The 72,089-nt window shown below is 45.8% G+C and overlaps 1 protein-coding gene across 1 annotated transcript; it reads right to left on the bottom strand.

The window, feature by feature from the left end:
• Positions 1–18,205: 18,205 nt before the first annotated feature.
• Positions 18,206–50,605, bottom strand: LOC137430739 (tetraspanin-9-like). Its single transcript, XM_068121515.2, has 5 exons — positions 50,241–50,605; positions 49,855–50,046; positions 49,457–49,531; positions 26,830–26,931; positions 18,206–18,250 (listed from the first exon to the last, which is right to left on the bottom strand). The coding sequence occupies exons 1-5, from the start codon at positions 50,301–50,303 to the stop codon at positions 18,206–18,208; spliced, it is 477 nt and encodes a 158-aa protein (XP_067977616.2). The 5' UTR covers positions 50,304–50,605.
• Between the last annotated feature and the right edge of the window lie 21,484 nt (positions 50,606–72,089).

The raw sequence follows: 72,089 nt of genomic DNA on the forward strand, positions 1-72,089 counted from the left end.
GTATCGTTTCAGTAGTATCGTTTTCAGAATAATAATAATAACAATAACAAGAACAGATACATTCAAAGTACACCGCCCCCTTGCCAAATTAATAAATCAAAAATAGCCTTTGCAGCCAAATCACCTGGTCATTGTCATGTCCAAATATCAGCTTCCTAACTCAAAAAGTGCCTTAGTTAATGGTCAGAAGAGAAAGAATATGTAGTTAATTAAATAAGTACTTACAACAACATGCATTTTAAGGCCATTTTCCCTGCTAGAGCGGGGGTTAGCCTTGCAGTCCCCATGACAATCCTCTCCATTTTGCCCTATTTTCTGCATCTCTCCTTGTTAACCCCCTTGCCCGCATTTCTTCTTCCACCATCTTTAGCCAAGTCTTTCTTGGTCTTCCCCGTCTTCTACTTCCTTCTACATTCATTTCCATCACTCTTCTCAACCAGTCACTTTCATCCTTCCTCAACACATGACCAAACCATCTCAACCTGTTCCTCTTCACAGCGTCAATCACAGGCTCTATTCCCAAGTACTTAATTAAGTACTTAAATAAGTACTTAATTAATCGCCAATAATTAAATAACTCCTCAATTAACTGATTAATCAAAAAACCAAAAATACGGTTTTTGACAAAGGACTTACTCACTATTGTGCCGAAATTTCAGCTTCCTAGCTCAAAGGATGGCTGAGATATCGCCCAGACAAACAAACAAGAAAACAAGAAAGAAAACAAGTACAGATACATTCAAAGTACACCGCCCCCATGCCAAATAATTAAATATCCTACAGCGCGGCATTGCCGGGGCGCCTCCGGCGCCCGGCAATACCGCAGTGCAGCTCATAGGGGCTGCATTGGGAGGGAGAGGTGTACACTAATTCATTGATTAATTGTATAATTAAAATAAATAAAAGATTATTACAAAATATTTTCTTAATTGGCTAATATCAAAACTAAACCACTAGTGCTTCATCCGAAGATGTATCTTTTATAAATTTAATTATATAAGTCATTAATAAAAAATTAAATAATTGATTGATTAATCAATAAATAATTGATCGATTAATCAATAAATAATTAATCGATTAAATGATTAATCAATGAATCAAAAATATCCTTGATAGCGACATCACTTGGTCACTGTCATGTCCAAATATTAGCTTCCCAGCTCAAAAGATGCCTGTGATATTGGCCAAATGAGAAAGAAAATAAATAAATGATTAATAATGAAAATAAATAAATAATAATCTTTAAAAAATTAAATTATTAATCAATTCGGTCACAGAACACATAAACCACCACCATTTCATCAGAATCTGTACGTGCAAATAATTTTTTTTTTAGTAATTAATCGAATAATTAAATAATTTATCGATTAATTTATGAATCAATAAATCAAAAATATCCTTGATAGCCACATCACTTGGTCACTCATGTCCAAATATTAGGTTCCGAACTCAAAAGGTGCCTGAGATATTGGCCAAATGAGAAAGAAAATAAATAAATGATTAATAATGAAAATAAATAAATAATAATCATAAAAAAATTAAATTATTAATCAATTCGGTCATAGAACACATAAACCACCACCATTTCATCAGAACCTGTAAATTATAAAAAAAGTATTTTAGTCATTAATCAAATAATTAATCGATTAATTGATTAATTACTTAATTAATAAATCAAAAATAGCCTTTGCAGCCAAATCACCTGGTCAATGGCATGTCCAAATATCAGCTTCCTAACTCAAAAGGTGCCTGAGTTAATGGTCATAAGAGAAAGGAAATTTGATTAATTAAATAAGTACTTAATTAATCGCTAATAATTAAATAACTCCTCAATTAATTGATTAATCAAAAAACAAAAAATTCCTTTTTTGAAAAAGGACTTCTTTTTTTTTCTTTTTTGTATACTGAATCGAGGCTCGTGAAAGAGCTGACATTTACTTCACAAACAAATCAACCAGACAAACAAAATACATGAAAAGAGGGAGCGGAAGACAAGAGAATGGGAAGCACACAAACACTTGAGAGCACACAACATTTAAGAGCAGGGAGATGTGTGGGAGATGTGTGGGAGGGAGAGGGCTTGGGGGGAGGAGGCGTGAGAAGGGGGGGGGGGGTGGGAGAAGTATAAAACACAAGGACACCAAGGACTTCCAGGACAGAAGTTGGTATTTCAAAAAGTGGAATTGGGGTGAAATTATCGGGGATAGAAAAGATCAAGGTTTTGGATGGGGGAAGATAAGAGATGGTGGTGAACAGCTGTTTTAAAGACCTGGAGGGTGGAGTGGGATTGAAGAGAGTGAGGGAGTTTGTTCCAGAGGCGAGATAAAAGAGGAATGAAGGAGTGAAGGTGAGCAGAGAGTCTTGATTTTGGCAGTTTAACCATAAGAGTGTTGCAGGCAGATCTTGTGCGACCTGTAGGAATATTTGTGGGACAGAGCCCAGAGAGAGCTGGGGGGGCAAGGCCAGAAAGGAGTCTGTAGAAGACGGAAAGACCACCAACCTGTCTGCGGTGAGTGAGTGAGAGGCCCTTGGAGTTAGCTTCATCGCGGGAGATTCCAATGATTCTGAATGCTTTGCTTTCAACAGCGTGAAGACGAGCTAGGTGTGAGGCAGGAGCACCAGCCCAGAGGGGAGAGCAGTATTCCATTGAGCTGCGAATGAAAGCCTTGTACGTGGTGAGGAGCTCAGGTGTGCCAAGGAAGGACTTCGCACGACGGAGGATGCCCAGTCGGCGACTGGCTTTGGAGGCCAGATTTGAAATGTGGTTTTCCCAGGAAAGATCATGGCAGATAGTGAGACCCGAAAGTTTGAGTGACAGAACTTCTTGGAGAGGATTATTCAGAAAGTAGATGGGAGGGTTGTCCAGTCGGTCTTTTCGGAGAGACATCGTAAGAGTGTGAGATTTGTCAGGATTGAAAGACATGTTCCACTTGTTTGCCCAGTCTGTGATTTTGTCCAGGTCTGCAGAGAGTGAGGAGGCTGCAGACTGCCGATCTGAGGGATGAAGAATGGAGCGACAGAGAGTAGAGTCATCAGCAAAGCGATAGAGAGGATTTTCAAGAGAGTCGGAGAGATCATTGATGAAGACCAGAAAAAGCACAGGGCCCAGAACACTGCCTTGGGGAACTCCAGCCTGAACAGGAAGAGATGAGAGAAACCCATTTAGGGCCACACGTTGACTACGACTAGAGAGGAAGTCCGCCAGCCATGCGTGGAGATTTCCATGGATACCAACAGAGGAGAGTTTGGTGAGCAGAGCGGGGTGCCAGACCGTATCGAAGGCACGTGATATGTCAAGGGAGACAGCTCTAATTTCCTGTTTGGCATTGAGGACCTCCATCCATTGCTGAGAAAGCAGTAGCAGCATGTCCAGAGTAGAGTGACCAGGTCTGAAACCAAATTGATGATCAGAGATCAAGATATTGGAGAAGAGGAAAGATTTCATATCTGAAGCAATGATGGATTCCATGACTTTACTGATAATTGAGAGAAGGCTGATTGGTCTGTAGTTGCTGGGATCTGTTGCTGGGATCTGATTGGTCTGTAGATCTGGGATCTGTTTTTGCACCTTTTTTGTGCAAAGCGGTGATGATGGCAGATTTCCAAGCAGATGGCAGATGACCTTGAGCAAAAGAGAGTGTGAAGAGAACAGAGAGAGGGAGTGAAAGAGTGGAAGAACAAGATTTTAGGACCCGTGGGCTGATGCCGTCAGGTCCAGTTGCAGAATCAGAGTCGAGGGTTGACAGAAACTTTTCCACCTTGTCAGGAGGAAAGGACACAGAGTCCAGGAGCAGCTGGGTACGACTGGGTACGGTGGGTACAGAGAGGGATGGGTTTGGGACACAAGATTTAGAGGCAAACACAGAGTTGAGGCATTCAGCTTTTTCACATGCGGAGTCAGCCGTGTGGCCGTTTGAGGTGAGGGAGGGGATGGAGGGGGAACAAACGCCAGAAACAGATTTGACCAGACGCCACCAGGATTTGGAAGAGGGAGACAGATAAGAGAGTTCTGTCCTGAGAACGGAGAGATATTGTTTCCTGGCTCTCCTGAGGGTGGACACACACTTGTTTCGGGCTTTGTGAAAGGAAATGAGATTTCCTTCCGTTGGATTTGCTTTCCAGGAGACGAAAGCAAGTTGTTTCTGGGCAATAGCCTCACCACAAGATTCCGTGTACCATGGACGGGCGGAAGGGTATGACAACTGAAGACGAGTTGGGATAAATCTGAGCATGAGAGAGCAGTTTACTTTGGAAGAATTCCCAGGATGAGTTGATGTCAGAGGCGGTAGAGATGGGAGACCAGTCCAGATGATTGATGGCTGCTTGAAGACCATGCCAGTTGGCCTGAGTGAAATGCCAGACTCGTCGACGCTGAGGAGGCTCTCTGAGAATGGTCAGAGAGATGTCCACTTTAACAAGCACATGATTAGATGAGCCGATTGGAGCAGAAGAAGAGCAGCAGACATTTTCAGGGAAGTTAGTCATAACCAAGTCCAGAAGAGAAGATGCTCCGTTGATTGAGATCCAGGTCGGGAAATTGACAGATTGTGTCAGTCCCAGTGAGTCACAGAAGTCCTTTGCTGAAGAGCCATGGCTGGTGAGAGAGGTACCCACACCCAGCCAACTGGCATGGTGACAATTGAAATCACCACATATGAGGAAGAGAGAGGGGATGGGTAGATAGAAGTTGGTCCATGTTATCAGACAGCGAGATGTAGATCGAGTCATCACTGTTTGGTGGACGGTACAACACACATATGAACAAAAGGTGGGAGCGAAGGGGAAGCCGTAGCCAAAGGTATTCCTGGGGGTGAGGTGGAGAGAGGGCAGTGCAGGGCGAGTGAGGAAGAGAGTTTTTTTATAAAGATAGCAACCCCCCCTCCAGGACGAGGCTCAGGTCTATCATACCGGTGGAGGGAGTAACCTGGGAGAGATACCAAGGAATCAGAGACATCATGAAGGAGGAAAGTTTCTGTTAAGCAGATCACGTCTGGTTTGTCAGAAGCAACCTGTATGGAGAGATCAGTCAAGTTTGAGCGAAGGCCCTGGATGTTTGAGGTCCATACTGTTAAAGAAGAGGAAGGGGGAGCATCGGATACAGAACGGGGGTGGGGGGGGTGGAGGGGTAGGGTAAGATGTGGAAGAGGAGGAAGAGGTAGGGAGAGCTGTTGAAGGTGTGTCAGAGATTTCAGAATAGCTTGGAGAAATGGAAGGATGGGGCGGACAAAAGGTTTGATGGTGATTGGGTGAGGCACAGTGAGGTGTTATTTGAGGAGGGGGAGAGTGAGGCAGAAGGTTGAGGGAGATGAAGGTGAGAGTTGGAAGGGGGAAGAAGCGGGGAGGACGCTTTGAGGAGGAGGGGTGAGAGGGGAGTCTAGGAGGGGAGGAGTGAGGGAGGGTCTCAGAGGGGAGGGGTGTGGGGGGAGTTTAGGAGGGAAGGGGCAAGGGGGGAGATCTGAAAGGGATGGGTGATGGGGAAGATTTGGAGGGGAGGGGCAAGGGGGAAGATTTGAAAGGGATGGGTGATGGGGAAGATTTGGAGGGGAGGGGTGAGATTGGATTTTGAAAAATGTACGATTAATGGGAAACGAACATTTCTTGCAAAATGAGTTTCTTGCGACCTTCGAGTCAAAAATACGTTTGAGGACGCTGAAGGATGGGTGGAGTTCTGGAGAGTTTAGGGAATGAATGAAAGAGGCACTGTAGCTGTAAGAGATGGAATTTTTTTTTGGAATGAATAGATTTGGTGAGCAAGTCGAAAGCATCCTTTTATAGAACAAGAAGAAAAAGGTGTTATAAAATATGACAGAATACCATTCTTCAGGGGAAAGATGAAACATTTTTTGATGACGTGAACACGTGATCACGTGTTCACGTGATCTTGCTCACTATTGTGTAGTGAGCTCATTAGACTTGCTCACTATTGTGCCGAAATTTCAGCTTCCTAGCTCAAAGGATGGCTGAGATATCACCCGGACAAACAAGAAAACAAACAAACAAGAAAACAAACAAGAAAACAAACAAGAAAACAAACAAACAACCAGAGTGAAAACTGAGTACTCCCTTTCAGCGTGCGTCACTGCCGAGCCACCTTCGGTGCCCAGCAATGACGTTTTGCAATGCCTGGAGATGGCAAAGGAAAAGTGCGGTGGACAACAAGTACAGATACATTCAAAGAACACCGCTCCCATGCCAAATAATTAAATATCCTACAGCGCGGCATTGCCGGGGCGCCTCCGGCGCCCGGCAATACCACAGTGCAGCTCATAGAAGCTGCATTGGGAGGGAGAGGTGTACACTAATTGATTGATTAATTGTATAATTAAAATCAATAAAAGACTATCACAAAATATTTTTAAAATCAATTGGCTAATAGCCTAACTAAACCACCAGTGCTTCAGCCGAAGATGTATCTTTTAGAAATTTAATGAAATAAGTCATTAATAAAAAATTAAATAATGAATTGATTAATCAATAAATAATTAATCAATTAATCAATAAATAATTAATCAATAAATCAAAAATATCCTTGATAATTAAATATCCGACAGCGCGGCATTGCCGGGGCGCCTCCGGCACCAGGAAATACCACAGTGCAGCTCATGGAGGCTGCATTGGGAGGGAGAGGTGTACACTAATTGATTGATTAATTGTATAATTAAAATCAATAAAAGATTATCACAAAATATTTTCTTAATCAATTGGCTAATAGCATAACTAAACCACTAGTGCTTCATCCGAAGATGTATCTTTTAGAAATTTAATTAAATAAGTCATTAATAAAAAATTATATTTAATTAATTAAATTTTATTTATTTATTTTCATTATTAATCATTTCTTTATTTTCTTTCTCATCTGGGAAATATCCAGGCACCTTTTGAGCTTGGAAGCTAATATTTAGACATGACAGTGACCAAGTGATGTGGCTGTCAAGGATATTTTTGATTTATTGATTAATCATTTAATCGATTCATTATTTATTGATTAATTGATTAATTATTTATTGATTAATCAATTATTTAATTTTTTATTAATGACTTATTTAATTAAATTTCTAAACGATACATCTTCGGATGAAGCACTAGTGGTTTAGTTATGCTATTAGCAGTAGCGGACTGGGTCTTAAAACCGGCCCGGGCATCCTTCACCTAGGTCGGCCCATTATTCATTTATATGTTGCTTATCTGAGAAAATAGACGAAATGCTTGAAAAGAAAAAAAACTAAATAAAATCCACTAAAAATTACATTTATTTTCAGTAACACGAGCACATGTCATGTCTGAGAGAGTAGGTGCCTGCGCAGTTCGCTGCTTCTGGCAGCCACACCATCAATGATATCCTTAGTTTCAAGTTTGGCCAGAATCCCTTTTTCCACAGACATCAACATGAACGCCTCAAGATGTTCTTGTGTCATTGTACTTCGCAGACGGCTTTTGATTCTCTTCAAACAGAGAAAGATCGTTCACATGCCACTTGTGACACAGGCAGCGTTAGCAGCAGCTTGTAGGCAAGCCCAATGCTCTTGTAGGCATCAGTCAAGAGGTTCAACTTGAGGAGCACCTTGTAGCAGCAGAGAGGACAGGCTTTACATGACTTACATGTACTTGACAGAGTCTTCCTGTCCTGTTCAGACTCACTGTCCTCCTGCACTGTATAAGCATCTGCTACCGATTGTTTCAGTGTTGACCATTGTTCTCCAAGGCTTCGCAGTTCCTTTCGTAGTTGTTCCACAGTGACACAATCATCAAATCTCAGCAAATGTTTATGCAGCTCTTCCATAGCTTCCGATGGCACTTGATCAAAGTTCCTTGGGTGAAGAAGTGAGAGATCAGCATGCAATGTTGATGTTGCTGATCTGTCAAACCGCTGCTCAATGCTGCTCACAATAGTGTCCACTATTCGGTTGGACCAATTTACACAATAGTGTCCAATTTAGCATCGTAAGTCAGTTCGCGACATTGTTATCAATACTAGATTAGTAGTCAGTAGACCTATCTAAACTTACTAGGCCTGTCGGCTCAAAATCCTTTTAACTGTTGACTTGGTAGTTTTTACAATGAAGGAAACACGTTTCGGGAGTACATACGACATAGCGATTGTGAATGTAACAGCTCTGAGGCGTCTTTCGCTTCGCATCACAGTGATGACGAGCACCAACATGGCGGCTGTAATATTAAAATCTGGCTTCAAACCCCTTCACAGCCCAAAACCTTCAACCAGACATATTAACACGCTCCTCCCCCTTCATTCCCGTTCTTCAAAGCAAAGCGGTAAAAATTGTTGTATTGTGGCGGACACGAAAGCCCACTGGCGTGGTGACATCATTCTGCGCACCAAGTAGGCGGCGGCCACGCCCGAGGGGTAGGCGTGGCCTCAGGATATACACCGGGCGCGCAGCCCAAAGCACGCCAGTGCTACAGTGAGCTCTTTGAATAAAGACTCTTAAACTCAGCGCGTTGTCCGCTTCCTTCTTGTTGTGCAAGCAAGCGCGCGTAGCACCGCGCTTCAGTATCGCCATTATATATTAAGACTTAAGAGCAACGGTACCCGCCCTAAGGGCGGGGCTTCAATTGGGGGACGCGATTTATTTTAACATCCATCCGTTAAATATCACACGCAAATCATCAAAATCTAAACAGTATTTTTACAATTTCAATTTTAAAAACCACATCATTGTTCATATCGGTAAATATTATTCCATCGTGTTTCAAATCGTGATTAGTCATATCAACTGTACGCTTTTTTTTAGGAAAAAGAATTGAATGATTTTGTACGGTACCTCTTCTTCAGCTTAGAACTTCAGGATAGACGACATTGCTGATAAAAGTTCCTTTTCTCTCTTTGAAATTCTTGGCAAACATTTTTATATTGTCACTGTTGCCAACGCGACGCCATGGCATTATTCATACAATCATTCATTCATTCATTCATTTAATGATCACTAGCTGAGGTACCTGGCTTCGCCCGGGTTGAATAAGAATAATACAAATATATGATGAAAAGAACATGTATATTTTAGAGCAATATCACAGTACATTTCCTACATGACGTTTTGTCAATTTTCAATTTCTCAAAACCTCTTGGTATACAACATTTCTGGTTTTCTTACTTGGTGCCAAGACATAAAGATTGCTTGGTTTTCCAACCCTCGAGCAGCCCACGTACAGCTGGCCATGGGAAGTACCCGGCATTGCCGGGCGGGGGAAGGGAGGAGAGGAGGAAGGGGAGGGGAGGGGAACGGGGGAGGCGGGGAGGAGAGGGTGGGGAGGGGAGAAGAGGGGGGCAGGGGAGAAGAGGGGGGAGGGGAGAAGAGGGGGGGAGGGGAAAAGAGGAGGGAGGGGGAGGAGAGGGGAGAAGAGGAGGGAGGGGAGGAGGAGGGTGGAGGGGGGTAGGTGGGAGGGGGAGGGGAGGGAGAGGGGGAGGGGGAGGGGAGGGAGAGGGGAAGGGGGAGGGGGAGTGGAGGGGGAGGGGGAGGGGGAGTGGAGGGGGAGGGGGGAGGGGGAGGTGAGGGGGAGGGGGAGGTGAGGGGGAGGGGGGAGGTGAGGGGGAGGGGGGAGGTGAGGGGCGGGGGAGGGGGAAGTGAGGGGGAGGGGGAGGGGGAGGGGGAGGTGAGGGGAGGGGGGAGGGGGAGGTGAGGGGAGGGGGATGGGGAAGGGGAGGGGAGGGGAGGGGGAGGGGGGCTTCGCCCGGGTTGAATAAGAATAATACAAATACATGATGAAAAGAACATGTATATTTTAGAGCAATATCACAGTACATTTCCTCCATGACGTTTTGTCAATTTTCAATTTCTCAAAACCTCTTGGTATACATTTCTGGTTTTCTTACTTGGTGCCAAGACATAAAGATTGCTTGGTTTTCCAACCCTCGAGCAGCCCACGTACAGCTGGCCATGGGAAGTACCCGGCATTGCCGGGCGGGGGAAGGTAGGGGAGGAGGATGGGGAGGGGAGGGGAACGGGGGAGGAGGGGAGGAGAGGGTGGGGAGGGGAGAAGAGGAGGGGAGGGGAGAAGAGGGGGGGAGGGGAGAAAAGGAGGAAGGGGGAGGAGAGGGGAGAAGAGGAGGGAGGGGAGAAGAGGAGGGAGGGGGGAAGGGAGGGGAGGAGGAAGGGGAGGGGGGGGAACGGGAGGGGAGGGGAATGGGGGGGAGGGGAGGAGAGGGTGGGGGGAGGGGAGGAGAGGGTGGGGGGGGAGGAGAGGAGAGGGTGGGGGGAGGGGAGGAGAGGGTGGGGGGAGGGGAGGAGAGGGTGGGGGGGAGTGGAGGAGAGGGTGGGGGAGGGGAGAAGAGGGGGGAGGGGAGAAGAGGGGGGGAGGGGAGAAGAGGGGGGAGGGGAGAAGAGGGGGGGAGGGGAGAAGAGGGGGGGAGGGGAGAAGAGGGGGGGAGGGGAGAAAAGGAGGAAGGGGGAGGAGAGGGGAGAAGAGGAGGGAGGGGGGAAGGGAGGGGAGGAGGAAGGGGAAGGGAGGTGAAGGGGAGGGGAAGGGGAAGGGAGGTGAAGGGGAGGGGAAGGGGAGGGGAACGGGAGGAGAGGGGAGGGGAATGGGGGGGAGGGGAGGAGAGGGTGGGGGGGAGGGGAGGAGAGGGTGGGGGGAGGGGAGGAGAGGGTGGGGGGAGTGGAGGAGAGGGTGGGGGGGATGATAGGGTGGGGGGCAGGAGGGGGTGGGGGGAGGGGAGGAGAGGGTGGGGGGAGGGGAGGAGAGGGTGGGGGGAGGGGAGGAGAGGGTGGGGGGGAGGGGAGGAGAGGGTGGGGGAGGGGAGGAGTGGGGGGGGAGGGGAGGAGTGGGGGGGGAGGGTAGGAGTGGGGGGGGGAGAAGAGGGGGGAAGGGAGAAGAGGGGGGAGGGGAGAAGAGGAGGGAGGGGAGAAGAGGAGGGAGGGGAGAAGAGGAGGGAGGGGGAGGAGGAGAGGGGAGAAGAGGAGGGAGGGGAGGAGGCGAGGGGAGAGGGGAGGGGGAGAGGGGAGGGGGGAGGGGTGGGGGGTGGGGGGGAGGGGGAGAGGGGAACGGCTAGCTTGGCAAGCGATTGCAGGATTTTTACTTTTATTTTTACCTCAATGAGGGCTATATATATAGTCCGTGCTTGGAGCCTTCAAGATCAACATAAAGTTTTTTTATGAAAAATAATGCAGATGTATAACAATCCACCAATGCAAGTTCAGAAATGAATGCAGATCCTTTACTTTGCGATACAAACGCAATTCCCGCCATTTCCACTCACGATAAAGGCCTCCAGCGTGATCGCGCCTCTTCTTCGAGTTCTTCCTCCTTCAACTTCGTCTCACTTCTTTCACTCAAAATGCACGAAATTCTGCCGCATGAAATTATGTATGGGCCTCGTCGGGGGGATATAAGGTAGATAAGGAAGGCGTTGTAACAGAAGAATCAAAATAAACGTATAAGAACAAAAGGAAATTGGAGCTATTCTGGACCCACAGCCAAACCCGACAAAGCATTGCAATGCACCCCGAACGTCCGGCGCCGCCACAAACTACACCATGGAATTGCAGCTGGCGCGGTTTTTAAAACCATTGATATTAAAATAAAACGTAGCCTAAAACCACCGGGATTTTATGCTGATTCCGAATCTGTGTCCAAAACTTTTCTCCGATGTGTAGTTCTTGAGTTTTAAGCGGACATCCAGACAGACACACACATACACACACAGACAGACACTCCTCCTTTATATATATAGAGATTAAACATTATTCTTGCGTTTATTAAATGTTCATTAAACATTAAACGTTCATTAAACATTAAAGGTTCATTAAACGATTACGAAAATAAAAACGAAAAGCATTACGAAATTACGTTCACACCGTCACATCAGACACGACCGCGAACACAAAAGTCACAAACATTACGTTACGTAATTCAAACCGTGAACACATCGAATATCGGAGAGCCCATTGCGCAAACGATTTGTTTTCTCTGGTACCTGTTACTGGGCGGGTACCGTTTCAGATAAACCGGTAAAATGCCTCCCAAACGGAAATCTTCATCAACGAAAACGTCCAAGGAAGCTGTTGCAAGAAAGAAGGCTCGCCTAGACGATGACTATCGGAGGCAGGAACAGGTACGTGACACAGCTGCACACCAGTCTTGGAGGCAGTCCGAGGAATACAGATCTGGTGAACAAGATCATGACACAGATGCACACCAGTCTCGGAGGCAGTCCGAGGAATACAGATCTGGTGAACATTCAACAAGGACGTGACACAGCTGCACACCAGTCTCGGAGGCAGTCCAAGAATTACAGATCTGGTGAACAAGGACGTGACACAGCTGCACACCAGTCTCGGAGGCAGTCCGAGGAATACAGATCTGGTGAACAAGGACGTGACACAGCTGCACACCAGTCTCGGAGGAATCCCCAGGAATACAGATCTGGTGAACAAGGACGTGACACAGCTGCACACCAGTCTCGGAGGCAGTCCGAGGAATACAGATCTGGTGAACAAGGACGTGACACAGCTGCACACCAGTCTCGGAGGCAGCCCCAGGAATACAGATCTGGTGAACAAGGACGTAACACAGCTGCACACCAGTCTCGGAGGCAGTCCGAGGAATACAGATCTGGTGAACAAGATCATGACACAGCTGCACACCAGTCTCGGAGGCAGTCCGAGGAATACAGATCTGGTGAACAAGATCATGACACAGCTGCACACCAGTCTCGGAGGCAGTCCGAGGAATACAGATCTGGTGAACATTCAACAAGGACGTGACACAGCTGCACACCAGTCTCGGAGGCAGTCCAAGAATTACAGATCTGGTGAACAAGGACGTGACACAGCTGCACACCAGTCTCGGAGGCAGTCCGAGGAATACAGATCTAGTGAACAAGGACGTGACACAGCTGCACACCAGTCTCGGAGGCAGCCCCAGGAATACAGATCTGGTGAACAAGGACGTGACACAGCTGCACACCAGTCTCGGAGGCAGTCCCAGGAATACAGATCTGATGAACAAGATCGTGACACAGCTGCACACCAGCCTCGGAGGCAGTCCCAGGAATACAGATCTGGTGAACAAGATCGTGACACAGCTGCACACCAGTCTCGGAGGCAGTCCCTGGAATACAGATCTGGTGAACAAGATCGTGACAGCTGCACACCAGTCTCGGAGGCAGTCCCTGGAATACAGATCTGGTGAACAAGATCGTGACAGCTGCACACCAGTCTCGGAGGCAGTCCGAGGAATACAGATCTGGTGAATAAGGACGTGACACAGCTGCACACCAGTCTAGGAGGCAGTCCGAGGAATACAGATCTGGTGAATAAGGACGTAACACAGCTGCACACCAGTCTCAGAGGCAGTCCAAGGAATACAGATCTGATGAACAAGGACGTGACACAGCTGCACACCAGTCTCAGAGGCAGTCCGAGGAATGCAGATCTGATGAACAAGGACGTGACACAGCTGCACACCAGTCTCGGAGGCAGTCCCAGGAATACAGATCTGGTGAACAAGATAGTGACACAGCTGCACACCAGTCTCGGAGGCAGTCCCAGGAATACAGATCTGGTGAACAAGATCGTGACAGCTGCACACCAGTCTCGGAGGCAGTCCGAGGAATACAGATCCGATGAACAAGGACGTGACACAGCTGCACACCAGTCTCAGAGGCAGTCCGAGGAATACAGATCTGGTGAACAAGGACGTGACACAGCTGCACACCAGTCTCGGAGGCAGTCCGAGGAATACAGATCTGGTGAACAAGGACGTGACACAGCTGCACACCAGCCTCAGAGTCAGTCCGAGGAATGCAGATCTGATGAACAAGGACGTGACACAGCTGCACACCAGTCTCGGAGGCAGTCCCAGGAATACAGATCTGGTGAACAAGATCGTGACACAGCTGCACACCAGTCTCGGAGGCAGTCCCAGGAATACAGATCTGGTGAACAAGATCGTGACAGCTGCACACCAGTCTCGGAGGCAGTCCGAGGAATACAGATCTGGTGAACAAGGACGTGACACAGCTGCACACCAGTCTCGGAGGCAGTCCGAGGAATACAGATCTGGTGAACAAGATCATGACACAGATGCACACCAGTCTCGGAGGCAGTCCGAGGAATACAGATCTGGTGAACAAGATCATGACACAGCTGCACACCAGTCTCGGAGGCAGTCCGAGGAATACAGATCTGGTGAACATTCAACAAGGACGTGACACAGCTGCACACCAGTCTCGGAGGCAGTCCAAGAATTACAGATCTGGTGAACAAGGACGTGACACAGCTGCACACCAGTCTCGGAGGCAGTCCGAGGAATACAGATCTGGTGAACAAGGACGTGACACAGCTGCACACCAGTCTCGGAGGAATCCCCAGGAATACAGATCTGGTGAACAAGGACGTGACACAGCTGCACACCAGTCTCGGAGGCAGTCCGAGGAATACAGATCTGGTGAACAAGGACGTGACACAGCTGCACACCAGTCTCGGAGGCAGCCCCAGGAATACAGATCTGGTGAACAAGGCCGTAACACAGCTGCACACCAGTCTCGGAGGCAGTCCGAGGAATACAGATCTGGTGAACAAGATCATGACACAGCTGCACACCAGTCTCGGAGGCAGTCCGAGGAATACAGATCTGGTGAACAAGATCATGACACAGCTGCACACCAGTCTCGGAGGCAGTCCGAGGAATACAGATCTGGTGAACATTCAACAAGGACGTGACACAGCTGCACACCAGTCTCGGAGGCAGTCCAAGAATTACAGATCTGGTGAACAAGGACGTGACACAGCTGCACACCAGTCTCGGAGGCAGTCCGAGGAATACAGATCTAGTGAACAAGGACGTGACACAGCTGTACACCAGTCTCGGAGGCAGCCCCAGGAATACAGATCTGGTGAACAAGGATGTGACACAGCTGCACACCAGTCTCGGAGGCAGTCCCAGGAATACAGATCTGATGAACAAGATCGTGACACAGCTGCACACCAGCCTCGGAGGCAGTCCCAGGAATACAGATCTGGTGAACAAGATCGTGACACAGCTGCACACCAGTCTCGGAGGCAGTCCCTGGAATACAGATCTGGTGAACAAGATCGTGACAGCTGCACACCAGTCTCGGAGGCAGTCCCTGGAATACAGATCTGGTGAACAAGATCGTGACAGCTGCACACCAGTCTCGGAGGCAGTCCGAGGAATACAGATCTGGTGAATAAGGACGTGACACAGCTGCACACCAGTCTCGGAGGCAGTCCGCGGAATACAGATCTGGTGAATAAGGACGTAACACAGCTGCACACCAGTCTCAGAGGCAGTCCAAGGAATACAGATCTGATGAACAAGGACGTGACACAGCTGCACACCAGTCTCAGAGGCAGTCCGAGGAATGCAGATCTGATGAACAAGGACGTGAAACAGCTGCACACCAGTCTCGGAGGCAGTCCCAGGAATACAGATCTGGTGAACAAGATCGTGACACAGCTGCACACCAGTCTCGGAGGCAGTCCCAGGAATACAGATCTGGTGAACAAGATCGTGACAGCTGCACACCAGTCTCGGAGGCAGTCCGAGGAATACAGATCCGATGAACAAGGACGTGACACAGCTGCACACCAGTCTCAGAGGCAGTCCGAGGAATACAGATCTGGTGAACAAGGACGTGACACAGCTGCACACCAGTCTCGGAGGCAGTCCGAGGAATACAGATCTGGTGAACAAGGACGTGACACAGCTGCACACCAGCCTCAGAGTCAGTCCGAGGAATGCAGATCTGATGAACAAGGACGTGACACAGCTGCACACCAGTCTCGGAGGCAGTCCCAGGAATACAGATCTGGTGAACAAGATCGTGACACAGCTGCACACCAGTCTCGGAGGCAGTCCCAGGAATACAGATCTGGTGAACAAGATCGTGACAGCTGCACACCAGTCTCGGAGGCAGTCCGAGGAATACAGATCTGGTGAACAAGGACGTGACACAGCTGCACACCAGTCTCGGAGGCAGTCCCAGGTATACAGATCTGGTGAACAAGGACGTGACACAGCTGCACACCAGTCTCGGAGGCAGTCCCAGGAATACAGATCTGGTGAACAAGATCGTAACACAGCTGCACACCAGTCTCGGAGGCAGTCCGAGGAATACAGATCTGGTGAACAAGGACGTAACACAGCTGCACACCAGTCTCGGAGGCAGTCCAAGAATTACAGATCTGGTGAACAAGGACGTGACACAGCTGCACACCAGTCTCGGAGGCAGTCCAATAATTACAGATCTGGTGAACAAGGACGTAACACAGCTGCACACCAGTCTCGGAGGCAGTCCAAGAATTACAGATCTGGTGAACAAGGACGTGGCACAGGTGCACACCAGTCTCGGAGGCAGTCCCAGGAATACAGATCTGGTGAACAAGATCGTAACACAGCTGCACACCAGTCTCGGAGGCAGTCCGAGGAATACAGATCTGGTGAACAAGGACGTGACACAGCTGCACACCAGTCTCGGAGGCAGTCCCAGGAATACAGATCTGGTGAACAAGGACGTGACACAGCTGCACACCAGTCTCGGAGGCAGTCCGAGGAATACAGATCTGGTGAACAAGGACGTGACACAGCTGCACACCAGTCTCGGAGGCAGTCCGAGGAATACAGATCTGGTGAACAAGGACGTGACACAGCTGCACACCAGTCTCGGAGGCAGTCCCAGGAATACAGATCTGGTGAACAAGATCGTAACACAGCTGCACACCAGTCTCGGAGGCAGTCCGAGGAATACAGATCTGGTGAACAAGGACGTGACACAGCTGCACACCAGTCTCGGAGGCAGTCCCAGGAATACAGATCTGGTGAACAAGATCGTAACACAGCTGCACACCAGTCTCGGAGGCAGTCCCAGGAATACAGATCTGGTGAACAAGGACGTGACACAGCTGCACACCAGTCTCGGAGCACAGTGGTGTGGATTTTATTGAAATTCTAACGATACTGTTTATATTTTGATGATTTGCGTGTGATATGATTTAACGGATGTTTATATAAATCGTGTAAAATAAAAAAAGCCTTCAATTTCTGATATTTTGCCTTTTCATTGGGACCTACCGTTGCTAGTAATTATAATGCCCTTTTGACCGTTTGATTTTTAGCGGGGAATCCCCGGGGATGGAGGCAGAAGTTTTCCGTGACAATTTTTTTTTTCAGCAGTTTTTTTATCCAGCCCAACGGCCCATTTTTTACCCAGCGGTCCCAGCCCACCGGGCATTGCCCAAATGCCCTATGGCCAGTCCGCCCATGTGATCACCTCTTGCGACACACAGGGAATTACCAGTAAGCTTTGGTGACCCAAGAAGGGTGGTTTCAGGCTGAGTCAACCCCCCTGGTGTTAATTCAGCGATCAACGGGGATTCAAACCCAGGATCCTAGGATCCCAAGCCAGCACGCTAACCGTTTCTGGATGCGAATAGGAGCATACTGATTCTACATCGTTAGATGGTTGGGCTATGGCACAATATCAACTAGAACGCCACTCAGTAGAGCGCATACTCCCGCCATGGGTCAAGTTGGAATAGTACGATTTCACAAGAGTTTGAGGGAGTAGTTCAGTGACAACACAAGACAGACACTGCACAGATATATATTTGGAATATATAGAAGATAATGTTGTATGACCTAAAAAAACAAGGCAATTTTACTTAGCCTACATCATCTCTTCTAGACTTGGTTATGACTATGGCCTAGCGCCAACTTACATTTTCGGATTCAGCGTTCAATTCTATATAAGTGAGTGTATTTTGAGGCACGTGTGACTTCAAATAAAATTGTAAGCCAGGAAAACGTTCGTTTCATTCCTTAGGGATACAACATGTAAAACTGGCCCAAACGTCAAAATAAAACTCGCTCATTTTAAGTCGTACAAGCTAATGCGACCACTCATTCTTCTGGGAAGAATCCTGTGCACATGCTGGTCACAATTATAACTCACCTAAGTCTTTATAAGTTCATCAAATACTGACACCGCGATTGACATTCGCTGAGGTAAATGTTGATATCTCTTCTGAGGTTTAAAAAAAACAAAAACAAAAAAAAACCCTTTTAAAGCATTATACGTATCAAGCGATACATTTTATGAAACGGGTAAACCGAATACACATTTTGGTGGTTTTAAAATGACAGAATATGTCTTTATTAGACAGGAAAAAAAAGAACCTTGAAGACCTCGCAAACCACTTGATGTAACCCTTGCTAAGAAACTGCTTCGTCAGTGCATGATGCCATGTGTCACTTGCACTGTGTAACCCTTGCACTGTGTCAGAGCATGATGCCATGCATATCTTAATTGATTGTTTCATTTGGAGTTTAAAAAGGTGTAGGACTTGGTGATTGAATCATAAAAGACTTGTGGTTGGAGAATGTGCAGGTCAAAACATGTGGTGCTGCCCAAATTGTCTGAATCGTCATAGTGGTTTGGGATGAGCGGTCTGAATTCAGAGTTTAGGTGGTGAATTGGTCGACCGACCTGCAGGTTACTTGGATTCAAACTTTGTGATATTTTTTATTTTAAACACTTCATGGTGTATTGGGATTTTTAGACACGAATAAATTGAGTTTGCAGGAAAATCTTGGTGACATTGCAAGTGACTTACAGATACGCGCAACTGGTTTGGAAAGGCAGGTGACTGGAGGTATTACGACAGGTGAGAACAGGTGAATCACACCACTGCTGACTGCTTACAGGCACACCACTGCTTACAGGTAAAGCACCACTGATGTACATATGCATAGCATAGCTGTCCGAAATTTGCATAGCTGTCCGAACCCGAGGATAGGGAGTTGAAACACATCTTGATGAAAGTCTTGTTACAATGGAAGTCTGTTTTACCACATGTTTCGAAAGAAAATATATGAAGATTTGAAATAACATTTGCATTCCAAGGTAATTATCCTGACAACGAAAGGCATGTTGTCAAACATCACCAGAGAGCAAAATTCCTGCCTGCCATTGATCGGTCTTTATTCCTCGATTAATGATAAATGTACTCACCATCTCCAAAATCCTTAACAGCATGTTTCAAATCAATATTTGAAGAATTTAAAACTTGTTGCAGAGTTTTAAAACACCTCAGGTGGAGGTGAAACACCACGGCATTTTGAAAATCATACAACATATTAAAAAAAAACACGACCCAATTAACAGAGGACAATGAAACATTATTTTCCATCTTGCGCACTGCACTGTAAAAAACAAACGCTGGTGTTATGGCTGTTGCTGAGACTCATTGGGCTGACACAATCTGTCAATTTCCCAACCCGGATCTCAGTCAACGGTACATCATCTCTTCTAGACTTGGTTATGACCAACTTCCCTGCAAATGTCTGCTGTTCTTCTTCTGCTCCAATCGGTTTATCTGACCATATTCTTGTTAAAGTGATTCTTGTGATTAATTGAGTGATTAAATGTGATTAATTAAGTGATTAAAGTGATTAAAGTGACCATATTCTTAAAATTGAGTACCAGTTCAATGGTAATTCCCTGTTTGTCGTTAAAGGCGGCAAAAAGGGTTGGCGTCAGGAAGGGCATCCGGCCGTAAAACATTGCTTCAAAAAGGGGACCAAAAAACAACAACAACCACGGTTCCCGAAAAAGGCCAACCCCCGCTTTGCGGGGAAAAATGGCCTCTAAAGGTGGTTTTTTTTTATTTATTCTTGTTAAAGTGGACATCTCGCTGGCCATCCTCGGAGAGCCTCCCCAGGCCGACTAACACGGTCTTCAAGCAGCCATCAAACATCTGGACTGGTCTCCCATCTCTACTGTCTCTGACAACTCATCCTGGGAATTCTTCCAAAGGAATTTGCTCTCTCTCATGCACAGATTTATCCCATCTCGTCTTCAGTTGTCATACCCTTCCTCCCGTCCATGGTACACGGAATCCTGTGGTGAGGCAGTTGCCCTGAGACAACTTGCCTTTGCCTCATGGAAGGCAAATCCAACGGAAGGAAATCTCCGTTCCTTTCACAAAGCTCGGAACATGTGTGTGTCTACCATCAGGAGAGCCGGGAAATAATATCTCTCTACTCTCAAGACTGAACTCTCAAACCTGTCTCCCTCCTCCAAATCCTGGTGGCGTCTGGTCAAATCTATGTCTAGTGTTTGTTCCCACTCCATTCCCTCCCTTACATCAAACAGCTACACAGCTGACACCACACGTGAAAAAGCCAAATGCCTCAACTTTGTGTTTGCCTGAAAATCTTGTGTTCCTTCAATGTACCCACCTTACCCAGTCGAACTCAGCTGCTCCTGGAACCCAGCTGCTCCTGGACTCTGTGTCCTTCTCTCCTGACAAGGTGGAGAAGTTTCTGTCAAACCTCGACTCTGATTCTGCAACTGGACCAGACGGCATCAGACCACGGGTCCGAAAATCCTGCTCTTCCGCTCTTTCTCAACCTCTCTCTGTTCTCTTCACCCTCTCTTTTGCTCAAGGTCATCTGCACTCTGCTTGGAAATCAGCCAACATTCCCGCTTTACACAAAGAAGGTGCAAAAATAGACCCTTGCAACTACAGACCAATGAGCCTGCTCCCATTCATCAGCAAGGTCATGGAATCCATCATTGCTTCTGATATTAAATCCTTCCTCTTCTCCAATGACTTGATCTCTGATGATTAATTTGGATTCAGACCAGGCCACTCCACCACGGACATCCTGCTGCTGCTGTCTCAACAATGGATAGAGGTCCTCAACGCCAAACAAGAAATCAGAGCCATCTCCCTTGACCTATCTCGTGCCTTCAATATGGTCTGGCATCCCAATATGCCCACCAAATTCTCCTCTTATGGTATCCATGGAAACCTCCACACTAGACTCGTGGATTTCCTCTCCTGTGGATTTGGATTTGGATTCGTGGATTTGGATTGGATTTCCTGACTCGAGGATTTGGATTTCCTCTCCTGTCGAAGTCAACGTGTGGCACTAAATGGAATTCTCTCCTCTCCTTTTCCTGTCCAGGCTGGAGTTCCTCAATTCATTGCTCTGGGTCCTGTGCTTTTTCTAATCTTTATTAATGATCTCTCTTACTCTCTGGAAAATCCTCTTTATATTTTTGCTGATGACTCCACCCTCTGCCGCTCCATATCTCATCCCTCAGATCGGCAGGCAGCAGCCTCTGAAGACCTTGATAAAATCAAGCAGGTCAAACACATGGTACATGTCTTTCAATCCTGACAAATCTCACACTCTTACTATGTCTCTCCGAAAAGATCGACTGGACAACCCTCCCATCTACTTTCTCAACAATCCTCTCCATGAAGTTCTGTCGCTCAAGCTTTTGGGTCTCACCATCTGCCATGATCTTTCTTGGGAAAACCACATTTCCAAGCTGGCCTCCAAAGCCAGTCGCCGACTGGGCATCCTCCGTCGTGCGAAGTCCTTCCTAGGCACACCTGAGCTCCTCACCACATACAAGGCTTTCATCCGCAGCTCAATGGAATACTGTTCTGCCCTATGGGCTGGTGCTCCTGCCTCACACCTGGCTCGGCTTCACGCTGTTGAATCCAAAGCTTTCAGAATCATTGGAATCTCCCGCGATGAAGCTATCTCTGAGGGCCTTTCACTCACTCACCGCAGGCAGGTAGGTGGTCTTTCTGTCTTCTACCGACTCCTCTCCGGCCTTGCTCCCCCAGCTCTCTCTGTGCTCTGTCCCCCAAATATTCCTACAGGTCGCACAAGATCTGCCAGCAACCCTCTGATGGTTAAACTGCCGAAATCTCGGCTCTCTGCTCACCTTCACTCTTTCATTCCTCTTTTCTCCCGCATCTAGAACAAACTCCCACACTCACTTCAATCACACTCCTCCCTCCAGGTCTTCAAAACAGCTGTTCACCACCATCTCTTATCTTCCCCCATCCAAAATCTTGATCTTTTCTACCCCCACTAATTCACCCCAGATCCACCTTGTTTGAAATTCCAACTTCTTTCCTGGAAGTCTTGGCAGTGTCCATATGTTTTATACCTCTCCCACCCCCCCCCCCCTTCCCATGCCTTCCCCCCAAAGCCCTCTCCCTCCCACAGTTCTCTCGATGTCTCCATGTCTCTCGGTCCCTGCTCTCAAATGTTGTGTTTGTGTCCTCCCCCCTCTCTCCCCATCTCGTCTACCGCTCCCGATGTTATTTGTTTTGTGTGTCTGTTTGTCTTTTCTGTGTGATTAATGTTCGCTCTTTCACGAGCCTCGATCTTGTATACAAAAAAATAAAAAAATAAAAAAATAAACTCCACTCATTCGTTCCTCATATCTCCCGCCTGTGGAACAGACTTTCCCCGTCTCTTCAGTCCCATTCTTCACTCCAGCACTTCAAGACAGCTGTTCACCACTACCTCAGGTCATCCCCCATTCATACTTATGAACTCTTCAACCCCAACTGATCCCATTCCAAAGCATTCCAAAGCATATTTTTCCCCCTCTCCGTCACTTATTTTCGTTTGTTCTGTTGTCGGTAATTTGTTCCTTTTCTGTGTCTTCCCTGCTTTCCCCTTCCTCTTATTGCTGTGTTTCCCCCTTTTTATTTTGTTCCCTTCCTTCCTGCTGTCGGTCATCAATGAGCCACGATCATGCATCAAAAAAAATAAACGAAAGCGCATACCTTTGCGAGGCTGAACAGTTTACGTTTTGTATCCCACTGATAGGCCAAATCTGGATTCGGACCTGAACCAAACTCTAATCGGCTTGTTCATCTCACTTACCCAACTCGTCCACCAAGTTTCGTCATAACTCATCCACAACTTTTGACATATATATCATTTTTAGCCCTGTCTCTCAATGGTGAGGAGTCACTGAAAAAAATTCTATTATAATTATAAAATTATATTTAAAAATTAAAAAAGATATTCAGCTCACAAACAAACAGGAGCGAATACATAACCTCCATCCACCTTAGGTGGTGGACATAACAAATAATCATCTTGATAATATTTCACGAAATTAAATTAGAAAGACATATGTCTGAAAGACTATTCCTCTTCATGAGACCCAGTAGTATTCTCCTTATTTCATTGACTTCTTAAAATGTGTTTCTGTCTTCTACCGACTCCTCTCCGGCCTTGCTCCCCCTGCTCTCTCTGTGCTCTGTCCCCCAAATATTCCTACAGGTCGCACAAGATCTGCCAGCAACCCTCTTATGGTTAACCTGCCAAAATCTAGGCTCTCTGCTCACCTTCACTCTTTCATTCCCCTTTTCTCCCGCCTCTGGAACAAACTCCCCCACTCCCTTCAATCCCACTCCTCCCTCCATGTCTTTAAAATAGCTGTTAACCACCATCTCTTATCTTCCCCCATCCAAAACCTTGATCTTTTCTACCCCCGCTTATTCACCCCAGATACACTTTTTCGAAATTCCAACTTCTTTCCTGGAAGTCCTTGCAGTGTCCATATGTTTTATACCTCTCCCACCTCCCCCCAAGCCCTCTCCCTCCCACAGTTCTCTCGATGTCCCTGCTCTCAAATATTGTGTTTGTGTCCTTCCCCCTCTCTCCCCATTCTTGTCAACCGCTCCCCTTATTTTGTGTTTTATGTGTCGGTTTGTGTCGGTTTGACTTTTTGTGTGATTAATGTTAGCTCTTTCACGAGCCTCGATCTTGCATACCAAAAAAAGAAAAAAAAATGTGAACAGAAACTCAGATGCACAAATACTTTGATCTCCTGCCTCTGGAACAAACTCCCCCACTCCCTTCAATCAGGTTCTAAAATCCTGCTGTGCCACTCTTTAACACCCTCTCTCAATTCTCTTCACCGGGTCTTTTGCTCAAGGTCACCTGCCATCTGCTTGGAAATCAGCCAACATTACCGCTTTACATAATCAGCAAGGTCATGGAATCGATCATCGCTTCTGACATCAAATCCTTCCTCTTCTCCAATGGCTTGATCTCGGATCATCAATTTCGATTCAGACCAGGTCATTCTACTCTGGACATGCTGCTTCTGCTGTCTCAACAATTGATGGAGGTCCTCAATGCCAAACAAGAAATCAGAGCTGTCTCCCTTGACATATCTCGTGCCTTCGATAAGGTCTGGCACCCCGCCCTGCTCACCAAACTCTCCTCATATGGTATCCATGGAAATCTCCACGCATGGCTTGCAGACTTCCTTTCCCGTCGCAGTCAACGTGAGGCCCTGAATGGAATTCTCTCATCTCCCCTTCCTGTTCATGCTGGAGTTCCTCAAGGCAGTTTTCTGGGCTCTGTGCTTTTTCTGGTCTTCATTAATGATCTCTCCGACTCTCTGGAAAATCCTCTCTATCTCTTTGCTGATGACTCCACTCTCTGCTGCTCAATGTCTCAACCCTCAGATCGGCAGGCAGCAGCCTCTTCACTCTCTGCAGACCTGGACAAAATCACAAACTGGTCAAACAAGTCGAACATGTCTTTCAATCCTGACAAATCTCACACTCTCACTATGTCTCTCTGAAAAGACCATTTGGAAAACCCTCCCATTGACTTTCTCAATAATTATCTTGAAGAGGTTCTGTCACTCAAGCTTTTGGGTCTCACTATCAGCCATGATCTTTCCTAGGAAAACCACATTTCCAAGCTGACCTCCAAAGCCAATCGCCGAATGGGGATCCTCCGTCGGGCGAAGTCCTTTCTTGGTACACGGAATCTTGTGGTGAGGCTGTTGCCCAGAAACAACTTGCTTTCGTCTCCTGGAAAGCAAATCCAACGGAAGGAAATCTGATTTCCTTTCACAAAGCCCGAAACAAGTGTGTGTCCACCCTCAGGAGAGCCAGGAAACAATACCTCTCTGTTCTCAAGACCGAACTCTCTTATCTGTCTCCCTCTTCCAAATCCTGGTGGCATCTGGTCAAATCTGTTTCTGGTGTTTGTTCCCCCTCCATCCCCTTCATCACCTCAAACGGCTACACGGCTGACTCCGCACGTGAAAAAGCTGAATGCCTCAACTAGGCGTTTGCCTCTAAATCTTGTGTCCCAAACCCATCCCTCTCTGTACCCACCGTACCCAGTCGTACCCAGCTGCTCCTGGACTCTGTGTCCTTTCCTCCTGACAAGGTGGAAAAGTTTCTGTCAACCCTCGACTCTGATTCTGCAACTGGACCTGACGGCATCAGCCCACGGGTCCTAAAATCCTGTTCTTCCGCTCTTTCACTCCCTCTCTCTGTTCTCTTCGCACTCTCTTTTGCTCAAGGTCATCTTCCATCTGCTTGGAAATCAGCCAAAATCACCGCTTTGCACAAAAAAGTTGCAAAAACAGATCCTAGCAACTACAGACCAATCAGCCTTCTCCCAATTATCAGCAAAGTCATGGAATCCATCATTGCTTCAGATATGAAATCTTTCCTCTTCTCCAATGGCTTGATCTCTGATAATCAATTTCGTTTCAGACCTGGTCACTCTACACTGGACATGCTGCTTCTACTTTCTCAACAATGGATGGAGGTCCTCAATGCCAAACAGGAAATTAGAGCTGTCTCCCTTGACATATCACGTGCCTTCGATACGGTCTGGCACACCGCTCTGCTCACCAAACTCTCCTCCTTTGGTATCCATGGAAATCTCCACGCATGGCTGGCGGACTTCCTCTCTAGTCGTAGTCAACGTGTGGCCCTGAAAGGGTTTCTCTCATCTCCTCTTCCTGTTCAGGCTGGAGTTCCCCAAGGCAGTGTTCTGGGCCCTGTGCTTTTTCTGGTCTTCATCAATGATCTCTCTGACTCTCTTGAAAATCCTCTCTATCTCTTTACTGATGACTCTACTCTCTGTCGCTCAATTCCTCATCCCTCAGATCGGCAGTCTGCAGCCTCCTCACTCTCTGCAGACCTGGACAAAATCACAGACTGGGCAAACAAGTGGAACATGTCTTTCAATCCTGACAAATCTCACACTCTTACGATGTCTCTCCGAAAAGACCGACTGGACAACCCTCCCATCCACTTTCTGAATAATCCTCTCCAAGAAGTTCTGTCACTCAAGCTTTTGGGTCTCACTATCTGCCATGATCTTTCCTGGGAAAACCACATTTCAAATCTGGCCTCCAAAGCCAGTCGCCGACTGGGCATTCTCCGTCGTGCGAAGTCCTTCCTTGGCACACCTGAGCTCCTCACCACATACAACTTTCATCCGCAGCTCAATGGAATACTGCTCTCCCCCTCTGGGCTGGTGCTCCTGCCTCACACCTAGCTCGTCTTTACGCTGTTGAAACCAAAGCGATCAGAATCATTGGAATCTCCCGCGATGAAGATAACTCCAAGGGCCTTTCACTCACTCACCGCAGGCAGGTTGGTGGTCTTTCCGTCTTCTACCGACTCCTCTCTGGCCTTGCCCCCCCTGCTCTCTCTGGGCTCTGTCCCCCAAATATTCCTACAGGTCGCACAAGATCTGCCTGCAACGCTCTTATGGTTAAACTGCCAAAATCAAGACTCTCTGCTTACCTTCACTCCTTCATTCCTCTTTTCTCCCGCCTCTGGAACAAACTCCCTCACTCTCTTCAATCCCACTCCACCCTCCAGGTCTTTAAAACAGCTGTCCACCACCATCTCTTATCTTCCCCTATCCAAAACCTTGATCTTTTCTACCCCCGCTAATTTCACCCCAAATCCACTTTTTTGAAATACCAACTTCTGTCCTGGAAGTCCTTGGTGTCCTTGTGTTTTATACTTCTCCCACCAACCCCCCCTTCCCACGCCTCCTCCCCCCAAGCCCTCTCCCTGCCCTCAAATGTTATGTTTGTGTGCTTCCCCTTCTCTCCCCATCTTGTCTTCCGCTCCCTCTTTTTATATATCTTGTTTGTCTGGTTGATTTGTTTGTGAAATAAATGTTAGCTCTTTCACGAGCCTCGATTCAGTATCCAAAAAAAAAAAAAAAAATCTCCTGCCAGAGTCTCACCTTTTGCTGTAAGGAGTTCCAGGCATTAGTTAGACCAGTATTTCCTTCTCGCCCATACAGCTGCAGGCCCTCCAGCAGGTCTTGTCGTGTCCACTGCTCAATCTGCGAGTGTTTGGGAAACATTATCAGATCTGCTCAATACCTCTGCTGTTTCACAGAGGAAACCCTGATGATAAAACAATGAGGTTGTTAAAGAAATCAGAAAGAAAATAAGTACAGATATGTTCAAAGTACACCACCCCAATGCCAAATACATAAATAATATATCCTCCAGCATGGCATTGACAGGGCGCCTTTTACACCCGACAATGCCGCCATGCAGCACATAGAGACAGTATTGGGAGGGAGACGTGTACAATAATTGATTGATTAATTGCGTGATAAACACAACACACACACACACACAACAGGCATTTTAAGGCCATTTTCCCTGCTAGAGCGGCGGTTAGCCTAATTGCATAATAAAAATCAATAGATAACAATCGTAAAATAATTGATTTCTTAATCAATTGGCTAATAGCATACCCAAACCACCAGTGTTTAATCTGAAGCTGTAACTTAAAAAAAATGATTTAAATATTACTTAATCGAAAAAAAATTAAATAATCAATTGATTAATGAATAAATCAATAAATAATTAATCGATTAATCAATAAATAAAACATATCCTTTCTAGCCACATCACTTGCTCATTGTCGTGTCCAAATATCAGCTTCCTAACTCAAAAGGTGCCTGAGATATTGCCCAGATGAGAAAGAAAACAAGTGAATAAAAAAATGTATGCTAAATTAAAAAGGCAATGTAGGGACGACAAACTACAGTCCAAAAAAGGTCCTAAACAAGATAGGGATGATGTTGGTTTGGAGCTGTGGTTCTTAACCTGGGTTCGACTGAACCCCAGGGGTTCAGTGAGCCAGTCTCAGGGGTTCGGCGGAGGTCCTCCGAAACGCATTGCACATTTTTTTTTTTTTTTAGTTTTGTATCAATTTTGAATCTATGTGTAATTATGCTTATTATTAATATTATTATTATTTTGCTATGTATGTTACGAACGAATGGAAATGTTATTTGTAATTGTATTCCCATCCCATTCATGGTTTCTCTGGTCTGTGTTTAAGATAAGTTGTTTCACACTGACTGTAGTAAGTTGAATCAATGAGCAACTTGCTAATTATTCTGTTGATGGTGCTTACTTGCTTACTTACTTACTGGATTTTGGACTTTGCAGGTGTTCGGAAATTCCAGTGAATAGCCTCGATTAGCTTGCCATGTGCCGTGCGTCATTGGTCGCGCCTTACTTTGGAGTTACTGATTAATTGAAAAGTAAGTTGGAAATGTTTGTGGATATGCAGGGCGTGTTCAGAGTTATATTAAAGTCAAAAGTGGATGGTGATTATAAAATATGATTGAATTACTCAGAAAATTAGGTGGAGGTGATATAACTCCTTTGGTCGCAATTCAAAACTAACAATTCGCAGTTTTCTATGTAATATTATAATTAAATGGAATTTGAGGTGACATAGAGTTGAGTAGATAATAAATCCCGTCATCGTAACTATAAGTTGTTTTCTTCGTTAAAATTTCTCAGTTTTTAGAGGGGTACTGATTATATTTAAGCATGTTCCATTTTTAATTTTTGTCATATAATTATTCGCCCAAACTCAATTAAGATCAGTTTGTTACTTCCTTTTTTTTTTGCAGTATGTTGAGCAAAAAAAGGAAGTGTTCGGAGGATTACGTGTGGTACGGGTTCACGTGTTTGACGGAACGGGACGGAAGTCAGCGTCCTCAATGCATGCTTTGCAATGTCAAGTTGAGCAGCTCCAGCCTAGCACCAGCAAAACGACGGGAACACTTCAAAAACCTACACGGCGAGGGGCAGTACAAAGACGCAACGCTGGATGAATTCAAATTGAAGAGAGTCCGATTCGACGCAAGTGCTACGTTGCCCACTCTCGGCTTCGTTCCAATTGACAAACCGATCCTCACCGCGTCATATGAAGTTGCGTACCTGATCACAAAGCAGGGCAAACCACACACCGTTGGTGAGACACTCATCAAACTGGCCGTGTTGAAGATGGCCAACATCATGCTGGGAAAAGCTGCTGAAAACAAGTCGTCTCTCGTTCCACTCTCAAATGACACCATCAGATGCAGAATCGACGACATGAGCGATGACATCCTCACCCAGGTAGTTGCAGATTTAGTCGCAAGCCCGACGAAATTCAGCCTTCAACTCGACGAGATCACCGACGTTTCGATTTTGAGCCAGCTCATCTTATTTGTGCGTTATGTCAAAGGAGACGAGATCAAGGAAGACTTTCTGTTCTGCAAGCCTCTCACAACAACAATGAAAGCAGCTGACGTGAAGAAGCTTGTGGACGATTTCTTCAGAAGCAACGGCCTCTCGTGGAACATAGTGTCTGCAGTTTGCTCAGATGGAGCTCCAGCCATGCTGGGATGCGGTTTTGGAGCACTGGTGAAGGCCGATGCACCACACATCATCGTCACGTTCTGCGTCCTGCACAGACACGCGCTGGCATCAAAACCCTGCCTCCAAACCTGGCCAATGTTCTGAAAATCGTCGATGAAACTGTGAATTACATGTGAAGCCGTGCTCTGAATCATCGCATCTTCAAAGAGCTGTGCAATGAAATCGGCTCTGAATTCGAAGTCCTTCTCTACCACTCTAACATTCGATGGTTATCACAAGGGAAGGTAATGAGCCGTGTTTTTGCCTTGCGTGTGGAATTCGCCCTGTTTTTGCGAGAACATCAGCATTGCCATGCAACGCACCTCCAAGAGTCAGAGTTCATCCTCGCCTTGGCGTACGTGGCTGACATCTTCGACGCACTCAATCATCTCAATTGCCAGATGCAGGGCGGTGGCGTGAATGTCATCGAATCTGAAGAACAGCTGAGCGCTTTCTGAAAGAAGTTGCCGTTGTGGAGGCGGCGAACAGAGAAGGACAACTTCTCGAACTTTTCACTACTTGACAAGTGCGTGAGCGGGATCGAAGATGAGTCTGAAGTTGGAGGCACTGCGTACCGGGGGAGCTGAAGCAAGTGATTGCCATGCACCTGGATGAGCTGGGAAAGTCATTTGACGGCTACTTCCCCGACCAAGAGCAATACCCAGCATGGGTGAGGCAGCTGTTTACTTTCGATGTTGCAACGGCAGATGTCAATGACCAATACCTCGACGACCTCATCGAACTTCAGCAGAGCCAGACTCAACAACAACTCTTCGGCACAACAACGCTCTCAACGTTTTGGTGCCGCCAAATGGAAGGGTATCCTCACATCGCTAAAATTGCCCTTGAGATCCTCACGCCGTTCGTTACAACGTATCTCTGCGAGCATGCATTTTCGAGACTGGTGGACATTAAAACAAAGAAAAGGAGCAGGCTTGCATGCGAAAATGATTTGAGGGTTGCCCTTGCCAAAACAAAACGACGCATATCCCAGACCGCTTCCCGAAAAGAAGAACAGAAAACGCATTAAGATGCAATCTTCTTAATTTTTTTGTCAAATTTGAGAGGTTCCGCGAGTGTTCAGTGGGTTTCGTTCGGGTTCGGCGCCTTTAAAAAGGTTAAGAACCACTGGTTTAGAAAGTAGCTAACAGTGCATCAAATAACAATCCCTACATCACTGCCTCATTTACACTTCATCAATCATTGCTTCAAGCTTCTACAAACATTTCACTGGTTACCACAGTACTTGATTACACTTGTAGTGTAGCCACATAATGAGACTGTACAAATTAGCAGTCTGAGTATAATGTTATAATATCAGTACATGATCATCAACTTCTTAGAAACTGCATCGACATCTCTAATAACAGCATTCTATAATTATCTCCATTTGTGATTGGTTACTCTAAGTTGATTTAAAAAAAAGAAAAGTAGGATAGACAACTGAAGCTCCAAGAAGTCCCTGAAATTATACAAGAGCTTCTTATACTTATGCAGAAATGAAATATAGGAGCTTCTAATACTTTTAGCTCAGCCTAGCCCTAGACAATAGTCTGGAGGCAGTGATGTAGGGATTGTTATGTGATGGCAATACTGTTAGCTACTCTCTAAACCAACATCATCCTTATCTTGATTAGGACCTTTTTTAGACTGTAGTTTGTCATCCCTACATTGCCTTTTTAATTTAGCATAAATTTTTTTATTTACTTGTTTCTGTAATTTTTTGCAATGTGGAATAACACAATGGTACGGTTCTCAGAGGATGCCCAATCTTGGAGCAAAAGTGCCAAGATATCTTAGTCAGCAAAGTCAAACACTGCACATGTGTTCCTTTATTGTCTTACGTAACCCTGACTGTATCTTGCAGCTCTGTCTTATTGCTCGTTTCTCAAAGAGTAATGTCTTCATCCAGCCTCCGGCCACACAAGGACCTGCACTTAGAAATGCCAAAATAACTGGTGTGGTTTCCCTCTAATGAATAGGGTGGGGACAGAGGGGAGGGGCGGAGCCTCAAGAGGAATTTATTTATCCATGGCCGGACGTGAAAGACACTCGTGGTTTTTACTGTTTTGTTTACTTGGTGTCAATAAAACTTATTATACACTCAAACTGCAAGTGTCCTCGATAAACTACTACGAGAGTACGAGGAGGTACTCAAACTTTTGTTTTGTATCAGTGGGTGGAGCCGACATTTTTTATCCACGTCATACTACGTAGAGTAATGTTACTACATAGAGTCGACAGTGACAGCACGCTCCCTGATAACAGTTTTGTAAAATTAACTTCAATTTAAAAAAAAAAAAAAAAAACACCTTTAGAGGCCATTTCCCCCCGCAAAGCGGGGGTTGGCCTTTTTCGGGGACCATGGTTGTTGTTGTTTTTTGGTCCCCTTTTTTGAAGCAATGTTTTACGGCCGGATGCCCTTCCTGCCGCCAACCCTTTTTGTCGCCTTTTTACGACAAGTAGGGAATTACCAGTGAACTGGTACTCAATTAGCCGACCTCGGAAGGATGACAGGCTGAGTCAACCCCCCTGGCGTTAATTCAGCGATCGACCGGGATTCGAACCCAGGATCCTTGGATCCTAAGCTGGCACCCTAGCCGCTAGCCCAACACCAGGTTTTATTTTATTTTATTGCTTTTATCGCTTCCTCAACTTCCTTCTCAGTTATCTTCTTCAATGAACTTCAATGTCTTATTTATCCACTGATAACCCACCCACTGAACCCACCCAAGATTTTTTTAAAATGTCGGCCCCACCCACTGATGAAGAGAAGGAAGATAACTGAACCCAAGATAACCCACCCACTGAACTTCAATGAAGAACTTTATCAAGACAACATCTAAGTATTTATCTGAAGTATCTAAATCCTGGTTCTGAGAAATCAGAAGACCTCGGTAATACTTGAGTAGTTTCTCGCCAGACAAAAATACAGTCACTATAAATCATCAGAACGACGTTAGTCAAGCACACTGTACAAGTGACATGCTTTCTTATCTGCGCATGCGCATAGCAAGGTTCAGGGTTGATCGAGTCGGCGTGGGGAAGGGCGTGGCCTTGCCAAACTATGATGGCCTCGGTTGAGCACGAGAGAACACGTTCTCAGAGAGTATCTGTAAATATTTAACTGGAGAAATAAACTGGAGAAACAAATTATAACAAAGGATTCTGCACCAAGTAAAACTCCAGTCATTGCCATTGAGAGAGGCCCAGCTGAGAAATACACGTCTGAATAATTGTTGTAATATTTGAGTGGATGATGTTCTACGACTGATTTACAAATTTTGCAGTACAAACTTTATAGACGTGCTCACCAGTGGTGTACTGAGGATGTCTGGCATAATTATTTTTTTTTAAATAACAATTTTCCCTCTCCACCCCCCCCCCCCTCCCCTCCCCTCTCCCCCATCTCCCCCATCCCCTGCTTCCACGTTCCTCTCCCAAATCCCCAATCCCAGTAGCCACAGGTAAGAGGGCATAGACATAAGGAAACTAGGATCTTTACATTTAAACATTAATTAATTGACCATTGACCACTCCAGGTGATGCAGTATGCCAAAACAAAGATGAAAGGATCACTAAATGTCAGTTCAAAACTTATTAAACTAGGGGGCCCGTTGGTCCATTGGACCAAATTTTAATTGGGGACTTTTGGATCTTCAGGAACTTTTGGGTCTTTGGTGACTTTTGGGTGTTTGGGGACTTTTGAGTCATCAGGGTCATCTGGGTCTTTTTGGTCCTCGAGGACTTTTGGATCATCCTGGTTTTTTTGGTACTTTTGGTTCATCGGAACTTTTTGGTCATCTGGGTCTTTTGGGGGCCTTTGGATCTTCGGGAACTTTTGGCTCTTCGGGGACTTTTGGGTCATCAGGGTATTTTGGGTCATCAAGGACTTTTTGGTCATCTGGGTGTTTTGAGTCAAGTATTTTGGGTCCTCGGAGACTTTTGGGTCATCAATAACTTTTGGGTCCTTGGGGACTTTTGGGTGATTTGGGTCCTTGGGGACTTTTGGGTCATCAAGGACTTTTTGGTTCCTTGGGAACTTTTTGGTCCTCATGGACTTTTGGGTGATCAGGGTCTTATGGGTCATTAAGGACTTTTGGATCATCTGGGTGTTTTGGGTCCTCGAGGGTCTTTTGGTTCCTCGGGGACTTTTGGGGCATCTGGGTATTTTGGGTCATCAAGGACTTTTGGGTCCTTGGGGACTTTTGGGTGATTTGGGTCATCGGGGACTTTTGGGTCATCAAGGAATTTTTGGGTCCTTTGGGAGTTTTGGGTCCTTGGGGACTTTTGGGTCCTTTGGAACTTTTGGCTTTTGGGTCCTCGGGGACTTCTAGGTGATTTGGGGACTTTTGGGTCATCTGGGTCATCTGTGTTAAAGGGTCTTCCGAGGTCTAAGGGGTCTCAGCAGTCTAAAGGGTTAAAAGGTACATTTGAATAGTACTTAATTAATTGACGTCAAAAAGTATGACACACACACACACACACACACACACACACACACACACACACACACACACACACACACACACACACACACACACACACACACACACACACACACACACACACACTGTTACGTGCTCCTCCCCGACCCCATGGTTACGGGGTACCTCCGAGCCCCGAGAGGAGTCACGGCAGAAAAATGTGTTATTCTGGGTAGTGCTGTTAGCTAGATTCAAAATCCCGTCTCGGAACCGTCTCGATAAATTTTCAATTTTCATAACGGGATCTCGGATCGGCTCGGTTCCCGGCAAAGTAAAAAAAAAAAAAAAAAAAATAAAAAAAAAAAAAAATAAATAAAATAAAAAGGCTTCAAAAATAATGGAATTTCATTACAATATATAAACAACAATGAAAAAAATTCATTTCTGATGTTGAGTACTTAAATTCCGACTTAGCTTCCATTTACCGGGATGAAATAAAATACACCGCCTACATGCAGATGATCGGCCACTGACGGGACCAGGTTATCTCATTACAGTTTGTATTGTCGTGTAATTTCTTGCTCGGAATGTCAGAGGGAGAAAATGTTTCTGCCCAGGCATATTCGAGTCCTGGTTGGAGTTTCATTATCATTTTGTGAGTTGTGATCGCCAAGGGGCTCGCTCCCCCCCACCCCCCCCCCCCCCCCGTTCCCCTCCCCTCCCCCGCCCGGCAATGCCGGGTACTTCTGCTAGTAAATTATAAAGCAGGCGGTGTAGTGATCACCCCCCCCCCCCCCCCCCCCTCCTTATTTTGACTCTGTGACTAAAGTAAACGTAATCAACTTATCAGGCCTAAAGTGGAGATAAGATAACCAAAATACTGTAGCGGTTACCGCTGGATGCACACAATCGCCTTGCACCGGCCAGAACACGGCCAGACGCGCCTCTCCCGGGCATGCCTGGACTCACTGTTCCCGGGCACGCCCGAACCTCCCGGGCACGCCCGGTCTCGTCTTTCCCGGGCATGCCCGCTCTCGCCTTTCCAGGGCTCGCCCAGAGCGTCCGGGCATGCCCGCTATCGCCTTTCCAGGGCTCGCCCAGAGCGTCCGGGCATGCCCGCTATTGCCTTTCCAGTGCTCGTCCAGAGCGCCCGGGCACGCCCAGCCTCGACTTGCCAGGCCGCAGCCAAACACGCCCGGGCAGGTCCAGACTCGCCTTTCCAAGGCTCGCCCTTGATACCCGGGCATGCCCGGTATAGCTTTTGCCGGGCAAACTTCCCGACATAAATGTGTATATATATTGCTGCCCGATAAACGGGCTTTTCAGAGTACCCGAGTGTGATACATTTATTAAACCTACTCGGACGAATTTCCATCTTTGGTCGCGTCAATTCTTTCAACTCGCGTTGGAGCCCAGCTCCTTCATTGGTGACCTACCGACATGGATACAGCAGTGACGCTTAAACTGCCTACCTTCTGGGAGGCTCACGCGGCTGTTTGGTTCGCTCAGGCGGACTCTCAGTTCGCCCTGCGAGGCATCACCGCGGACGACACCTGCTTCCACCATGTTGTGGTGGCACTCGGTTCCGCCACCGCGGCCTGCGCCTTGAGCCTCCTCCAGCACCCGCCGACTGCTGACAAATACGACGCGCTGAAGACACTCCTCCTCGACGCTTTCGCCCTCTCACCGGCAGCACGCGCACGGTGCCTGCTTGACCTGCCCGAGCTCGGCGACACGTGCCCGTCCGAGCGCATGGACTATATGCTCTCGTTGCTCGGTGAGCACTCTCCGGATTTTCTGTTCCGCGAGCTGTTCCTTCGCCAGCTGCCTCACCCGGTACGCCTCGCCCTGGCTGGCATGTTGATCACGGATTCCCGCGCCCTCGCCAGGGAAGCCGATAAGATCTCCTCGGCGGGCCAGCACATCGGCGCAGTTACCTGGAGCCCGCCGCCATCCGAGGCGACGCCCACGATGCCCGAGCGCCCTGCGCGGTTGGAGGCCGAACTGCCGGTGCAACTGGCGGCCGCCACGCCGCACCGCCCGCTTCCGACACGACGGCCGGGGCCTCCACCTGACCGGGCGTGGTGTTATTACCACGCTAGGTTCGGACACAAGGCTCGGACGTGCCGGCCCCCGTGCACTTTCGGCAGGTCGGGAAACGGCCGGGCCGGCATTCATTCCCAGCCATGAGCGCCGGCCACTCGGGCAACTTGCTGTTTATTCGGGACAAAGCGTCTGGGCGGCGTTTCCTGTGCGACACCGGCGCCCAACTGAGCGTCATACCCGCCTCCGAGCAGGACAGGCTGGACGCAGTTTGCTCTTTGGTCGCTGCTAATGGCTCGGCCATACGCACGTTCGGCCCACGCATCGTCACCCTCTGCTTCGGCAGCCAGCTCTTTCAATGGACTTTTGTTACCGCCCGTGGCTTTGCTGGGCGCCGACTTCCTCTGCGCGCACGGGCTGCTGGTCGACGTCAAACGACGTCGCCTTGTCCACGCCGAGACCTTCAGCTCCCTGGCGTGCACAATGAGCAGCTCCGTGCCGACCGAACTGGCGTGCGCCCTCCCGGCAACGAACGAGTTCGCTCGCCTGCTCGTGGAATTCCCGGCCCTCACGCGGCCGACGTTTTCGGCCGTCTCGGTGCGGCACGGGATCGAGCACCACATACCCACTACGGGCCCGCCGGTCTACGCCAGGGCCCGTCGCCTCGACCCAGCCAAGCTCGCCGTGGCGAAGGCCGAATTCGACGCGTTGGAGCACCTCGGCATCATGCGGCGCTCCGATAGCGCGTGGGCCTTGCCACTGCACATCGTGCCAAAGCCGGGGGGTGGATGGTGCCCGTGTGGCGACTACCGCCGTCTCAATGACGCTACCACCCCCGACAGGTACCCGATCCCGCATATTCAGGACTTTTCCACCCGTTTGGCGGGACGGGTCATCTTTTCGAAAATTGACCTGATACGGGGCTACCACCAGGTACCTGTCCGGGCGGCCGACGTCCCGAAGACGGCCGTCATCACGCCGTTCGGCCTGTTCGAATTTTTGCGGATGCCGTTTGGCCTCAAGAACGCGGCCCAGGCGTTCCAGCGCTTGATGGATGGCGTGCTGCGCGACGTGCCGTTTCTTTTCGTCTATCTGGACGACATCCTCGTCGCCAGCACGTCCCGCGCCGAGCACCTCCTCCACCTCTGAACACTGTTCGGTCGCCTCAGCGAGCACGGCTTAATTGTCAACCCGGTCAAATGCCACTTCGGCGTGACGACCGTTGACTTTTTGGGCCACCGCATCACCAAGACCGGGGCCGTGCCGCTGCCGACCAAGGTCGAGGCCATCACCACATTCCCGCGTCCCCGTTCCATCAAAGCCCTCCAAGAGTTCCTCGGCATGGTGAATTTTTATCACCGATTCGTGCCCCGCGCTGCTCAGCTCATGCGGCCCCTTTACGAGGCCCTCCGGGGCAAGCCGGCCAAGCATGACATTGTTTGGTCCGCGGCCATGGACGCGGCCTTCGCCAGCGCCAAACGGGCCCTCGCCGACGCAACGCTGCTGGCTCACCCGGTGCTCAACACGCCCATCGCCCTCACTACGGATGCCTCCAACTACGCGGTGGGCGCCGTCCATGAGCAATGGGTGGACGGGGTTTGGCAGCCACTCGCTTTTTTCAGCCGGCAACTCCGGCCGAATGAGTTAAACTACAGCACGTTCGACCGCGAGCTGCTCGGGCTATTCCTGGCCGTTCGCCATTTCCGACACCTCCTGGAGGGCCGCCCGTTCACGGCTTTCGTCGACCACAAGCCGTTGGTCTACGCAATGGCTAAGGTCACGGAGCCGTGGTCGGCCCGCCAGCAGCGCCACCTCTCCGCCGTGTCGGAGTTCACCACGGACATCCAGCACGTCGCCGGCAAAGACAACGCCGTGGCCGACTGCCTTTCGCGGGCCAGTGCGAACGCGGTCCACCTCGGCGTGGACTTCGCGCTCCTGGCGGCCGACCAGACCACCGACGCCTCGGTGCAGGCACTCCGCGCGGCGGACACGGGCCTCCGCCTGGCCGACATCCCCTTCGCGGGCACCGTCCTGCTCTGCGACGTCTCCCAGGGCCAGCCTCGCCCCATCGTGCCCGTTTCCTGGCAGCGTCGCATCTTCGCCTCCATCCACGGCCTTTCTCACCCTGGCCGGAAAGCTTCTCAGAAGCTGGTGTCAGCGCGTTTCGTCTGGTACGGCCTTCGACGAAACATCCGTGACTGGGCCAACGCCTGCACGGCCTGCCAGCGAGCCAAGGTCCACCGCCACACCCAGGCCCCACTGGCACCTTTCGCCGTGCCTGAACGGCGTTTCGACCACGTCCACGTGGACCTGGTGGGTCCCCTGCCCCCCTCGCGGGGGTTCACCCACCTGCTCACCATGGTGGACAGGACCACCAGGTGGCCGGAGGCCGTGCCCCTCACCTCCACCACCACCGCCGACGTGGCGCAGGCGTTCATCGCCACCTGGGTCGCGCGCTTCGGCGCACCAGCGGACATCTCGTCCGACCGCGGCCCACAGTTCACGTCTGAGCTTTGGGGCGCGGTCGCCCGTTCGTTGGGGGTCACGCTGCACCGCTCCACGGCCTACCACCCCCAAGCCAATGGGTTGTGCGAGCGGTTTCACCGCTCCATGAAGGCCGCACTCATGGCCAGCCTTCAGGATGATGGTTGGGCCGACCGGCTGCCGTGGGTCCTTTGGGGCCTTCGCACGGCCCCCAAGGAAGACCTCCAGGCGCCCGCCGCCGAGCTCGTCTACGGCCAGCCACTCCGCGTCCCGGGTGAATTCGTGCCCGACGCTACCAGTCCCTGGTCCGCCGCTCGCCAGCGCTCGGACCTCCAGGAGGCCGCCCGACGATTTGCCCCCGTGCCGACGTCCCGCCACGGTGGCCCCCAGTCCTACGTCCCCCTGGCGCTTCGCACAGTGGAGTACGTCTTTGTGCGTCATGACGCGCACCGGGGGCCACTCCGGCCACCGTACGACGGGCCCTTCCGGGTCCTGCGATGGGACGACAAGTCTTTCATCGTCGACTTCAGCGGCCGGCCGGACCGGATTTCTGTGGATCGCCTCAAACCGGCGCACATGGACGTCGACCGACCACCACGGTTGGCCCTTCCTCCGTGGCGAGGCCGCCCCCCATCCACAGTTCCCACCGCTCGACCACCCACCACCACGTCGGACCCCTCCCCACGACCCTCCAGGGGTCGCTTCGGCCGGGTCATCCGGACCCCCCTTAAATTGACCCTGCCGGTGCAGGTCGATTCTGGAGGGGCGTGTGTAGCGCTTACCGCTGGATGCACACAATCGCCTTGCACCGGCCAGAACACGGCCAGACGCGCCTCTCCTGGGCATGCCCGGACTCACTGTTCCCGGGCACGCCCGAACCTCCCGCCCGGTTTCGTCTTTCCCGGGCATGCCCGCTCTCGCCTTTCCAGGGCTCGCCCAGAGCGTCCGGGCATGCCCGCTATCGCCTTTCCAGGGCTCGCCCAGAGCGTCCGGGCATGCCCGCTATCGCCTTTCCAGTGCTCGTCCAGAGCGCCCGGGCACGCCCAGCCTCGACTTGCCAGGCTGCAGCCAAACACGCCCGGGCAGGTCCAGACTCGCCTTTCCAAGGCTCGCCCTTGATACCGACGGGCAAACTTCCCGACATAAATGTGTATATATATATTGCTGCCCGATAAACGGGCTTTTCAGAGTACCCGAGTGTGATACATTTATTAAACCTACTCGGACGAATTTCCATCTTTGGTCGCGTCAATTCTTTCAACTCGCGTTGGAGCCCAGCTCCTTCAATACTTTCACATTCAAACACCAAACCCCGAGGGATTCTTACAATTTATAGTTACTAGGGCATGCCCGTACTATATCTATATCTAAAATTATATCCCCCCCCTCTATTTACATGAAATGGTTTGGTCCAAAGCGAACGGCTTGCGAGTGGTGACAATCCCCCCCCTCTATTTACATGCAATGGTTTGGTCCAAAGCGAACGGCTTCCGGAGTTTGGTAAAGAAATCGCCATCGCGTGCACAAACGCGCAGGAAAGCGAATGAATCGCAAATTCGTTTTTATTAGTTGTAAAACATAGTTTAACGCCAACATAGTTTGCAAACGTGAAATAAATGAATACGCTCTCAAATGTGCCATCCGAGGCAGAGTGTGCCCGCCACGTTCGGCACACGCGATCGTTCGCTGCTCTCTGATTGGTTGAATCGTTTTTTGGACATAGCTCGGTAAGTAATTGTCCGATTAATATGAAACCTTGAAAAGGCACATCCTCGGGTCCCCAGCAATATACCTGGCAAGTTAAAAGTATATCGGACCCGTGGTTGTCGAGAAACAGCGGTCACAGACAAACAAACAAACGTACAGACGTACAGACAGACAGACAGAGATTACTGGAATTATAGATAGATAGCGTTGCAATTAAACATAAACGTTCATCAAAAACTCATTTCATAAAACTACATAATGTATTGTACTTGTATTAATACATTGTGTGTAGAATAATCCGTTATAAACGTGTTTTTAATCTAAATAAACATCGTCCCTCCAATCACGGGGCCTCGAGCGAATCCCTCGATATTAATGTGCAAAAGACCATAGCAACCACATTCCGTAACTCGTCTCCAAGGACGCACACGTGACCGCAGCGTAGCGGGGCGAGGCGGAGTGATACAGCGGAAGGATTCAACGGTTTAAATGAAGCCGCGATGCGGCGGATTTTCATTGGGACCTTTATCCTGATTTCGTTACTTCCGCCACCAAAGGTGGATGGAGGTTATGTTTTCACTCCTGTCTGTTTGTCCGTTTGTTTGTGAACACAATATCTCAAAAAGTTGTGGACGGATTCGGACGAAATTTTGTGGAGATGCAGCGTGTGTGACAAGGACGACATGATTAGATGTTGGTGAAGATCCGGATTCGGAATTCGGATTCGTTTGCAGTGCATTGTTTGTTGACAAGGGGAAAATCCTGGAACAGTGAGTTTACTTTATCTATCATCGTTTGTGTCAGTTCAGCTGCACTTGCGAAAAATGATGCTTGTGCAGAAGCAGAGTAATGAAAGCAAGGCTCAATAAATGCCTCTATTATGGAAAATATCTGCAAGAAGTTGGAATTTTAACCGGGATTTTTTTACCGAGAAATTACGTCTATCAATTTATCTCGGGACCGTCCCGAGACCGTCTCGAAAGCCGAAACCGCCGGGATTTTGTCCCGGTCTCGGCTCGGTTGACAGCCCTAATTCTGGGTGTCAAAGATCAATGGAGAGGCCACCCCAATTGTTAGTCACAAACAAATATTGTATTAAAAAATCACACAAGAATAACAGTACAACAATAATAGCAGTCAAAAGTACAATCAATACATCTTATGATGGTACCATCAGCTAGTATAAGGTGACTCACTGTGCTCCAAGTGAGTGAAAAAGAACATTCCCCAATGTCTCTATATTCCCGTCTTCAAGCTCAAAGTTGATCCCCTCCAGCGATCGTCAGAGCGATGTCGAATCAAAACCATAATCCCGTTCAGCTAACGGGCCCCGTCACGCTGCCAAAACTGCACAAAGGCGTACGCGGCTAAAGCAGCGCAAAGAGTCACGCGGCCCAAAGCTGCGTAAAAAGCACACTCAAGGTGACTGGGAAATCCAAAGGCGCCCTCCCGGTCTGAAGTTTCACGGCTCACAGTCGGCGAGCTGCAAATTAATCCTCAAAAGCCACGGTGCACACACACACATCAGATACGTCTGAAAGCGGTGGAAACGGCTTACGAAGCAACGAAACCTTGTTCGACGCGCGAAGCGCGCGAGTCAAAATGACCAACGGCCCATACTCGGGTCGAAACGACACGACGATGATTCCTCGAAATCCGCGACTCGCTTCTTGTCCGACTTCACTCGCTCCGCCCTCTTTCTCTCCTCTTCCTCTTCGCCATCCGGTTCCCGATCCGGTTTCCTGTTTCTTTTAACATTAACTTTTAACTTTTGAAACTAGAAATATCTATGCCCTTTAAATGACAACAATAATAATACATGGAATCGGAAATATTTACAGTGGATGCAAACCACCACAATGGAAGTGACGAATCCGTAACACTTCCCCCCCTCAAGAAAGAAAGTTTGAACATAGTGAAAACTTTCTTTGTAGGCAAAACCCTTCCAACAAACAAAAGTAAACTCACACCCCAAATCATCAATTCCCGTGAGCAACGATAATCAATATTTCCCAAAAATAAAGCAACAAAACTTCAAACAACCTACAGATATTTCCAAAGTTAGGTCACTCTGGACAAAGCATCCACAACCACATTGTCCCTGCCCTTTACGTGCTCAATTTCCAAGTTGAACTCCTGTAAAGCCAAACTCCATCTCATCAACCTCTGATTTTTTTTTGATTTTTTTTTGAATGAAGGTTAAGGGGTTGTGATCAAAAACCCAAAGTCAAGCAAATCTACAGCACTTTTTTAAGGAGGCCGGGCTGAGAGCCAGGTTTCATGGTAGTTGGGTGGTGAGGCCTGGAAGTATTCACTACATGGACGCCTTTAGGAACGTGGAATTCACGGTTAATCACATAGGAATCTTGGCTCGGCTGCTCCGCAGCATTCAGTGCTTCAAACTCTTCCTAACTTTCATAATAATCACGGTTGGAGCGCTTGTCGCTGTAGTCACGGGAATAGCGGTCTCCTTCTCGGCCACTACCCTGATCATCATCCCTGCGGGAGCTGCCGTAACTCTGCGAGCCTCCATAGTAATCTCGACTGCGGCCACCACCAAAACTACTACTCCCACCCCGGGAGCCATAGCCACCCCTGAAACTACCTCCACGTTTTCCTCCTCTGTAGCCCCCTCGACGCCCATGGCCTGCCTTCTCTACTATTAAGGTCCGACCATCCAAATCCTTGCCATTCAAATCCCTTTCTGCATCTTTGGCGTCCTTGGTGTTTTCAAACATGACAAAGCCAAACCCTCTTGACTTTTGCGTCTCCCTGTGTTTTATCAGCCACACTTCCAAGAGTGGTCCATATTGGCCGAAGACAGAGTCCAGAACAACTTCCATGGTTTTGAAGTTCAGTCCACCCCACAAAGAGCTTGCCAACATTGCCTCCATCCCTGACTTGTGTGTGCTGACACTTAGCTTTTGGGTACCTGACAAGACGTGCCTGTGCAAAGCGTGATGTCAGTACCTTCCTCTTCTCTTCAGAGCGCTTCCTACCCATATCACGAGTCGCGGTACAGGATGGAAAGATACCCGGCATCTCCTGCTCGAACTGTGCGGTGTTATTTTCAATTACTAGGCTTTTCAACAAACATCGGGTTACCAGAAACTTGACCACCGGCCAAATCATTCCCGATAACAAAAGATATTCCCTCTACAGGTAGAGTGGCTTGTAACCCTATGGTGACCAGTCCTGACACCAAATCAGACTTCAAATGGATGACATGAAGTGGGGCTTTAACACAGCCACCAACCCCCTGTAAAATAACACTAACACCAGTTGCCGTCTTCTCTGACAATGGCAAAATGCCCTCAAGCATCAAAGATTGATGTGCTCATGTGTCCCTCAATACCCTAACAGATCTTTGGTTAGTCAAGTTTGCATCCCGTGACACAAACCCCTCTGAAATAAAAGGTTTGTAACCCTCTTGAGCAAGGTCATTCTGTGATGCCGTAACCTTGGCATGGGAACCTTCACAAGGCACTGTCCTCCAAGGACGATTTCTCGCATTTGCCAATGCATTTGGAGTTGTACTAATCTGACTCCGCTCCTGATTTTTCCTTTCCAGGGCATAACATTGGGACATCAAGTGACCAGGTTTCTTGCAAAAAGCGCAAGTAGGCCCGGAGGAAAAACTCGTGATCTTCCTCGAGCCCCCCGGAAGATAAGTCTGTCTTGGAATTGTGGTCTTCTGATCCTTAAAAGTCACGGTATCAGAGTTGTCCTCATAGTCATCTCTAGGCCACCCCCATGAATCTTCGTTCTCCGCACCGGATGTACCATAACTCCCCTGGCGAACTCCAGGCGGGAAGTTAGGTTTGTGGAACCCCATCCTGTGTGTCAAGGCATAGTCATCTGCCACGGTTGCTGCCTCATACAACTCTGGTACCTTCTTTTCCTCCAGATGTACTTTAATGTCCTCGTGGACACACTGTTTGAATTCCTCCACCAAGATCAATTGTCGCAACAGTTTGAAGTCTTTCCCAATCCCTTTCGAATCGCACCACCGATCAAACATGGTTTCCTTCATTCTGGCAAAATCCACATGGGTCTCACTCTCCCTCTTCCTGGCATTCCGGAATTTTTGCCGGTAAGCTTCAGGGCAATTCATAGGCTTTGAGAATGGCTTTCTTCACTTCCTCATAATCTGTACATTTGTCAATCGGTAAAGCCGAAAATATATCTCGAGCTTTACCCACCAAAACACTTTGCACTAACATAGTCCAGGACCCCACAGGCCATTTTAGCATTTGAGCCACTTTCTCAAAGTGTAAAAAAAACTTGGCTACCTCTTTTTCATTGAAGGGTGGAACCAGCCTCACATGTTTACCAACATCCCAGGTGTTCTGACTAGTTGTCGAACTAGCCGGCATGGATGCTACCTCTCCCCGTTCTCTCATTAATTCCAGTTCCTTGAGTTTAAATTCCCTCTGACACTCCATGTCACGTTCCTTTAACTCCCTTTCGGCTCTTCTTTCCTCTGCTCGTTTCTCCTCGAGTTCTCGTTCCTGTTCTACTCTTTTTTCCGCGAGTTCTCTTTCAGCTCTCCTTTCCTCTGTTCTTCTCTCCTCGAGTTCACTTGCAGCTCTCCTTTCCTCTGCTCTTTCCCCTGCTCTTCTTTCTTCTGCTTTCCTTTCCTCTGCTTTTAACCTTTCCTGGCTCTGCAGTTGCATCTCCATTTTCCAGAGCTCCACATTTTCTTTTTCCTCTCGTAACCAATCCAAGGCTCCCTCTGTTCATGTGCCCTGTCCCACCAGAGATTCTACCACCAATGTCTGCATCTCTGCTTTCTTCAGACTAACTCGGACCTCCAAGTTAAAATGTCTGGCCAATATCAAGAGTTCCGATTTTTTTAACGCTTGGAACTGTGCCTCATTAGGGGACGCCACAAAATTTTCTGTGTCAAACACCATGGTGACTATCAGTTAACACCTGTTGACCTTCACACAAAAATTTTCCAATTTGTTTTTTTTTTTGAAAAATTTGGGAATGTTAATAAAAAATTCCAAATTTGGGAATTTTGGGAATGCTAGGGAATTCTATCCCGGACGAGCCCCCAATTGCTGTTATGTGCTCCTCCCCGACCACTTGGTCACGGGATACCTCCGAGCCCCGAGAGGAGTCACGGCAGAAAAATGTGTTATTCTGGGTGTCAAAGATCAATGGAGAAGCCACCCCAATTGTAACTCACAAACAAATATTGTATTAAAAAATCACACAAGAATAACAGTACAACAATAATAGCAGTCAAAAGTACAATCAATACATCTTATGATGGTACCATCAGCTAGTTTCAGGTGACTCACTGTGCTCCAAGTGAGTGAAAAAGAACATTCCCCAATGTCTCTGTATTCCCGTCTTCAAGCTCAAAGTTGATCCCCTCCAGCGATCGCCAGAGCGATGTCGAATCGAAACCAGAATCCCGTTCAGCCGACGGGCCCCATCACGCTGCCAAAACTGCACAAAGGCGTACGCGGCTAAAGCAGCACAAAGAGTCACGCGGCCAAAAGCTGCATAAAAAGTGCACTCAAGGAAACTGGGAAATCCAAAGGCGCCCTCCCGGTATGAACTTTCACGGCTCACAGTCGGCGAGCCGCAAATTAATCCTCAAAAGCCACGGTGCACACACACACACACATCAGATACATCTGAAAGCGGTGGCAACGGCTTACGAAGCAACGAAACCTTGCTCGACGCGCGAAGCGCGTGAGTCAAAATGGCCGATGGCCCATACTTGGGTCGAAACGACACGACGATGCTTCCTTGGAATCCAACGCCAAACCTGACACGCAGGTTGATCAGTCACCGCGAGAGCAACTCTGTCGCAGGAATTCCTTTCCCAGGAACCCTGAAAGTTCACTCGCGACTTTCGTTTGACAACGTTCGCCCCCGGACGTTGAAGCGACTCGCTTCTTGCCCGACTTCACTCGCTCTGCCCTCTTTCTCTCCTCTTCCTCTTCGCCGTCCGGTTCCCGATCCGGTTTCCTGTTTCTTTTAACATTAACTTTTAACTTTTGAAACTAGAAATATATATTCCCTTTAAATGACAACAATAATAATACATGGAATCGGAAATATTTACAGTGGATGCAAACCACCACAACGGAAGTGACGAATCCATAACAACACACACACACACACACACACACACACACACACACACACACACACACACGTACACACACACACACACACACACACACACACCTCCATTTATAGTAGATTAAATTCCCGTGGATTCCTTGTTCAGGCTGTTTATAGGACGCCATCAGTGATGCGCCGACGTAACGAATCTGGCGAGGAGAAACCGTGACTTCAGATGGTTATTGATCACGTGGTTTGCTTTTGCCTTGACCCGTGACTGGAGGAATGGTGATCACGTGCCCCGTGTGCAGTGTATGGCAATGGTACTTCGCTATTATTTTATTTTTTTATAAATGTAACTATGAAAAACAAGGCATTTCCCGACACGTGATATTTCTGCTGAGATTATTTGATCCCATTTAGCATTATCACACATAACGCCGACACCGAGGCGAATGTGTCTCGCGGCTCTGCCCCCATCAAGCTGATTGACTGTCATAGCCACGCCTAGCCCAGTCCTATGCTTTTACATAGGAATGTCGTTTTCCGGAGTTTTCATGGAATCCTTTAAAGCTACGAGAATTATAATACCAAAGGATGTTTCAGGAAATATAACTCGATCGAATGGTAACAGAATCATTGTCATTGATAGATGCAGCTCGGAAATATGCAATCTGAAGAAGATTAATTATTATGAACAAGAAGATGAGATCCCGGGTTTGAGCAATCTCATTATTTTGCTTTATTTTGCTTTTTCCTTGGTCTGGAGAACTGAAAAGTGATCCCTACCTCGACAATCAGCTAAACAGACCAGGTAGGCTCTCATATGTAGCCTAAGCGAGTTTTTTAATAAGATAATCCAACTTTAGTTTTGCATGTAGCAGATGGGAGCGACGTTTTTTTCCGTACCATCCCTACATAGAGAGTACTACCGTACTCTCTGATAAATAATTACTTAATAAATCAATAATAATTAATAAAAGTAATCAAATAATTGATTACGCAAAAAATACCGTTTTTGCCAAAGCAAGTGTTCACTATGGTGACAAAATTTCAGCTACCTAGCTCAAAGGCTGGCTGAGATATCGCCCAGCCAAACAAATACAGACTTGGCATTTAATATGGAATATTTTTTTTGTGGGGGTGAACTTACTTTTCAAGATGACTTAGAACCAAAAGTTCATTGGAATTATGTTGAAATTATTCTAGATTTTGTTAATGTGACGTCTAAAAGAAACAAAAACCACATTTGACATTTCGAAGCAAATAAATTGATCCTCGAAAGTGATGTAAACTGATATCGAACTCAATTCATGGACAGTACTGTGTTAAACTTCTGTACGTTTTCCAGAAGTATCTCTTTATTTTGCACATTAGCCAAAAAAAAATTCAACAAAAACATAAGCTAAATTATGACTGGGATTATGGACAGTAAAATTACAGTTCAGTACTTCGTGTAACCCCCACGAGCATTCAGGAGAGCACGTACACGTTGAGGCATGCTGTTCACGAGATTTGCCAAGGTTTGGACAGGAATCGCTTGCCATGCAGTGACAATAGTCTGCTGCAATTCACGCACAGAGGTAGGCTGCTGGTCCAAGTTGTCGATTTGATGCGTTAATTCTGCCCACAAGTTCTCTATCAGATTCATATCCGGGGACATGGCAGGCAACTCCATATGCTCTACACCACGTTCAGCAAGAAAGTGTTGGATCATGCGAGCACGATGAGGCCGTGCATTGTCATCTTGGAAGACAAAGTTTCCTCGAAAGGCTGCACGAGCAAATGGAAGCAATGTTTCTTCCAGAATGACCCTGTACTTGAACTGGTTCAGGTTTCCATTCAGAACAACCAGGTCAGTTTTGCCCCCTGCATGAAAAGCAGCCCAAACGGTCACCCCACCACCTCCAGCTTGGACTCTTGGCACTATACAATCTTCGTTGTAGGCTTCATGCACTTCTCTGCGCACTCGGACGTGGCCATCTTGACGATAGACCAGAAATCTAGACTCATCACTGAAGGTCACATGATTCCAGTGTCCTGGCTGCCATTGACGGTGCTCTCTGGCCCACTGCAATCAGCGCTGGCTGTGTTGTCTGGTCAGGCGTGGCTTTCTCAGGGGACGCCTGGCACGATAGCCTGCTTGAACCAGTCGTTGGTTGACTAGCCTTCTGGAAACAGGCACATTTGTCAGTTGATGCCACTCAGCCCTACGCCGATTAGCTGACTTGGTACGGCCATTGCAGACTAACCGGTGCAGCTGGCGATCATCTCTCCTTGTGGTTCTGCGTGTACGTCCTGGCCTCGGTATTGGAGTAGGGACACCCCTCTGAGCATTTCGTTTCAGGATCATTGACACCTGACCTTGAGTGATGCCATACTGCCGAGCAATAGCATGCTGTTTCATGCCAGAATTTCTTAAAGCCACCACTCCATGACAAACAGCATTGTCAAGTTGACGGACCATCTCCAGAGGAAGCGGCAATAACTTTTGTAGACGTGCAGCAGTTGTTTTCCACTAATACAGAACGCAACAACCCTTGTATACCCGATTGTGAAGCCAATCATCAAATGTACCTGTCCTTACATTTTGTCACGCCACCTGTGATATAATCCTGTTATTGACTTCTTGCTGCGAAAGACATTCAGTGATATGGTTCTTTCAACAAAGACATCACCGAAGTGTAAAAAAAAACTCACCAGATTGATATACTGAGTTCAGAAAGTAAACCCAAGTCAAGAAAAAAAAAATACTCCATATTAAATGCTAAGTCTGTAAGAAAACAAACAACCTGACTGGAAACTGAGTACTCCCTCTCAGTACGCGTCATCGCCGGGACCCCTTTAGAGCCCAGAAATGACGTCATGCAGTGCCTGGAGATGGAATAGTAGAGGAGCAGTGTACAAAAAGCTGAGGAAATATACACTAACAGGGGGATAAGCCAGACTCTCCATCCAGCTTGAGTAGTCATTTGATGCTATGATTATGATATGAGCATTTGCATTTGATATGAGCATTTGCATTGCATTTGATATGAGAATTTGATATGAGCATTTGCATTTCACGGGGGACATTTGCATTTGCATTTGCTATGCATTTGATATGAGCCTTACAGTATGAATATTGATGGTTTACAAGGAATAGCTTGAGGCATGATGGTTGTTTATGTTATGATACTTCCTCAGGTATCTGCCACTTTGCCCAAGCAAGAAGAATGAGGAAAAGCATCCTTTGAATTGAATCACAAGAGTGGAAACTATCAATTGCTCTCACCATTGGACAACTTAGTGTTATAGCTTGGAATTCAAACAAAAAATGGCTTCCAGCTCAGAAATAACAACAACCAATGAAAGTGGCAAATCGAGTTTGTGATCTAAGCTTGAGTGCACTACACCAGGTCCTTACCTCTGCTTTAAAAATGAAGAAGAGGATTCCTCCGACTAACTCCAGAACAAGGATGATGAGGAGCAGAATGAAGAACTATGCACAGGGTAGGAAGGTCACATGAAGAGGAAGACGGTTAAGTAGGAGGAACTGCATCAAGACCGCGAGAAAGGTTGAGTGGAAGGTGGAGAAGGATTAATAATGAAACCGCAAATACATTCCACAAATTGCAATCCTAAGATATACAGTACAACAACTGCCATAACAGATTAGGCCAGCAAATAATGCAATTTAATAACGAATTATCGCTCACTGCCAACTCAATCCCAGGCCTCATCTTCAAACAATCTTCCATTCAGGCCTTAGTTCTACCTTCATTTATAACCCCATCCTTAATAAGCAGACTCTGTTTCTCTCACAGACAAAAGCAGACAGCGGTTGTCCTTAATAGCACCCAGGCAGCCCAAGAAACCAGCAATCATGGTGACGGCACCGATGGTGGTGAGGATATTGGCAGCCGATAGGAGCGGAAAGCCGGGGGAAAGTGTCGACATGCTGCCATGCCGTATGGATAACCATATTCCAACACCAAGAATCCCACAACCACCGAGCTGGGGGATTAGAATAGAAGATGAATAATAGGAGAAATATGATGTGATTTTTACTCTAATCCTATATTTTCAATTGTAAGAGAGAGAAACAGGTCTCTCTGTAATTGAATTTCTCATGAATTCCAAATCATCAAATTAATCCGGATAGATGTATACACATGGAAATGGCTAGCAGGAGACAACTTTATACTCACCCAAAAAACGAGGTTGAAGAAGAAGAGGACATACTTTAAGAAATAATAACAGAATCCTGCCATGATGCAGATCTGTCAACTGATGCCCAAAACTCTCCCTCAAATAATAGGCTGTTAAAAGTTTTTTTTCAAACAGGAAAGTGTTTTCAAGTTTTACGCTCGTTGGTCGAAGCCCATTTTGCAATCTCTCCGCAAGTACGCTTTCATGGTCCTGAAACGCACACACGGGCTGTATCGCTTTGTCGATCAGGTATCTGGACGGCGGATACACACGTCCTGATGACTATAGCCGGATATTTGCTTCTCACTCTTCCATCTGCTGGACTGTTTCTTCTCGATGATGGACCTTGCTCTCCACACTTGGCAGTTACTGTCAGGGCAAAAAGACAGGCCATTGTGGTGTTAGGTTTATGCAGGGGGCTACTTGTTATAAGCAGCTCCCATGTACAGCAGAATATGAAAAACGTTTTACCACCTCTCTCCAACACAACAACAACCAAAATTAATCCCATCTTATTGGGGGTTGGCTAGGGAATTTATTTGGCCCTAGACTGTCACAAACCTGCTTTTCGGGCCTGACGTTTGACTAGAGCAGATTTGGGCAGGAATCAGTTATTTGTTCAGGGTGCTAGTTTTCACTCGTTTATTCCTTGCAAGTCACACCTTGAGATGTCCAAAGTCCATTAAATAATGCTAACAGATGGGACATCAAGCTTAGTGTCCATCCAAAGGACAATGCACTTTGTGACGCAACACCCTTGCTGGCGAAGCTCCAATAGGAGGGTTTGTAGGTGGGTCGAGAATGGAACCCAAACGAGACAGTTCCGAGATAGAACAACGGGTGGAATCAACAGCGTTGATCGAAGTGTGCTCACCGTTGTGGGAAGCAAGTAGGATCTTTTGCTCCGACGAAGGGTTAACGCCCAAAACATCAGTTTCTCCCTGCTAGTATAGGCTCTGGGGGGTTGCTTGTGTACATCTCTCTTCTACGGCCAAACTTTTGATTTTCCTGTTCTATATGTTGAGACCCTTGGAAAAAATCTGGGTAACACTCCCAGATCAAGTACGTTTTTTCTGCACACCCCAATACGTGATTATGACTTGAGGCCAATTAGCCGAAATAGCAAAATTCCGTTTTCATGGAATAATTCAAGAGTAGGCAGCTTTAGATTCAAATGTAACATTTATTTATCATGTTTAGACATAACTAACACATTTTTAGCATGGTTCAATACTATAAACTGTCTTTTTTAGGAAAAAAACACGTCATTTAGCTTCTTTTTCTCCAAAAATCACTTTCAGTTTGAAAGGCGCTCAAAATCCGATCACCTCTCATACACCCAATTATGTAGATAAAGCAACCAAAATTTGTCAGAAGCTTCCTTATGAAGCCCTTTAATAATTCCATGCATCATATTTATGATTCATTATATTGTATAGTGACAGTGGGGTCAAATGTTAACAAAGGTTACCCCTACCCCAAAAAGCGGTATAAACCAAAATTGGTTAAATTGGTCTAACTTTAGAAGTAAGTGTGATATTCGGTTGATTTTGGTGTCTATGTATGGGTTTTTGATAGCAAGCTATTCATTGGAACCATAATCAACCCCTTTTGAATATACCTAATTTGCATAATTTCAAAATGGCCGCCAAACACCTCCTGGCAATGATGTTGACTAAATTTCGCTCAAAATTCAGCTTAAGCAAAACTATTACACTTACATAGCTTAAGGATTCATGAATTAAAATCATAACATGTCCACAAACCCAATATAACTGTCATAACAAGGAAGCGCGTGCTGTCAATTACCACCATTTACCACCCGTGCAACTTCAATACATGTACTCTTTATCAAGCGACAGGATTCTTGCAGGCATCAGGGGAAGCCTTTTTGCAATGACAAAAATTTACACATTTGACTATGGCGGTCCTACAGGGGCATGTTGACCTGGCACACTTAGTGCATGAACAGACAACTGTCCAATGTGATTCTAGAGTTTTCCACGTTGTCTCAGGTATCAGCTGTTCCTTGTCATGCGTAAAACCACAATCCTCTGGCTTAAGTGCGATCACATTTTCAGAATCTTGATGAAGCTCCAAAGCATGCATGATATTGTAGGCATTGAAAAAGCTATGCTTCATATGTGGCAGGAGACCTTGGCTGGTTGGTGGCAGGTTGTGATGAGAACTCCCTTTGACATGATGGAAGATCTCCGCTCGCAAGTTCGAAAATTTCTTCGCATCGCTTTTTGGTTTCAGTACTTTGACCAAGTAGGATTCTGCATTCTTGATCAAAGGCTGAGAAAGGGTCGGCAACCCTCCAAAGTGCTTCAATAACTTTTCTGGCTCGGCATTCAAGGCGGCTTTCTTGGTCCCAACTTTGCTAGTGATATCACATCCTGTAAGACTGTGTACGGCAGGAAGAACAGCACAGAGTTGACATCCGATGCGCTCGAACAAGGTATGAAGGGGCACATACCGAGTGCTATCTCCAACTCCAGCTCATACCCACAGCTCCTCTAGGTCATGTTGGAGAAAGACAGGCATGTGGTGGAGCAAGGCAACAACTACATCAGTATCATTGGAGATGACAACACATATTTTGTGTCCTTCTTTGAGCGCGTCCAAAACATGAAGGAGTATGCGAAGATCCGCCTCTTCAAATGTGGATTGAAGGTGTACCAGTGCGCTCTCATCTCCGTTGTGCATTTTCATACATTTCCAATCCTCGTTCTCTCTGGTCACCTGTCCGAGTACAGTTGGGTACTGACCGGTATTTGCAATATTTGAACGAACATGGCTGTAGATCAGTTTTTCAAGGAGAAGTTTGTTGTTGTTGGAAGGCCAGAATGTGTTCATATCCTTAGGTAGTGGTGTTGATGGCTCTATTGAAGTATATTCGATGGGTAGAGTGTCACTTCACCTTTTCCTCTCGCTGTCCTTCACTGATGGGTCATCAGAATACATGTCAAAGACATAGTCAGTCCGCCCAAACCGATGATATATGGCCGAAAATGACATGAAATTTGATAGAAGGTCATTGAATTTGGAGAGTTTCGTAACATTAACCTTTCGGATTGTGGCCATGATGTCAACTACAAATGATGCATCTTTCCGATGACTATATGTAAATTCTTCCGGTTTTAGGTGCGTCTCCAACTCCTTCAGTAGCTGGCTCTTTGCTGGTTTAGTCATCATTCCTGCATCATCAAACAACACTGGGGAGGGAACAACATCGTACTTTAAGAGATCATCAGTGGTGAGGCCACGCTCCCGAGCTATTTCTATGTTTCTCTCAGCGATGTTCATCTCCTTCACTGTCGTCTTGGTAGTCTTCTGTGGCTTCTTTCGAAGAGTTTTCATCGTCTTCAAGTTTGTGCGGTGAATGGTACTGCTTATTCGTTCAGTCTTGGTGACAAACCTTTCCTTTCTGAATTTCAGGTACTTCTCTTTTCCTTTTGAAAAGGCATTGAGCATGTCAGTTTTTATATCATCGGACATAACCTCTTTTGTCACAAAGTTTTGTAGTGTTTTGGAAGCGTCTAGAGACAGAGGGGACCCCTTCTCTTCAATGAATCTCATCATCTCCTGAATATGTCCTTCTTTGCGGTTCGTTGTGGCTTGAGATGATTCGTGGTGGCTGTAAGTCTCATGTGTCCTGTCAATCACATCACTGTATTGCCGATGTAGGTTCTTCACTGCCATCATTTCATGGTATATTAGGTCCCACTGGGCGACATACTGTTTTTGCTTTGCATGTCCAATGACTCCATCGCTGCACTTAGATGAAAGGTTAATGCTTTGCTCTAATTTCTGGTCTCCTCCAACAGCGGTGAATCGGCCGGGTATCTCTCCGATTGAAAAATTGCCTTTGGCAAATTGTTCATGAACTGATGGTGCAGTCTCAGGTAGACGTCGCATGTCTTCAAGGTAGAGAGAACACCATCGCAAGTAGTTGGTCGAATCGAATGCCGCAAACAGGTTCAATGCACGCTGGACAGCGTCAAGATGCAGTTCCCAAATCCCTTCACGATCAGCTCTCAACAGATCACGGACAATATCCATCATTTGCAAGAACTGAGTCCAGAACTTGAAGTTTTCATTGGTATCAGACCGTGTTTGGATGAATCTGTTCAAATCTTCGACCAACGTTTTTGATGCATTAGCAAACTGAACCATATACTTCTGACTATCTGTGATGCATTTCTCCTTGACACTAGACTGGAGGTTCGTCAGGATGGCAAGCTCATGTGTATATTGGTCGATGCCTTTCTCGGAGAAGAATTCTTTGTACTGGAGGCATTCAAAGGCTTCAGCACGGAGCTGCATACCCTCAAGACAGCGGCTGTAGTGACCTCCATGTAGAACAGAATTCTCGATGACAGTTGGACCAAAAACACCAGCCTGCAACCATGTGATGTCCGCGCCACTTCCATCCAGGAGTTTGCCAATACATTTCAAAATAGTTTTCACTAAGTGAAACGTTCCCAGGCATGGAACCAGGGTCCTGAATTCCTCTGGTCTCAGCAGTTGTATATCACGGACGATGCAATAAACACCTTCATCACAATACATTGGTATATCATTTTGAGTCAGCTGAGAACCAATGTCCATAAAGTTCTTCATAGCCGTATAAACTGTCGCGTACTCTGTAACTGGATGTGGCAGAACAGGCACAAATGCAAGATTCTTTAATGGGATGGCCTCCTCCGTCCAAACAGAGTTGCTAGCACTCCAAGATGGCATTGTTTGTGACTCGGGGTAGATGGACACTTCATCATGCATGACGTTCAAGCGTGCGAGGGACCAAGAAATATCCTTCAGTTTTTCTGCATCGGCTTCGGAGGAAGTGTAAGGCAGTTCGGCCACTTTGTAAGTTGCTGGGATGTCAGCACGGCGTGCAGGCTTGTGAAAGTCGGACAGTACCTGGCATTTTAATATTAAACTGAATGACTGTGGACCATGTGTGACCTGCGTGTCAGAAATCTTTGGTTTACTGGTCGACGACGGGGGTTTGTCTTGGTAGAGAACAGTCACAGTGTCATGTTCAGATACATTTGCCTTGGTAGAGAACAGTCACAGTGTCATGTTCAGATACATTTGCCCCCTCATGGTCCCAGTTGTCAATTGCACCGGAGGTGAATTGCCCAGGATCAAAGTGTGACGGCAGTGAAACGCGATCGTTGTTGTGCTGTGCTGTAAACGTGGCAAGGTCATGTTGGTACCTACGCAGCTCCGGGTAGCTGATTGCTAGTCCTCCGTGGTTTAGAACTGTAGTTACAATTTTGCCACCACGCCCAAGACCATGAACTGATTCCGCATTCATAATATGCATTGGAGTTCTCTTTCTTCCGCAGTGATGGATATAGTACATGACTTGGAAGACAGATTGTATCTTTCTGCAACGCTGTGTGGAGAGGCTGTTACCTGATGGCTTGCTACCGGTATCGTAGTCATCATCATCTTCTTCATCCTCATCAACTGGTTCATCACTTTCTGTCATGACAGCTTCGGCTGCTTTTGCATATGTGTCAGGATTGAAATTGTACAAATGACTGAAAAAACGTAGTACAGGTTCAGGGATATTCATCTCGCTCAAGGAATGCTTTAGATCATGCGCATCACAAAAGCTATCGTCAAGGCCAAAATCATACTCATCTAGAGCCTTCCTAATCACACCAGCGCATACCTGAACAGGATCAAGGGAACGAATGCGCTCAGCTAACACTTTCTTTGGAACACTGAATACCATCATTGATTTTTTGAACGAACTGGGATATGTAAAATCAATCTCATTACCAAAAGTGTTCAACAAGAAAACTTTTACATCTCTATTACGAAAGTTACATTTGTCATCAATATTGTTCAAAGAGTCTCTGATAGCACTAAGTTCATAACCCCTCCCTTCTTTTAGGCCTTGCTCTAACTCTTTAACAACCTGATTCCAAGCAAGCTGTTTCTCAGACACTTTTGGTATGGAAGCTTTATCACGAGAGTCATACTTATACAAGTATTTAGTCATGCAGTCCCTGTGGTAGTACAGCTCTGCTCCAAACACAGAATGCGCATCTTGAAGGTCGCACGTTCGGGTGAACACATCATCGTGAAAGAAGTTTGTCGCAGCCAGAAAGGCTGAAGCACGGCCTGATTCACTAATGCGATATTTCGTGTACTGTTGTTTGTGTGATTTACTGTCACAGATAATACACTTCACTTGACGTAAGGCTGTTGTGGACGTCTCTGTATTCGGTGGATGTCGGACGGCCTTAGAACGAGTACTTCTATCTTCTTCCTGCTCAGAACGGGACAGGTCTTGGCATACAGCGAGACTCTTCCTTTTCCTATTGAGAACTGAAGTCATGGTGTATTTTTTGTAACAGTCATTGGTCACATGATAAACAAACCCATCTCCTTTAACCAGCTTAAGCCGTTTGGAAACTTGATCATTGTGGATGTAACTTGCTTCTCGTATCCTTTTGCAACCATTAGTTGTGCTCACAGTTTTATCCCCCGCGCTTTTCTGGCAGATGATGCAGTTAGTCGCATCAAACGAACTGTCTTCGGGCGGTCCTGAGAGAGTAACAGACTCCATCGTCAGCGGCCACGCCTGAAAAACAAAAAATGGATATTAGTTACGTTTGTACGGCTGTAAAAATCGGCAAGGTCGGACCATATGCTGAAAATATAAAATGTGAAAGACTGATAAGCCACAAAGAAACCCATGTTTATCCCTATTAAAGGGCTTCATAAGGAAGCTTCTGACAAATTTTGGTTGCTTTATCTACATAATTGGGTGTATGAGAGGTGATCGGATTTTGAGCGCCTTTCAAACGGAAAGTGATTTTTGGAGAAAAAAAAGCTAAATGACGGTTTTTTTTCTAAAAAAGACAGTTTATAGTATTGAACCATGCTAAAAATGTGTTAGTTATGTCTAAACATGATAAATAAATGTTACATTTGAATCTAAAGCTGCCTACTCTTGAATTATTCCATGAAAACGGAATTTTGCTATTTCGGCTAATTGGCCTCAAGTCATAATCACGTATTGGGGTGTGCAGAAAAAACGTACTTGATCTGGGAGTGTTACCCAGATTTTTTCCAAGGGTCTCAACATATAGAACAGGAAAATCAAAAGTTTGGCTGTAGAAGAGAGATGTACACAAGCAACCCCCCAGAACCAGGAGTACAGTGGAAAAGGTTATGGACGAAACATGAAGAGGAAAAGGTTATGAACGAAACATGCAGAGGAAAAGGTTATGAACGAAACATGTAGAGGAAAAGGTTATGGACGAAACATGTAGAGGAAAAGGTTATGGACGAAACATGTAGAGGAAAAGGTTATGAACGAAACATGTAGAGGAAAAGGTTATGGACGAAACATGTAGAGGAAAAGGTTATGGACGAAACATGTAGAGGAAAAGGTTATGAACGAAACATGTAGAGGAAAAGGTTATGAACGAAACATGTAGAGGAAAAGGTTATGAACGAAACATGTAGAGGAAAAGGTTATGGACGAAACATGTAGTGGAAAAGGTTATGGACGAAACATGTAGAGGAAAAGGTTATGGACGAAACATGTAGAGGAAAAGGTTATGAACGAAACGTGTAGAGGAAAAGGTTATGGACGAAACATGTAGAGGAAAAGGTTATGGACGAAACGTGTAGAGGAAAAGGTTATGGACGAAACATGTAGAGGAAAAGGTTATGGACGAAACATGTAGAGGAAAAGGTTATGAACGAAACGTGCAGAGGAAAAGATTATGAACGAAACATGTAGTGGAAAAGGTTATGGACGAAACGTGCAGAGGAAAAGGTTATGGACGAAACATGTAGAGGAAAAGGTTATGAACGAAACGTGTAGAGGAAAAGGTTATGGACGAAACATGTAGAGGAAAAGGTTATGGACGAAACATGTAGAGGAAAAGGTTATGAACGAAACGTGCAGAGGAAAAGATTATGAACGAAACATGTAGTGGAAAAGGTTATGGACGAAACGTGCAGAGGAAAAGGTTATGGACGAAACATGTAGTGGAAAAGGTTATGGACGAAACGTGTAGTGGAAAAGGTTATGGACGAAACATGCAGAGGAAAAGGTTATGAACGAAACATGTAGAGGAAAAGGTTATGGACGAAACATGTAGAGGAAAAGGTTATGGACGACACATGTAGAGGAAAAGGTTATGGACGAAACATGTAGAGGAAAAGGTTATGGACGAAACATGTAGAGGAAAAGGTTATGGACGAAACATGTAGAGGAAAAGGTTATGGACGAAACATGTAGAGGAAAAGGTTATGAACGAAACATGTAGAGGAAAAGGTTATGAACGAAACATGTAGAGGAAAAGGTTATGGACGAAACATGTAGAGGAAAAGGTTATGGACGAAACATGTAGAGGAAAAGGTTATGAACGAAACATGTAGAGGAAAAGGTTATGAACGAAACATGTAGAGGAAAAGATTATGAACGAAACATGTAGAGGAAAAGGTTATGGACGAAACATGTAGTGGAAAAGGTTATGGACGAAACATGTAGAGGAAAAGGTTATGGACGAAACATGTAGAGGAAAAGGTTATGAACGAAACGTGTAGAGGAAAAGGTTATGAACGAAACGTGCAGAGGAAAAGATTATGAACGAAACATGTAGTGGAAAAGGTTATGGACGAAACGTGCAGAGGAAAAGGTTATGAACGAAACATGTAGAGGAAAAGCTTATGAACGAAACATGTAGAGGAAAAGGTTATGAACGAAACGTGCAGAGGAAAAGGTTATGAACGAAACATGTAGTGGAAAAGGTTATGAACGAAACATGTAGAGGAAAAGGTTATGAACGAAACGTGCAGAGGAAAAGGTTATGAACGAAACATGTAGTGGAAAAGGTTGTGAACGAAACATGTAGAGGAAAAGGTTATGAACGAAACATGTAGAGGAAAAGGTTATGAACGAAACATGTAGTGGAAAAGGTTATGGACGAAACGTGTAGTGGAAAAGGTTATGAACGAAACATGTAGTGGAAAAGGTTGTGAACGAAACGTGTAGTGGAAAAGGTTATGAACGAAACGTGTAGTGGAAAAGGTTATGGACGAAACGTGTAGTGGAAAAGGTTATGAACGAAACATGTAGTGGAAAACGTTATGGACGAAACGTCTAGTGGAAAAGGTTATGAACGAAACATGTAGTGGAAAACGTTATGGACGAAACGTGTAGTGGAAAAGGTTATGAACGAAACATGTAGTGGAAAACGTTATGAACGAAACATGTAGTGGAAAAGGTTGTGAACGAAACATGTAGAGGAAAAGGTTATGAACGAAACATGTAGAGGAAAAGGTTATGAACGAAACATGTAGTGGAAAAGGTTGTGAACGAAACATGTAGTGGAAAAGGTTGTGAATGAAACGTGTAGTGGAAAAGGTTATGAACGAAACATGCAGAGGAAAAGGTTATGAACGAAACATGTAGTGGAAAAGGTTGTGAACGAAACGTGTAGTGGAAAAGGTTATGAACGAAACGTGTAGTGGAAAAGGTTATGGACGAAACGTGTAGTGGAAAAGGTTATGAACGAAACATGTAGTGGAAAACGTTATGGACGAAACGTCTAGTGGAAAAGGTTATGAACGAAACATGTAGTGGAAAACGTTATGGACGAAACGTGTAGTGGAAAAGGTTATGAACGAAACATGTAGTGGAAAACGTTATGAACGAAACATGTAGTGGAAAAGGTTATGGACGAAACGTGTAGTGGAAAAGGTTATGGACGAAACATGTAGTGGAAAAGGTTATGGACGAAACATGTAGTGGAAAAGGTTATGGACGAAACGTGTAGTGGAAAAGGTTATGAACGAAACATGTAGTGGAAAACGTTATGAACGAAACATGTAGTGGAAAAGGTTATGGACGAAACGTGTAGTGGAAAAGGTTATGGACGAAACATGTAGTGGAAAAGGTTGTGAACGAAACATGTAGAGGAAAAGGTTATGAACGAAACATGTAGTGGAAAAGGTTATGAACGAAACATGTCGTGGAAAAGGTTGTGAACGAAACATGTAGAGGAAAAGGTTATGAACGAAACATGTAGTGGAAAAGGTTATGAACGAAACATGTAGTGGAAAAGGTTGTGAACGAAACATGTAGAGGAAAAGGTTATGAACGAAACATGTAGTGGAAAAGGTTATGGACGAAACATGTAGTGGAAAAGGTTATGGACGAAACATGTAGTGGAAAAGGTTATGGACGAAACATGTAGTGGAAAAGGTTATGGACGAAACATGTAGTGGAAAAGGTTATGAACGAAACATGTAGTGGAAAAGGTTATGGACGAAACATGTAGAGGAAAAGGTTATGGACGAAACATGTAGTGGAAAAGGTTATGGACGAAACATGTAGAGGAAAAGGTTATGAACGAAACGTGTAGTGGAAAAGGTTATGAACGAAACATGTAGTGGAAAAGGTTGTGAACGAAACATGTAGAGGAAAAGGTTATGAACGAAACATGTAGTGGAAAAGGTTATGGACGAAACATGTAGTGGAAAAGGTTATGGACGAAACATGTAGAGGAAAAGGTTATGGACGAAACATGTAGTGGAAAAGGTTATGGACGAAACATGTAGAGGAAAAGGTTATGGACGAAACATGTAGTGGAAAAGGTTATGGACGAAACATGTAGAGGAAAAGGTTATGAACGAAACATGTAGTGGAAAAGGTTATGGACGAAACATGTAGTGGAAAAGGTTATGGACGAAACATGTAGTGGAAAAGGTTATGAACGAAACATGTAGAGGAAAAGGTTATGGACGAAACATGTAGAGGAAAAGGTTATGAACGAAACGTGCAGAGGAAAAGATTATGAACGAAACATGAAGTGGAAAAAGTTATGGACGAAACGTGCAGAGGAAAAGGTTATGGACGAAACATGTAGAGGAAAAGGTTATGAACGAAACGTGTAGAGGAAAAGGTTATGGACGAAACATGTAGAGGAAAAGGTTATGGACGAAACATGTAGAGGAAAAGGTTATGAACGAAACGTGCAGAGGAAAAGATTATGAACGAAACATGTAGTGGAAAAGGTTATGGACGAAACGTGCAGAGGAAAAGGTTATGGACGAAACATGTAGTGGAAAAGGTTATGGACGAAACGTGTAGTGGAAAAGGTTATGGACGAAACATGCAGAGGAAAAGGTTATGAACGAAACATGTAGAGGAAAAGGTTATGGACGAAACATGTAGAGGAAAAGGTTATGGACGAAACATGTAGAGGAAAAGGTTATGGACGAAACATGTAGAGGAAAAGGTTATGGACGAAACATGTAGAGGAAAAGGTTATGGACGAAACATGTAGAGGAAAAGGTTATGAACGAAACATGTAGAGGAAAAGGTTATGAACGAAACATGTAGAGGAAAAGGTTATGAACGAAACATGTAGAGGAAAAGGTTATGGACGAAACATGTAGAGGAAAAGGTTATGAACGAAACATGTAGAGGAAAAGGTTATGAACGAAACATGTAGAGGAAAAGGTTATGGACGAAACATGTAGAGGAAAAGGTTATGAACGAAACATGTAGAGGAAAAGATTATGAACGAAACATGTAGAGGAAAAGGTTATGGACGAAACATGTAGTGGAAAAGGTTATGGACGAAACATGTAGAGGAAAAGGTTATGGACGAAACATGTAGAGGAAAAGGTTATGAACGAAACGTGTAGAGGAAAAGGTTATGAACGAAACGTGCAGAGGAAAAGGTTATGGACGAAACATGTAGTGGAAAAGGTTATGGACGAAACATGTAGAGGAAAAGGTTATGAACGAAACATGTAGTGGAAAAGGTTATGGACGAAACGTGTAGTGGAAAAGGTTATGAACGAAACATGTAGTGGAAAAGGTTGTGAACGAAACGTGTAGTGGAAAAGGTTATGAACGAAACGTGTCGTGGAAAAGGTTATGGACGAAACGTGTAGTGGAAAAGGTTATGAACGAAACATGTAGTGGAAAACGTTATGGACGAAACGTCTAGTGGAAAAGGTTATGAACGAAACATGTAGTGGAAAACGTTATGGACGAAACGTGTAGTGGAAAAGGTTATGAACGAAACATGTAGTGGAAAACGTTATGAACGAAACATGTAGTGGAAAAGGTTGTGAACGAAACATGTAGAGGAAAAGGTTATGAACGAAACATGTAGAGGAAAAGGTTATGAACGAAACATGTAGTGGAAAAGGTTGTGAACGAAACATGTAGTGGAAAAGGTTGTGAATGAAACGTGTAGTGGAAAAGGTTATGAACGAAACGTGCAGAGGAAAAGGTTATGAACGAAACATGTAGTGGAAAAGGTTGTGAACGAAACGTGTAGTGGAAAAGGTTATGAACGAAACGTGTAGTGGAAAAGGTTATGGACGAAACGTGTAGTGGAAAAGGTTATGAACGAAACATGTAGTGGAAAACGTTATGGACGAAACATGTAGTGGAAAACGTTATGGACGAAACGTGTAGTGGAAAAGGTTATGAACGAAACATGTAGTGGAAAACGTTATGAACGAAACATGTAGTGGAAAAGGTTATGGACGAAACGTGTAGTGGAAAAGGTTATGGACGAAACGTGTAGTGGAAAAGGTTATGAACGAAACATGTAGTGGAAAACGTTATGAACGAAACATGTAGTGGAAAAGGTTATGGACGAAACGTGTAGTGGAAAAGGTTATGGACGAAACATGTAGTGGAAAAGGTTGTGAACGAAACATGTAGAGGAAAAGGTTATGAACGAAACATGTAGTGGAAAAGGTTATGAACGAAACATGTCGTGGAAAAGGTTGTGAACGAAACATGTAGAGGAAAAGGTTATGAACGAAACATGTAGTGGAAAAGGTTATGAACGAAACATGTAGTGGAAAAGGTTGTGAACGAAACATGTAGAGGAAAAGGTTATGAACGAAACATGTAGTGGAAAAGGTTATGGACGAAACATGTAGTGGAAAAGGTTATGGACGAAACATGTAGTGGAAAAGGTTATGGACGAAACATGTAGTGGAAAAGGTTATGGACGAAACATGTAGTGGAAAAGGTTATGAACGAAACATGTAGTGGAAAAGGTTATGGACGAAACATGTAGAGGAAAAGGTTATGGACGAAACATGTAGTGGAAAAGGTTATGGACGAAACATGTAGAGGAAAAGGTTATGAACGAAACGTGTAGTGGAAAAGGTTATGAACGAAACATGTAGTGGAAAAGGTTGTGAACGAAACATGTAGAGGAAAAGGTTATGAACGAAACATGTAGTGGAAAAGGTTATGGACGAAACATATAGTGGAAAAGGTTATGGACGAAACATGTAGAGGAAAAGGTTATGGACGAAACATGTAGTGGAAAAGGTTATGGACGAAACATGTAGAGGAAAAGGTTATGGACGAAACATGTAGTGGAAAAGGTTATGGACGAAACATGTAGAGGAAAAGGTTATGAACGAAACATGTAGTGGAAAAGGTTATGGACGAAACATGTAGTGGAAAAGGTTATGGACGAAACATGTAGTGGAAAAGGTTATGAACGAAACATGTAGAGGAAAAGGTTATGGACGAAACATGTAGTGGAAAAGGTTATGGACGAAACATGTAGTGGAAAAGGTTATGGACGAAACATGTAGTGGAAAAGGTTATGGACGAAACATGTAGTGGAAAAGGTTATGGACGAAACATGTAGTGGAAAAGGTTATGGACGAAACATGTAGTGGAAAAGGTTATGGACGAAACGTGCAGAGGAAAAGGTTATGAACGAAACATGTAGTGGAAAAGGTTATGGACGAAACATGTAGTGGAAAAGGTTATGGACGAAACATGTAGTGGAAAAGGTTATGGACGAAACATGTAGTGGAAAAGGTTATGGACGAAACATGTAGAGGAAAAGGTTATGAACGAAACATGTAGTGGAAAAGGTTATGGACGAAACATGTAGTGGAAAAGGTTATGGACGAAACATGTAGTGGAAAAGGTTATGGACGAAACATGTAGTGGAAAAGGTTATGGACGAAACATGTAGAGGATAAGGTTATGAACGAAACATGTAGTGGAAATGGTTATGGACGAAACATGTAGTGGAAAAGGTTATGGACGAAACATGTAGTGGAAAAGGTTATGAACGAAACATGTAGAGGAAAAGGTTATGAACGAAACGTGCAGAGGAAAAGGTTATGAACGAAACATGTAGAGGAAAAGGTTATGAACGAAACATGCAGAGGAAAAGGTTATGAACGAAACGTGCAGAGGAAAAGGTTATGAACGAAACATGTAGAGGAAAAGGTTATGAACAAAACGTGCAGAGGAAAAGGTTATGAACGAAACATGTAGAGGAAAAGGTTATGAACGAAACATGCAGAGGAAAAGGTTATGAACAAAACGTGCAGAGGAAAAGGTTATGAACGAAACATGTAGAGGAAAAGGTTATGGACGAAACGTGCAGAGGAAAAGGTTATGAACGAAACATGTAGAGGAAAAGGTTATGAACGAAACATGTAGAGGAAAAGGTTATGAACGAAACGTGCAGAGGAAAAGGTTATGAACGAAACATGTAGAGGAAAAGGTTATGAACGAAACGTGTAGAGGAAAAGGTTATGAACGAAACGTGTAGAGGAAAAGGTTATGAACGAAACATGCAGAGGAAAAGGTTATGAACGAAACATGTAGAGGAAAAGGTTATGAACGAAACATGCAGAGGAAAAGGTTATGAACGAAACATGTAGAGGAAAAGGTTATGAACGAAACGTGTAGAGGAAAAGGTTATGGACGAAACATGTAGAGGAAAAGGTTATGGACGAAACATGTAGAGGAAAAGGTTATGAACGAAACATGTAGAGGAAAAGGTTATGAACGAAACATGTAGAGGAAAAGGTTATGGACGAAACATGTAGAGGAAAAGGTTATGAACGAAACATGTAGAGGAAAAGATTATGAACGAAACATGTAGAGGAAAAGGTTATGGACGAAACATGTAGTGGAAAAGGTTATGGACGAAACATGTAGAGGAAAAGGTTATGGACGAAACATGTAGAGGAAAAGGTTATGAACGAAACGTGTAGAGGAAAAGGTTATGAACGAAACGTGCAGAGGAAAAGATTATGAACGAAACATGTAGTGGAAAAGGTTATGGACGAAACGTGCAGAGGAAAAGGTTATGAACGAAACATGTAGAGGAAAAGGTTATGAACGAAACATGTAGAGGAAAAGGTTATGAACGAAACGTGCAGAGGAAAAGGTTATGAACGAAACATGTAGTGGAAAAGGTTATGAACGAAACATGTAGAGGAAAAGGTTATGAACGAAACGTGCAGAGGAAAAGGTTATGAACGAAACATGTAGTGGAAAAGGTTGTGAACGAAACATGTAGAGGAAAAGGTTATGAACGAAACATGTAGAGGAAAAGGTTATGAACGAAACATGTAGTGGAAAAGGTTATGGACGAAACGTGTAGTGGAAAAGGTTATGAACGAAACATGTAGTGGAAAAGGTTGTGAACGAAACGTGTAGTGGAAAAGGTTATGAACGAAACGTGTAGTGGAAAAGGTTATGGACGAAACGTGTAGTGGAAAAGGTTATGAACGAAACATGTAGTGGAAAACGTTATGGACGAAACGTCTAGTGGAAAAGGTTATGAACGAAACATGTAGTGGAAAACGTTATGGACGAAACGTGTAGTGGAAAAGGTTATGAACGAAACATGTAGTGGAAAACGTTATGAACGAAACATGTAGTGGAAAAGGTTGTGAACGAAACATGTAGAGGAAAAGGTTATGAACGAAACATGTAGAGGAAAAGGTTATGAACGAAACATGTAGTGGAAAAGGTTGTGAACGAAACATGTAGTGGAAAAGGTTATGAACGAAACGTGCAGAGGAAAAGGTTATGAACGAAACATGTAGTGGAAAAGGTTGTGAACGAAACGTGTAGTGGAAAAGGTTATGAACGAAACGTGTAGTGGAAAAGGTTATGGACGAAACGTGTAGTGGAAAAGGTTATGAACGAAACATGTAGTGGAAAACGTTATGGACGAAACGTCTAGTGGAAAAGGTTATGAACGAAACATGTAGTGGAAAACGTTATGGACGAAACGTGTAGTGGAAAAGGTTATGAACGAAACATGTAGTGGAAAACGTTATGAACGAAACATGTAGTGGAAAAGGTTATGGACGAAACGTGTAGTGGAAAAGGTTATGGACGAAACGTGTAGTGGAAAAGGTTATGAACGAAACATGTAGTGGAAAACGTTATGAACGAAACATGTAGTGGAAAAGGTTATGGACGAAACGTGTAGTGGAAAAGGTTATGGACGAAACATGTAGTGGAAAAGGTTGTGAACGAAACATGTAGAGGAAAAGGTTATGAACGAAACATGTAGTGGAAAAGGTTATGAACGAAACATGTCGTGGAAAAGGTTATGAACGAAACATGTCGTGGAAAAGGTTGTGAACGAAACATGTAGTGGAAAAGGTTATGAACGAAACATGTAGTGGAAAAGGTTGTGAACGAAACATGTAGAGGAAAAGGTTGTGAACGAAACATGTAGAGGAAAAGGTTATGAACGAAACATGTAGTGGAAAAGGTTATGGACGAAACATGTAGTGGAAAAGGTTATGGACGAAACATGTAGTGGAAAAGGTTATGGACGAAACATGTAGTGGAAAAGGTTATGGACGAAACATGTAGTGGAAAAGGTTATGAACGAAACATGTAGTGGAAAAGGTTATGGACGAAACATGTAGAGGAAAAGGTTATGGACGAAACATGTAGTGGAAAAGGTTATGGACGAAACATGTAGAGGAAAAGGTTATGAACAAAACGTGTAGTGGAAAAGGTTATGAACGAAACATGTAGTGGAAAAGGTTGTGAACGAAACATGTAGAGGAAAAGGTTATGAACGAAACATGTAGTGGAAAAGGTTATGGACGAAACATGTAGTGGAAAAGGTTATGGACGAAACATGTAGAGGAAAAGTTATGGACGAAACATGTAGTGGAAAAGGTTATGGACGAAACATGTAGAGGAAAAGGTTATGGACGAAACATGTAGTGGAAAAGGTTATGGACGAAACATGTAGAGGAAAAGGTTATGAACGAAACATGTAGTGGAAAAGGTTATGGACGAAACATGTAGTGGAAAAGGTTATGGACGAAACATGTAGTGGAAAAGGTTATGAACGAAACATGTAGAGGAAAAGGTTATGGACGAAACATGTAGTGGAAAAGGTTATGGACGAAACATGTAGTGGAAAAGGTTATGGACGAAACATGTAGTGGAAAAGGTTATGGACGAAACATGTAGTGGAAAAGGTTATGGACGAAACATGTAGTGGAAAAGGTTATGGACGAAACATGTAGTGGAAAAGGTTATGGACGAAACGTGCAGAGGAAAAGGTTATGAACGAAACATGTAGTGGAAAAGGTTATGGACGAAACATGTAGTGGAAAAGGTTATGGACGAAACATGTAGTGGAAAAGGTTATGGACGAAACATGTAGTGGAAAAGGTTATGGACGAAACATGTAGAGGAAAAGGTTATGAACGAAACATGTAGTGGAAAAGGTTATGGACGAAACATGTAGTGGAAAAGGTTATGGACGAAACATGTAGTGGAAAAGGTTATGGACGAAACATGTAGTGGAAAAGGTTATGGACGAAACATGTAGAGGATAAGGTTATGAACGAAACATGTAGTGGAAATGGTTATGGACGAAACATGTAGTGGAAAAGGTTATGGACGAAACATGTAGTGGAAAAGGTTATGAACGAAACATGTAGAGGAAAAGGTTATGAACGAAACGTGCAGAGGAAAAGGTTATGAACGAAACATGTAGAGGAAAAGGTTATGAACGAAACATGCAGAGGAAAAGGTTATGAACGAAACGTGCAGAGGAAAAGGTTATGAACGAAACATGTAGAGGAAAAGGTTATGAACAAAACGTGCAGAGGAAAAGGTTATGAACGAAACATGTAGAGGAAAAGGTTATGAACGAAACATGCAGAGGAAAAGGTTATGAACGAAACGTGTAGAGGAAAAGGTTATGAACGAAACATGCAGAGGAAAAGGTTATGAACAAAACGTGCAGAGGAAAAGGTTATGAACGAAACATGTAGAGGAAAAGGTTATGAACGAAACATGCAGAGGAAAAGGTTATGAACGAAACGTGTAGAGGAAAGGGTTATGAACGAAACATGTAGAGGAAAAGGTTATGAACGAAACATGTAGAGGAAAAGGTTATGAACGAAACGTGCAGAGGAAAAGGTTATGAACGAAACATGTAGAGGAAAAGGTTATGAACGAAACATGTAGAGGAAAAGGTTATGAACGAAACGTGCAGAGGAAAAGGTTATGAACGAAACATGCAGAGGAAAAGGTTATGAACGAAACATGCAGAGGAAAAGGTTATGAACGAAACATGTAGAGGAAAAGGTTATGGACGAAACGTGCAGAGGAAAAGGTTATGAACGAAACATGTAGAGGAAAAGGTTATGAACGAAACGTGCAGAGGAAAAGGTTATGAACGAAACATGTAGAGGAAAAGGTTATGAACGAAACGTGTAGAGGAAAAGGTTATGAACGAAACGTGTAGAGGAAAAGGTTATGAACGAAACATGCAGAGGAAAAGGTTATGAACGAAACTTGCAGAGGAAAAGGTTATGAACGAAACATGCAGAGGAAAAGGTTATGAACGAAACATGTAGAGGAAAAGGTTATGAACGAAACGTGCAGAGGAAAAGGTTATGAACGAAACGTGTAGAGGAAAAGGTTATGAACGAAACGTGCAGAGGAAAAGGTTATGAACGAAACATGCAGAGGAAAAGGTTATGAACGAAACATGTAGAGGAAAAGGTTATGAACGAAACATGCAGAGGAAAAGGTTATGAACGAAACATGTAGAGGAAAAGGTTATGAACGAAACGTGCAGAGGAAAAGGTTATGAACGAAACATGTAGAGGAAAAGGTTATGAACGAAACATGTAGAGGAAAAGGTTATGAACGAAACATGCAGAGGAAAAGGTTATGAACGAAACGTGCAGAGGAAAAGGTTATGAACGAAACATGTAGAGGAAAAGGTTATGAACGAAAGATGCAGAGGAAAAGGTTATGAACGAAACGTGCAGAGGAAAAGGTTATGAACGAAACGTGCAGAGGAAAAGGTTATGAACGAAACATGTAGAGGAAAAGGTTATGAACGAAACATGCAGAGGAAAAGGTTATGAACGAAACGTGTAGAGGAAAAGGTTATGAACGAAACATGTAGAGGAAAAGGTTATGAACGAAACATGCAGAGGAAAAGGTTATGAACGAAACGTGCAGAGGAAAAGGTTATGAACGAAACATGTAGAGGAAAAGGTTATGAACGAAACATGCAGAGGAAAAGGTTATGAACGAAACGTGCAGAGGAAAAGGTTATGAACGAAACATGCAGAGGAAAAGGTTATGAACGAAACATGTAGAGGAAAACGTGTCACTGAACCGACAGACTGGGTGAGCTCCATGGTCACCGTAGTTAAGAAAGACAAAATCAGAATCTGCATTGACCCAAAAGACCTAAACAAGGCAATTAGGAGAGAATACTATTACATTCCAACAGTTGAAGAAGTGGTTGCATCAATGATACCAGGTTCAAAGTATTTCTCTGTACTTGACGCCAAATCCGGATTCTTACAGATCCCGCTCACATATGAGTCCAGTCTTCTCACCACCTTCAACACCCCAATTGGCCGTTTCCGTTGGCTGAGGCTCCCTTTCGGGGTCCGATCCGCTCCTGAAATCTACCAGCGTATCATGGACAACATGCTGGAGGGCATCGAAGGCGCTCGTGCCATAATGGACGACATTTTGGTGGCGGGTAGGACCCCAGAGGAACATGACTCCATCATGCGACAAGTTGTCAACAGAGCTACAGCTTTCAACCTCAAACTCAACTTTGACAAATGTCATGTGAAACAATCATCCGTGAAATATGCAGGGCATATTTTGACAGGGAGTGGTCTGAAACCTGATGATGACAAAGTGACGGCCGTGAAAGCAATGCCAGAGCCCAAGAACAAAGAAGATGTCCGAAGAATACTTGGCTTCATCCAGTATTTGGCAAAATTTCTACCAGAATTAAGTACAGTGGATGCACCACTTCGTGCCCTATTGCCCAAAGATGTCCTCTTCCATTGGGACAAACCTCAAGCCGAGAGCTTTGAAAAGATGAAACAGTTGTGCTGCAATGCACCGGTGCTGGCCTATTACGACGCCAAAAAAGGCTGTACCATTCAATGTGATGCCAGCAGTTACGCTCTCGGAGGAGTGCTTCTGCAAGATGACCACCCTGTAGCATATACATCCCGTGCGCTCACACCGACTGAGCAGAGATATTCGCAATTGGAGAAGGAAATGTTGCCCATTGTACATGCCTGCAAGAAGTTCCATTACTACATATTTGGGACATCAAACATCACCGTCGAGTCCGACCACAAGCCGTTGCAGTCAATTCACACCAAGCCCCTACTAGCAGCACCTATGAGGCTACAATCAATGCTCCTGAAGTTGCAGCCGTATGACTTGACAATCACGTACAAACCAGGGAAGGACATTCCACTGGGCGACACCCTGAGCCGTGCTAACCTCCCAGATACTACACCAGAGATGGACATTGAGCTAATCAATATGGTAGACTTCATATCAGTGGTGCCGTCTCGCTACGCGCAGTTCCAGCAGAGAACTGCTGAAGAGTTGAATGAACTGCACACCATGGTTCTGAAAGGATGGCCAGACACCAAAGCTGAAACACCTCACAGCATCCGTGCATACTGGCAGTACCGTGACGAGCTGTCGGTGATGGATGGAATTGTTTACAAAGGCATGAGAATCGTTGTACCCACAACAATGCGGCCAGACATGATGCGACAAATACATGGCTCACACATGGGAATCAGCAAATGCAAACAGAGAGCCCGAGAAGCTCTGTTCTGGCCAGGCATGACTGCACAAATTGAAGACGTCGTCAGTGATTGCCCACAGTGCAGTTTGTACCAAAGTCAGCAGCACGCAGAAACTCTGATGCCCCTGAAAACACCTCTGTTACCTTGGATTGAGGTGGCTGCTGATATCTTCGAATATGAAGGGAATCAATACTTACTCACAACCGACTGTTTCTCCAAATTCATCGAGGTGGATGCTCTGACAAACCTCAGCACAGCAGTCACTGTCAACGCCCTCAAATCACAAATGTGTCGACACGGCATCGCAGAGACACTCAGAACAGATAACGGACCTCAGTTCAGCTCGCAAGAATTTTCCCAGTTTTGTGCTGACTATCACATCAATCACCAGACGTCTTCGCCCCGATACCCTCAGTCAAATGGTGCAGCTGAGAGAGCCATACAGACGGTAAAGCGACTCTGGTCTAAGTGCAGTGATAAACATCTGGCCCTCCTTGACTACAGGACCACGCCGCTGGAAAGTTGCAACATGTCACCTGCCACGCTTTGCATGTCTCGCAGACCCCGCAACCTGCTGCCAACCTCTCGTGAGTTGTTGCGTCCAATTACTCTGAACTGTGATGAGGTCAGGAAGAAGCTCGATCAGAGCAAGGAGAAGCAACGGGTCCACCACGACAAACATGTCCAAAGAGACCTGCCCGCCCTCCTCCCAGGAGACCCAGTAAGGATGACTCCACTCCCAGGTACAAACAACTGGCTGCCTGCAACAGTTGTAGCCCATCACAGTGTGCCCAGATCATATATCGTTGAAAGTAATGGCAGGAAGTATCGCCGAAACAGGAAACACCTCCGCCTCTCAACATACGGTGCTCATCAGCCAAGCTCCACAGCACTGACGTATGCAACCCGGCAACCGA

The sequence above is a fragment of the Myxine glutinosa genome, chromosome 7 (assembly GCF_964187855.1).
Source record: "Myxine glutinosa chromosome 7, kmMyxGlut1.1, whole genome shotgun sequence".
Classification (NCBI taxonomy): Eukaryota; Metazoa; Chordata; class Myxini; order Myxiniformes; family Myxinidae; genus Myxine; species Myxine glutinosa.

Bases quoted from the DNA above. Each gene is read 5' to 3' on its own strand.
- LOC137430739 (XM_068121515.2), bottom strand. From the start codon at position 50,303: ATGGCAGGATTCTGTTATTATTTCTTAAAGTATGTCCTCTTCTTCTTC. The intron at 50,047-50,240 runs GTGAGTATAAAG...CTAATCCCCCAG, and splicing joins TCTTCAACCTCGTTTTTTGG to CTCGGTGGTTGTGGGATTCT. The intron at 18,251-26,829 runs GTGAGACTCTGG...GCTCTGACACAG, and splicing joins GGAACTCCTTACAGCAAAAG to TGCAAGGGTTACACAGTGCA.